This window comes from Hakea prostrata, chromosome 10 (assembly GCF_041222555.1).
Source record: "Hakea prostrata isolate BN-2017 chromosome 10, UWA_Hpros_2, whole genome shotgun sequence".
Lineage (NCBI taxonomy): Eukaryota > Viridiplantae > Streptophyta > Magnoliopsida > Proteales > Proteaceae > Hakea > Hakea prostrata.
In genome coordinates this window covers 22,462,285-22,534,373 of record NC_142609.1, presented here as the reverse complement: position 1 = coordinate 22,534,373, position 72,089 = coordinate 22,462,285, and the positions used below count along the sequence as shown (strand labels likewise).

Here is a 72,089-nt window from a genome sequence, read left to right as displayed (position 1 = left end):
ATGGAATGTCCTGAGGGATGCCAGACCCACTACCAAAAGGCGTTGTGTGATGAGACCTTCCTAAAGAAGTACGGTGCTATGACTTAAAGCATGTCTGCCAATAGAGACCAGCATACATAGAGTTAGAATCATAATACATCATGTGTTTCATATCATATAGCATCTTACGTTGCTTTGAATTCCTGCTATTTATGTTTTTATGGATTAACTACCTTACTGGGTTTCATTGAAACTCACTCCTTTTTGTACAATATCTTTTGTTAGATTACTCTACAGGTACTGATGACTATGAAGGTCAATATGAGGAAGCGCAAACTGAAGAGGCATGCTTCACGCAAGGTGCTGGCAACCATGAGGATTACATTGAGGATTCCTCAAGTGGTCTTACTTGTTACCAGGATTAGCCCTACATTGGAGTAGGAACATCTGAGCGTCATTGATGAAGTCTATGTTTATGAAGACGTTCTCTATAAAGTAGAATAGACTTTAGTTTAGTTTGTTATATCTTTCTTTATTATCTTAGAACCATATGTAATCTTTCTTTTGACTTGCGATCTACTTTCCGCTGTTTGTGGAGTGAAATTCCGCCTCACTTTACTTATTGATTTAGACATTTTGATTGTCTTTCATACTCTGATGATATGTGATTTATTCTTTCCTTATTTGGATCTTTTGTTTATCTTTTGCACATTGATTATTTATGTTCATGATTATGTTATTGTCTATGTGGGAGGTTGATTACCTCGATACTTGATCTTCAGGGCTTTGGATCACACAATTGGGTATGCCAGGTAGGGTACCGGCTGGGTGGATGTGACAGAGTGGTATCAGAGCCCAAAGTTCAAGGAAATCCTAACCACAGAAAACAATAATGGAACATTCCTGAGTCATAGATCTGAAATGACTCCTCTACTCTTAGAAGTGAATAATAGAACACTTGGATTAGAAACTTAACCAATGAAGCATAACTGAATATTTCTAAATAACATACCTTAATTATACTTAAACAAATGTCACTTAATACAATAAAAGAAATGTGCATAATACACAATAATAAAACGAAACAAAGTGAACTTCATTAAATTCAAAAGTTTTTACAACGATTACATCAGATAATGCATAAATGGAAATCCTAAAGTACAATCTATCTAAGTGATCTCTTCTAATCTCTGGAAAGCTCGAAGTCCTCTTCTAGCTGAGTCACCTGATGCTCTATCCTATCCTGCCGTGACTCTATCCTCTCATACATCTGCTCCTGTTTGACCTCCATCCTCTCCAGCATGGAAGTCATCGATCTCATCTGTGCACCGAGATCTGAAGTTTGTGGAACTGCATGAGACGGGCCACCTACCTCAAAGTGTGATGAAAGAGGAATCTCGTGATGCTCCAGCTCAACCTCGTGCATCTCTGTGTCATCTCCGGCCTGATCATCACTATCAGGACCGACATCCTCTCCTCCATCATCAGACTCCTCCTCCTCCTCTGTCTCATCATCCTCATCCTCTGAACTAGGAGACCTCACTGTTTGTTTCAGCTTCATCTGTTGGATGGTCCTAGTCCCGATTGTATACCCAGTGCACCAGTGTCCACTGGTGTATCCTCGAGACTCACTCCGAAGTGCCAAAAGATCAAAGTCAAAAGCCTCCCATAGCAAAGGTTCTTCATACTAGGCCGCAAAACCAGATCCAGCATGACCTGCTGAATGATGTAGGATAAGTCTATCTGGATGCCCATGTAGATGCGGTAGATAACCAAGGCCTCCATCACTGTGACCTGATGGTGATGTCCGGCCTTGGGCATAATGTTTCGGCCGACAATGCGATCGATAATCCGTATCGAATCTGTCATCCGCCCGCTGTTCCACAGAGTGTGGCATCGACGATCATCCCATAGCGTAGTACATATCTCGTGCAGCTCGTACGGCATCAAGTAGCTGTCTATCCCTGCCCCCACAAGTATCCACACGCACTGCCGTGGGTAGTAAGGTACCGGTAAGATCTCAGCTAATGACCTTGTAGAGAAGCGGATCTGTGTCTGAAGGACCCTGCTCCTGAGGACTAACTGAAGAGGATGTCCTAGACCTCTAGACTCCTCTGTAGATGTAAGGTTGCTAAAGAACAACCTCACTAGCTCCGAATATATCGGCAAATCCTCGGTGAAGAGATGTGTCCACTCCATAGTGTCAAATCTCTGCCGAATCCTGAACACCCTAAGCTGTCAAAGGTGAAGTAGACGTCCAAGCTCAATACTGCAGTAACTGAAGTAGGCCTCGTACAAGAACTCGGCCTGTGGAGTATCGAATCTATCTGGTCGCCGAACCACCTGTCTAGGCTTTAAAGGAACCCGACCTCTACCCTTGAGTGCCCCTACCATACGACCTTGTCCTCGTCCTCGCCCTCCTCTCTTCATGGTGTCTGTCTATGGAAGAGACAAAAGACATTGCAAGTTAGTGCTATTTCAAGACTACGACCAAAAAGGGTATTTTCGTAATTTTGCGGAAAATTTCAAATTTTGGGAAAATTTGATTTGAAAACACTAGCATGTGCACAATACTTGGAATTGCATGATCATGAAGTTTATTTGAAGAGAATCGATCGAAAACTTGGTTAAAAGTGGAAAATTCAGTAAGAAGAAATTTGGGATTTTTGCTAACTAGGTCAAATAAAACTATATGGACATATCTACAATTGCATCTTGAGCTTGTAGCATTTTATTTCGTGCGAAAACTCCAAGTGGTTTGTGAGAAATCGAAATTTTTTCTAAAGTTAATGATTTCGATACGAAAACATTGTGAAAGTGCTAGAATGTATTAGAACTTGTTATCTATGCATGGCATTGTGTTTAAAACCTAAGGAATATGTTTCTAAGTATTCCTAAACATGATTTCTAGCATTGGATACAAGTAAAACATGATTTATATGGAATTTCAAGCATGAGAGATTGTATATGAAAGAGGAAATGGGAGATTTACCTTGTATGTGATGAATGTGTGATGTAGTGTTGTTGTTGAAGCACTAAAACACCTCAAGAACACTTGGACGAACTTTAGAAGACTTTCCCCAGAGCTCTCTCACGTTTTGAAATGGTTAGAATGAAGTTAGAATGAGGAAATGAGGCTTAAAATGCGAATTTTCGTATTGTGTGAGCATTGGTCGACTCATTGGTCGACCCATTGGTCGACTGGGCCAGTTGACCAATCAATCGACCAATGGACACAGTGACCTCATTTTCTGTTGAATTTTTGGAAAATGTGATTTTTGTCCTATGGATTATTGTTTGATGACTAAATGGATGTATTTAAGCATGATTTAAATTTTCAAATCATTTGGACTTGTGGATTATGATGAAACTTCGAAATTCAGTGTTTTTTATGTTTTCAATTTTTGCAGAATGGTTATTCTGAGATGTGAAACCCAGCCATAACCTTGACTCGGAAACCCTGTAGTTTGTAGGTCCGACAACCCAAAGTAAGGCAAGAAGTCAACTATGGGCCATCCCAATGGAAGACTTGGTGGCTGGCTTAGAATCCATGAGAGTTGATGTCAGTGTTCCATTTATGGAAACTGCACCCTGATGAAGATGGAATTAGTTAATAGACTAGGAGTACTCTCTGGCTTGGTTCAAAGGCATTTCTACCTACTAGGTAAGTCATTTAGTGTGTGTGTAAAACCCTTTAATGTTTGGATTTGATCTAAGCCTTCATTTCCCTGTTTTGGACTTGCTGTCCTGATTGGTCGACTCATTGGTTGACTGGGCCAGTCGACCAATCAATCGACCAATGAGATCTGATTTTGCTGATTAGGACTTTGCTTGCTCTATTTAAGTCCAATCTTGAATCTACTTCGTATTTTCTACCTCCAAACTCTTTGGAACGTACTAGAGCCCTCTGCAAGTCATCTCCTTTGCATCCTTGGTGATTTTCTTGACGGATCTTCGTCAAATCTCGTGCTTTTACACAAAAAGGTATGTGATCATCCTCTTCTATGTTTCACCTTTGATTCTCCATTTCTTTTCTTTCCTATTTTGATTGAGGACAGTAGAGATGATGTTGTATCTCTGTTGCAACTATCTCTTTACTAATTCCCTCTCTTTTCCTAAGGATCTAAAGCTTAGTGGATGATCTTCATCAAGATCATCACTAGCTTTTGAAGGAAAGCATGTATTCATTCTCTTTCCATATTTAGATTGATGTTCTTCAGTCTTAGATCTATTTTTCTTGAAGATATATGCATGCTTTTCATGATTTCTTTATCACATTAGTGATCCATCATCCTATTGTTCCTTGTCCATGATTTTTACTATGAATTATTCAAGAACCATGATTGATCTAATTATGGTAACTTTTTGTTTCCTAATTTGTAACTTGAAGACATGATATGATTAGAGTTTTGAAGTCCTCTATATACTAGTATACTGTCATTCTAGTTTCCCCCTTGTTTCGTACCCTTTTGAACCACCAAATTCGGTTTTATATTCAAAAATCTTTGATTTTTAAGGCCACTGTCTCTGTTGGTAGACTCATTGGTCGACTAAGGCAGTAGACCAATCAATCGACCAATGAAGACAGCAACCTCATATTTGGTCTATTTTGGATGATTTGGTTTATTTCCTTCTAGGTATCTTTCCTAATATGTTATATATACTTGTTTAGGACCTTCTTTCCATGTTTAGTCAAGGTCTTACTTGATTCCCTAAGATCCTTTGCAAGTTATATAATGTAAGGATGGTTATTTCCTTAATTACATAGATTGCATGAATCTAGTTTCTATATTTGAATCTCCTTGATTTATTTCTTTAATTAGATTCTTACACTGATATACTACTGATGCAACTACTTTGAATTACAGTAGCATTTCTTGTTTATGTTAATTGATTCATGTATGATTTACTTACCAGTTATATACAAGTTTGATGTTAATATTGATTTCTTTCCATAAAAGAAGTTACCATATATGTGATGTTATTGATTTATGTTTGTGAATGATTAAGTATGGTTTGGAAAGGAGAGGTGTCCTTTTGACACTTCTGTCCTTGGACAACTACGGGAATATTATGGGATGTTTCTGGAGATGCCCTTTGGACACCTTCCTAAACTGTTGGATGACATATTTAGGGCTGTCTAGTAGTGTTTGGCTAGGATGTCCTGTTATGTCAGACCCTAATCGGAGGGGTATTGAGACCGAACGACCCATGGTAGCAATAGGGATTCATGGGCACTCAAGACCGGTAACAAATCCGTGATAGGACAGGAATCACATTGTGGGAGCCATTTGTTGGTAGGGTTGCATATGGATAGACTTGGGCTCACGGGCGCTCAAGACCGGTAACCAACCCGTGAGGGGATGTGAGAGCTTCCCGTTTACCATATGTGGATAACCAATAGGGTTGATGAGTCCGTAGTCAGGGACTATGAGGACTCTAGTGTGAAGGATACCAGAAAGGATCGCCAGGGGCGAGGAATGGATGTATATGGACCTGACTTGATATAACTAAGTAGGAGACTTGCATTTGGCTAGTCTTTGACACTAACATGCGCCAGTACTTAGACCAATGGTGATGTGAGAGAGCGGTGACTTAAACCTCCAGCCATGGAATGTCCCGAGGGATGCCGGACCCACTACCAAAAGGCGTTGTGTGATGAGACCTTCCTAAAGAAGTACAGTGCTATGACTTAAAGCATGTCTGCCAATAGAAACCAGCATACATAGAGTTAGAATCATAATACATCATGTGTTTCATATCATATAGCATCTTACGTTGCTTTGAATTCCTGCTATTTATGTTTTTATGGATTAACTACCTTACTGGGTTTCATTGAAACTCACTCCTTTTTGTACAATATCTTTTGTTAGATTACTCTAACAGTACTGATGACTATGAAGGTCAATATGAGGAAGCGCAAACTGAAGAGGCATACTTCACGCAAGGTGTTGGCAACCATGAGGATTACATTGAGGATTCCTCAAGTGGTCTTACTTGTTACCAGGATTAGCCCTACATTGGAGTAGGAACGTCTGAGCGTCATTGATGAAGTCTATGTTTATGAAGACATTCTCTATAAAGTAGAATAGACTTTAGTTTAGTTTGTTATATCTTTCTTTATTATCTTAGAACCATATGTAATCTTTCTTTTGACTTGCGATCTACTTTCCGTTGTTTGTGGAGTGAGATTCCGCCTCACTTTACTTATTGATTTAGACATTTTGATTGTCTTTCATACTCTGATGATATGTGATTTATTCTTTCCTTATTTGGATCTTTTGTTTATCTTTTGCACATTGATTATTTATGTTCATGATTATGTTATTGTCTATGTGGGAGGTTGATTACCTTGATACTTGATCTTCGGGGCTGTGGATCACACACTCGGGTATGCCAGGTAAGGTACTGGCTGGGTGGATGTGACAGGATTTCTAATGAACTCAGCTGGTCAAAGGATGAGCTTGGAAGTTTATAATGAGCTCAATAGGTTGGAAGATGAGCTCAAAATTTATGATGAACTCTCCCAACTAAAGGATGAACTCAGCGTTTGAATAATTTCTCTTGACTAGAGATGAGCTCAAATACTGAAGAATTCTCACAGCTCAAGTCAAATGAAGAGACAATTTGAGGCTGATCAGACAAAGGCACTTTTAAGAAGGCCAGAGAAATAACTTAAAGCTCCTGACTAAAGTTTCTTTTTTATTTCAACATGGTCAGCAAGCTTGGGGGCTCTTGTTGTGAATAAATTACCCAAGACCCAGTTTGTACTGGATGGACTAGTCTTAACCATTGGTTTGAACCAAATACAGGATCAACCAGAAAGGCATACAAAGATCTGATCTTAACTATCATTTCTATAACACTTAATCGATAGCTAAGAGAAGGTAGAGTCAAAAAGAGGAATCTATAAATGGGGCTGAAGCGTATACAGAAGGTAAGACATTCAAATTCACTAAAAAGCTACATGCATCTTCCCGCTCTGAAACATTCAAATAATTCTTAAGCTCTTAGGAGCTCTACAACCCTAATCCTTCGACACTCACTGACTTGACCGTCAGAGATAGAGCGCCAATCCAGCTGATCGACTCCATTTCTAACAATTCTCCTTTAGCTTTGCAGGTAAGAGTGGATTTAGATCCAAATCAAACTAGATCTGAAGAGTTTGGTGCGATTTGTGGTTCATAACCACCCCTGGCAAATTCTGCACCAACACTGATCATGATCCATTCAAAGATCCAGGCAGCTCTTGTGGAAAATAACATGGCCTTTTTTCTTTTCTCCTGCACATGTGAGTGAAGTTTGAAGATAAGGGTAAAAGTGATACTTACCATGTCACATCCTCCCAGCCGGTACCCTATCTGGCATACCCGAGAGTGTGATCCACAGCCCGAAGATCAGGTATCGAGTAATCAACCTCCCACATAAACAATAACATAATCATGAACAATAATAATAAAAGTGCGGAAGATAAACCATAGATCCAAATAAGGAAAGAATGAATCATATATAAATCAGAGTACTAGATATAATCAGAGTGTCTAAAACAGATAAGTAAAGTGAGGCAAAATCCCACTCTACAACCAGCGGAAAAGTAGTTCTAAAAGAGAATAAGCAAGACAGAATCTAATCCCAGTAGCAGGTACAATGGGTAACTAAATTGTTCTCAACTTTATAGACAACATCCCTATAAATATAAATCTCATAAACAGCACAAGGACGCTTCCACTCAATGGTCGGACTAAGCATCGTACGGAGCATAACCACTGCGGGATCTTCGATGTAATTGTTGTAACCGCAATCACCTTCCCGGAGATATGCCTCTTCTCCTTGCGCTTCTTCATAGGGGCCGTCATAATATTCAAGACAGTAGAATAGTATAACAAACATTGTACAATAAAGGAATGAGTTTCAAAGAAACTCAAGAAGGCGATTAAATCCATAATAACATAAATGGCAGGATTTCAGAGCAATCATAAATGCAATATGGTATGAGACAAACAATGAATGTATGAATCTAACTCTATATATGCTGGTCTCTATTGGCAGACATGCTTTAAGTCATATCATCACATATATGGTAACTTCATATATGGAAAGAAATCAATAATTACAATCACTTTGTATATAATTGGTAAGTAAATCATACATAAGTCAATTCAATATAAATAAGTAATGCTACTGATATCAAGACAGTACCAACGTAGTATAACATTATAAGAATCTAATTAAAGAAATAACTTAACAAGATTCAAATATAGAAACCGAGATATGCAATTTATGTTGTTAAAGAAGTAACCATCCTTACCTTTTATAACTCGCAAAGGAATCCTAAGAAATCAAGTAAGATCTTGGCAAACTTGAGAAGAAGGTCCTAAACAAGTGTATACAACATATTAGGAAAGATCCCTAACAGAAAAAGATACCAAAACATCCAACACGCAGACCAATTCGGAGTTGCTGTACTCATTGGTCGAGTGGATTGGTCGACTGGTCCAGTCGACCAATCAGTCGACCAATGCAGACAGTAGCCTAAAAAAAACAGAGTTTTAAGATATAAAATCCGAATTTGGTGGTTCAAAAGAGTACTAATCAAGGGGTAAACCACATCAGTAGTATCCTAACATATAGGGGACCTCAAAACACTAATCGAATCAAGCCATCAAGATCCAAATTAGGAAACAAAAAGTTATCATAATTAGATCAATCATGGATCTTGAAGAATTCAAGATAGAAATCAAAGACAAGAACAATAGGAGAATGAATCATTGATTCGGGTAAAGGTATCATGAAAAGCATACTTAGATCTTCAAGAAAATAGGCTTAAAAGCATAAATCTAAATAAGGAAACAAAACCTACCATATATGTAACTATCATGATTCATGAAGAAAACATGGTATGGTAGAAGAGAAACAACTAGAGATTGATAGATCATGGATCATGAAAAGAAAACACAGCAATTGACTACTAACATGATCAATATAGAAGATCCAAGGAGATCAGAATTCAAATCAGAAGTTAAACAAAGACTAGATCATGGTTTGATCATGATTCCTTCAAAAGCTTGCAATGATCATGGTTAAGATCATTGTTTTAGCCATTAATCCTTAGGATGATCATGAGAGACAAGTCCAGAGATGTTTGCAACAGAGAATGCAGCATCTCCTCTACTGTCTCAACTCAAAAAGGAAAGAAAAACAGAGATGGAGGAGAAGAAGAGAGTGTAGACATACCTTTGATGCAAAAGGAAGAGTTTTGACGAAGATCCGTCAAGAAAATCACCAAGGATGCAAGGGAGATGACTTGCAGAGGTCTTTGGTTCGTTCCAAAGAGTTTGGAGGCAGCAAATACGAAGTAGACTCGAGATTGGACTTAAATAGAGCAAGCAAGACCTAATTGCCAAAGACAGCACCCATTGGTCGAGTGGATTGGTCGACTGGTCCAGTCGACCAATCAGTCGACCAATGTAGACAGCAATTCCAAAACAGGGAATTGAAGACCCAGATCAAATCCAATCCTAAAGGGGTTTTGCACACATGTCAAGTGACTTACCTAATAGGTAGAAATGCCTTCAAACCATGATAGAGAGCACTCCAAGTCCATCAACTAATCCGATCTTCATCAAGATTCAGTTTCCATAAATAGAACTTCATCATCAACTCTCATGGATTCAAAGCCAGACACCAAGTCCTCCACTGGGATGGCCCAAAGCTGACTTCTTACTTTACTTCGGGTCACTGGACCTACAAATAACAAGGTTTCCGGGTCAAGGTTAGGGCTGGGTTTTACATACCATGTTTTTTTATAAATGAAAGTAGCATCCTTTTTTCGATTTCTTAATTTTAATAAAGGAGAAAATAGTCATTATACATTTAATTTTACCAGCCACTTAACACCGTTATAAGTGAAAGGGGAAACAGAAATTCCATAAAGAATAAGGTTTAATTACTAATGGATCTATAATATAGGGGCAACAATAATTAACCTAATTTTTTTTTAGAGTAAATAGTCATTTGTATTAAAAACAAAAAATATTTCCAACTTTACACACAAACAAAGGTGTAGAGGATCTCTCTCAAGCACACAATTCAGCAACAACAGTTGCCCCCAGTACACCCTACCTCACTAGAACCTCAAGAAGAAAACCTATGAACACAAGATAAGATTAAAATCGAAAGCGACACACAAACTTATCACGACAATTACAAGTTTAGTACATAAAAGAAAAAAATAAATAAAAATAAAACCGGATCAAAACTAATTCCCAATATAGATTATCATGAAGGTTCCTTAAAAACTTGGTTTTCAGTTGAGTACGTTGGCCCTTTAGAACTTTTATCTGTGAGCTTAACATGGATTTTCTATTGAGATACTGACTTCATGTCTCCATTCATTTTCTTGTGTACATCTTCCTGCATTCTCTGATGTTGAGTCATATTCTTTTCCTTCACACACAAACACAAGTTAGTCATCATCAAAGATGTTCTATCAAATAAAATGTCAATAGCTACATGCCATAGTCATTTCTCACAAGAGTTGCATATGCTTAGGACCAAAGGTAGTCTTTAAATGGTGAACTCTGTGCTGAAGGCTTTCCCACAAGCAGAGTCAGGGGGCAACTTTTCCTACAGAGCCTTACCCCAACAATTTTACAGGCTAACAAGACGTTAACATCATTTCTAAGAGAATATGCTCCTCTATGACGGATATGCCAACCTAATTTTAAGGCCATATATCGATTTGATTTTTTATTTTATTTTTTCTCCTTAGGCCTAACCACCCTCCATAAAAATGAAATGGTTTGAAATAAGTTACATGTCAAGGAACTGATATAGTCTTGACACAGAAGGGCCCAAATGAATGTCAAGGAACTGATATAGCCTTGACACAGAAGGGCCCAAATGAGGTGTAATATCGATCTCCTATGCTAAAACTTTCTCAGTTGCATTAGCTACAACTCTCTCTTTTTTTTTTTTCTTTTCTTTTTTCAGTAGGCATGAATAGTTGTTATAAAAATACAAAAACAAAAATGGGAGTAAAAGTAATCACCTTCTAAGAAGATGTGGTTGCTCTGATGAAACTTTGCTTAATTGAGTGTAGCTTTCTTACAACATCACTCATGTTTAGACGTTCTTTTGGTAATTCCATCGAACACTGGAGTGCAACTTCAATCAGTAACGTTATGCAATGTTGCAACTCATCTAGTCCATGACTAGGATATTCAACAACGTTGACAGCTTCATCTTCAATCCTTTCACCATGATTTCCATTAGTTAGGAGTTTTGGATCTAAAATTTGCATCACTCCTGTAGGTAAAGCTGCCTTTGCAAAGTTGTGGAGATTAAATTCATCAGTGAAAATTTGATCTGTTGGCCTTTTTCCTGTACACATCTCCAATAAAAGAACACCAAAGCTAAACACATCTCCTTGCGTAGTTGCCTTTCCACCCATGCCATATTCTGAAATTTAGAAACACATCATTATTACCATGGAAATAGGATATTTTCTAGTGAAAAAGAAAAGAAAAAAAAAAATCTTTTTTTAAAACTTTTTGTACAGTATAATAAAAAATTAAAAGTCTGAAATAAGCAACCATGAATACAATAATAAAAGGTTTCTAGATGCATGGACATATCTTCAATTTGGGAATGAAAATTTTTCTGATTATATTAATTAAAGCCAACCTAAATCTCTCTATTTTTTGGGTAAAAAACCAACCTAAACCCAGTCCAATTAGATATTACGATTTATGTAGCCATTGCATAACCAATTCCTAATTGAATTGAATACAAATAAAACCAGTCAGCTTCAATTAAGATAGAGAAGTTTGTAGATATACTCCATCGACTATGCCAACCAGGATATGAAAACTTAACAATAATTGAACTAATAACATGATTCTTAAAAGCCTAGTCCGGATCCCTTTTCTAAATCATCAATCAAAATTTTTCCCAATATACTACAATAGATTATGATTCATATTAGATGACAATTGCTCAGCACAGGACATCTACACTACAATAACAAAAATAATAATATATTGATAACTCAAAATAAAATCAATTGTAGTTTAAATGTTACCTGGAGCAACGTAGCCGATAGACCCTTTTATCCCAATGGTACTAGTTTGACTGTGGGATGAATTATCATCAGGATCCAAAAGTAGCTTTGCCAAACCAAAATCACTGACATATGCAATCATATCACTGTCGAGTAAAATATTGTTTGGCTTCAAATCACAATGAACAATTGGTTCATAACAGTGGTGATGAAAGTAATCCAATGCAGATGCCACATCAATTGCAATGTTTAATCTCTGAAGAAAGCTTAAACTTTTCAAATGATTATAAGCCTCCATTGGGTGCAGCCAATCACACAAACTTCCATTTGGCATGAACTCATAAATAAGGGCTTTAAAATCATTGCCTTTTGAATCAAGACTTGAACAAGAAGTCAAAATCTTCACAAGATTTCGATGTTGAATGTTTCTTAATGCTTCGCATTCAGCCATAAAACTCTTGTAAGCTCTTGGGTTTTGAAGGTTGAGTACCTTGATTGCTACAATTCTTTCATCTTTGATGATCCCTTTGTACACTGTACGAAAACTACCCGAACCTATAAAATTAGTTGAAGAAAATCCTCCAGTAGCTTGGAAGAGCTCTTTGTAAGAAACCTTTAAGAGCTTATCACCTATTGATGGTGTGGTTGGAGTTTTACTTTTTGATTTTCTTGAGCAATAACGAATAAGAAGGGCAGATATCAAAAGAAAGCCAAGAACCACACCAATTACTATAAAGATTATTTTGCAAGCTTGGGACTTTTCTCGTCTTGTTGGTTCATGGTTTGTGCATGGAGGCAATTCTAACTCTGCTATTCCCCCGCAAAGCTTGTCATTTCCATTCACCGAAATTGCACTTGCATTTCCAAATATTCCCTTTGTTGGTACCTTCCCCTCAAGATTATTGAAGGACAAGTTCAAACTTTGTAGTACTGATAGCTTCTCCAGATCTATTGGGATTTGCCCTGATAAATTATTGTGTGAGAGATCTAAATCTTGAAGGCCCTTCAAAAGAATCAATGATTGAGGTATGGTTCCATCAAAGAAATTACCTTCCATATGAAGATATTCTAAACTACTACATTCACCAATGGAGGAAGGGATCTCTCCAGATAGTTTGTTGTTGGAGATATTTAATAGAGAGAGACTTTTTATATTGCCAATTTCCGCCGGTAGGGAACCAACAAAAGAATTGTGCGCTAAATCGACAGATATTGACAAAGAAGAAATAAGAAAGAGTTGCTTAGGTATTAGGCCCTGGAGGTTATTAAAGTAAAGAGTTAGGTCCTGTAAATGTTGACAATTTCCAATACTAGATGGGATACTTGCATTCAAGTTGTTCTCTTCTAAATGGAGTGCATACAAAAGAGTAAGATTGCCTATAGATGAAGGAATTGGTCCAGAAAGTCTATTTGAACCCAAGTACAATGCTTGAAGGTTTGGAAATTTCCCTATACTGGATGGTATATTGCCTTCAAAAAAGTTACCCTCATTGATAGTAAGGTTAAGTTGACAAGGTTCTCAATAATAGCAGGGATGACTCCAGAGATTTGGTTCTCTTGTAGTAGTAGGTATAAGAGTTGTGTTGAAAGATTAGCTTTAAAGTTGGGTAGTGGACCCTTAAAACCATTATCAGTCAAGGTCAATAGTTGTAAATGTGTACAATTAACCAAAGAGTTTACAAATTCTAGATCATGATGTTTCCCTGTGCCACATTGATTTCCAGCAATAGAAAACCATTGAAGGTTTTGAAGATTTCCAAGGTTTTCAGGGACTGGTCCAGAAAAATTGTTCCAACCAAGATCAATTTTTTCAACTGTTGAAATATTGGATATGGAATTTGGAATGTTCCCTGAGAATAAGTTTTCTCCAATTGCTATTCCTCTAAGATTTGGAAGAGTAAGGCCTATGTCGTGTGGAAGGTTCCCATGTAGTTGGTTTAGTGAGAGAGAAATAATTTCAAGAGATGAGAGATTGAAAATTGAGAGAGGAAACACACCAGATAGGGTGTTCTCATGAAGTGATAGAAATTTTAGATTTTTTAATTGACCAACTGATTCTAGAATGCTCCCTTGCAGTCTATTTGCACCCAAAGAAATACGTCGGATGGAGGAACTATTCCCCAAAGAAGCCGGTATACGTCCAGTTAAGCCGTTATGATAAATAACAATTGTCTCCAACTTTGACAAAGCCATAAGCTCACCCATGATGCTTCCAACAAGATTGTTATACGAGAAGTTGATTTCCCTTAGAACAGTGCAGTTTGCTAAGCTGACAGGTAGTTCTCCTTCCAAAGTGTTGTTCGCAGCATCAATGTATTGTAACCTGTTTAGATTACCAATTTCTTGGGGGATTTCACCAAAGAAGCTATTGTTTCTAATGTTCAGTAGATGTAGAAAAGTAAGATTTCCTATGCAAGGAGAGATGTTACCTCCCAAGCCCTTCCCTTGTAAATCCAAGCTAGTAACCCGTTGTTGATGACGACGGCTACATATTATCCCTACCCAGTTGCAGAAATGGGTGGAATCATTCCAAGAACTTAGTGCTTCATAAGGATCATCAATTTGTTTCTTCAACTCCAACAAGGCAAGTAGATCTGTCTCGTTCCCGGTGATTCTTCTACTGTTGGTGACTGATTGTAGCATCATCAATGAGCTCCCAAATATGAAAATGAAAACCAAAAGAAGCTGATGAAGTGCCATTAGAATGAAATTCTGGAAACTCTACGATTATGAGGTATGGTATAACTGCTCAGTTAATGTTGGTTGTGAAAGAATTTAAAGAACACATGCACTAAGGACTCCACCACCAAATGGTAGACCTTAGAAGTCAATGTATTTCATCTTATCATTAATCTTGACCTTTATTTGAGTGGTAAACCATAATGGTAGATTTCGAAATTCTTTTTGTTGATCATTCAATTCATAGAACCTTTTTATTGAAAAGACATGTACAACTCGTTTCATAAGAAGGAAAGAAGGGAAGGAAAAGGGCAAAAATTTTGTATTAAAACCAGATAAGATATTTTGATATAAGAGCACCACAATGTCTTTTTCCTCCAAAATTGTATTTTGGCATCAAGACTTAGGCTCTTTTTGGTATCAATTCTCATTGTCTATTATGACTATTTAAAAGAAATAAGTATAAGAATCCATTATTGATCAAGAATGACAAATGGTTTGGTGACATTTGTTGACAATAAATTATGGAATGAAAAATAAGTTTGGTATGTCAAAATGAAAAATTTCTAGAAATTAATAATAAAAATTAATTATTGTTCAGGAAGATGGTCAGCTGGTTGAGCAGATAAAGAACTTCAGCTAAGTTAGTTAGCCATGGGTAACATTAAAGGAATCTCTACTGATCATTATTGGTCCTCAAGCAAATGCGAGAAGAAATGAACACACACCTTAAGAAGAAAAAGAGAAGTAGCAGTAGCGAGAAGCCTTGAAGGAGAGCGAGTTTGAGCAGCCGCAGTTTGCGAGAGAGAGTTCGAGCAGCCTCCGTTCAAACTTCAGAGTTGAGAAGAAGTGAGAGTTCGCGTTCGGGTTTGAGAGGGTTTGGGAGGGGCTTTTATAAAATAATGCGTTTTTACCGTTATAAGCCCATCTTGATTTTAAAATTTCAAGTTTGCCACCGCATAAATGAAGATAATGAATTGTCCCCCATAATCTACAATGGACTTTTAGTTCATTATGAATTTTTGAGATTTTTCTATTATTTTAAATAAAAATCCAAATGATAATAGATGCCAAATCATTTAAAACAATGAAAAAATCTCATAATAGACAATGAGAATTGATACCAAAAAGAACCTTAGATCGTTGTAATAATTCTGGAGAATGCCACATGTTTCTACTGAAACTATAAATGGAAAGTATATTAGAAGCTCTCTACCTAATCTGACCTTAGCATCGGAGGCATCTTGCCGATTACCACGATATCAGTCCTCCATGTTTTCTAAGCAGGATCAGATCCAATGTTAACCCCAGGTTGGTATGCAATCTAACTAGCAATCCAACCAGTTAGTTAAATTCAGCAACCAAACTGATGACGATATATGATGGATCTGGAAACACATTGTGTTACCTGTTTGTTTCACGTTTTCTTCCATTGGAATGCATTGTAGATTCATAATTTTTTTAAATTTAAAATGCATGCATGTATAAAACACAATATCAATCTTAAAATTTTTTTTTTTTTTTTTTTTTTCAAAGTAAACTTGAGCCCATGATAGCTCGGAGGAGTCTCCGCATGCTCTGCTCAGCCTTTCATAGTGGATGGAGAACCATGGAACGAAATTTCGGAAATTTCGCCCGGTTCGCTGGTAGCAAACCGGCGAAATATCGCCGATATCTCGGCGATATTTTGCCCCCCATATATAAATTTTGCCCCTAATTTTTTTGAGTATTTTTATTCAATAATTTTGGTAAATTTGATGCCTATCCTAATTTGATGCAAATATATGGTAAATTTGAATTATTTCCTAGAAATTATTCCATTTAAATTCTCTTACCTAGTCACATTTAATATGCTACTTTATGTGGCCTACATCATTAGGACATAATTGGAACCATTATCAAATCACTCTGAAGATTCTTTTATAAGATTCATTAATAATTTAAATTGTTTCCATAAATTATTTCATGTATACACTCTTCCCTAATCACATTTGGCATGTTGACTTTGATAATTTAAATTATTTCTTAATAAATATTTCCATTTAAATCTCCTGTCTAGCCACATTTAACGTGTTACCTTTAAGGCCTAAATCATTCGGACATAGTTGGAATGATTAACCGACGATTCTATTATAAAATCTCTTCATAATTTAAATTGTTTCCATAAATTATTTCATGTATATACTCTTCCCTAACCACATTTGGCATGTTGACTTTTGAGAACTGGAATATAGTTGGTAAGATTGTCCATTAATCTTGAAGATTTTGCTATAAAAAGTTTTCTTATTTATAAGTTATTCTATGTAGATTCTCCTCCCAATTACATTTAGCACATTAACTTTTGAGTCTTGAATCATTGTGATAAAATTGGTAAGATTGTGATAGAATCGCGAGAGAAATCGCCTTAAAAGTGCAAGAAATAGTATAAAAATCACACACAAAAAACTAAAAAAACGATTTTTTCCGAAATATCGCGATATATCGCCAGATATCGCCGATTTCTTGGCGATATCTGATAAATATCGTTTCGCCCCCTGGTTTCGTTTCGCCAGGGGGCGAAACTGGCAAAATTCGCCGAAATTATGTTCCATGTGGAGAACTCAAGACAGCCATAGTTGAGCTGATCTTCTCATACATGATTACATGTTGACAATGACTTGATTGGCTTGACCGAGTCAACTTACCAACCTAGTGCCCAAATGATGAGTCAAAAATCATGACTCACGAGTCAATTTCAACCACTAAGCTTATTCTCGAGAAAACTTTTCCAGGTGAGTAGTTTTTTCAGTGGAAAATTATTAGCACCACCCTTAAACCCTTAATGCTAGCATCACTTCAAAAGAAATAAAAACGTGAATATAACTTTGTATCAATTCAAACATGACTGAGTCAATTAATCAACGCAGTGCCCAAATAATGAGTCAAAAATCAGATTCACCCATGAGTCAATTTCAACCACGGTGAAAAATTTTCCAGGTGAGAAATAGTTTTTTGAGAAGAAAATTATTAGCGCCACCCCTAAACCCTTAATGTTAACATCACTTCAAAAGAAATAAAAACATGAATGGAACTTTGTATCAATTAAAACATGACTGAGTCAAATTATCAACGCAGTGCCAGTCAAAAATCACGACTCACTCATGAGTCAATATCAACCACTAAGAAAAATTTTCCCTGGTGAGAAGTAGTTTTTTCGCGGGGGAGGGGGGGAAATCATTAGCGCCACCCGTAAACCCTTAATATTAAAATCACTTCAAAAGAAATAAAAATATAAATGGAACTTTATATATGAACTTGCTATTTTTTTTGAAAGACAAGATAACCCTGTGAAATATTCCAATTAATTAAAGAAAATCTAATTTTTAAAATTAATAAAACAATGCAATTGTAAATAGACTCATCCTAGGGCAATGCTATGTTACGACACAAATTTCTTTGATCAATCTTTCAATAAGTCAATTTCGTATTTATTTGATTGTTTCTTTTGATTTCTTTGATATTTTTTTGATTGTTTCTTTTAATTTAAAATGTATAACAAATATTTCACAGATTTCTTTGATCAATCTTTTAGTAAGTTGATTTCGTATTTATTTGATTGTTTCTTTTAATTTATAATGTATAACAAATATTTCATATAATTAGAAGAGTTTTTTTTTTTTTAAAGAATTGATTTTTTTTTTTTTTTTTTTTATTATAGGATGTGGGAACTATTACATATACCACAAGTAGACTGAAACTCATGACCTCTTTAATAAGAGGTGCTCATATTACCAACTATCCGGCCATGGTATTGGAAAGAGTATTGTTATTTAGACAAATTTAAAAATAAAAATAAAAAAAAGTTAAATTTTTTGTAAAAAAGATATTAGTAATAGAGGTTCTCATCAGTCATTATTATTTTGCTGGATCAAGATGATTGCCCCCCAAAAGAAAAAATATTATGAATGACCAGAAATTGCCCTTACATGACCAATTCTAAGGGATGCATTTGGTAACAATCTTGGATAACAGTTCTGGTGTTCTTTTATTTTCGAAAAACAAAAAAAAATGGGTGATACACGTTCACTAAAACAATTTATTCTTGAAGAAGAAACCAATGAAAAAAGTGACTTGAAAAACAATTTTCACAAAACACATAAGACATATTGATAAGCCCCTTGTATCGGGAGTCTATACTCGAAAGCTTGGAAAGCAAATCCCTAAAATCTAGGGAAGGAAACGATTGGAAGATTTGAAGAGTCCTATTGCATTCAGATTACCTTTTAGGATTAGATTTGAAGAGTCCTATTGCATTCAGATTGCCTTTTACGATTAGAGTTGGGATGGTTCGGTTGATTAATATGGTAGGAAAGTAATTGCTATAAATATGGAAAGGAAGAGTAGGTTAGGCATGTTTTTGAGTTAATGGGAAAGTTTGGGTGAGAGCTATTGCTCTTGGGTAGCCGTAGGATTCACCTACTGCTAGTAATGTGTTTTGTTTCTCGTTCAACTTTTATTCAAAGTCCATTATTATTATTATCTTCTTGAGTTATTCCATCTTTGTTAAGTTGCTTCATTCGGGTACTTAACAAATTGGTATCAGAGCCAAACGACTCCAGGGTAATGGTAAAAAGCATAATGGAACAGAGGGTAGAGGAATTAGAAACCATGGTTAAGGAAATTCAAGGTCAAGTAGGGGCCTTAGCATATCAGATTGAAAAAGGGGGAAAAACCAATGATGAATTCAGAGAGGAACTGCGATTTCTTTTCTCAAAAGGGAAATCAGCCGATATCCTAACAGCAACGACGCCTGAGGAAACGCTAGATGAGAGAATGGGTGAAACAGAAAAAATCGAGGGAATTTTTTCCTAGGCATCTTGACATGCCAATTTTTTTTGGAGACGACCCTATGGGATGGATCACACGCGCCGAAAGATATTTCGATTTGAACAAATTAAGTGATGGAGCGAAACTTCGAACCGTAACTTTGTGTTTTGAGGGAGTTGCGTTAGGGTGGATACGTTTTCACGAGTTGCACCAACCATTACTATCATGGAAGAATTTGAAAGAGGCGTTGATCCAGCGTTTCAGTTCCGCACAAATGAAGACTCCACAAGAAGCATTGATCACCCATAAGCAGGTTGGGTCGTTCACTGCTTACCGCGATGGATTTGAGGTGCTTAAGGCGGCTGCCGGAGCTATAGAAGAAGAGTTGCTGAAGGGCGATTTTGGCAGGGTTGAATGAGGACGTTAGGGCAGAGGTAAGGGTATTTGGACCCAGTACATTGAGCCAAATAATGGATCTGGTCCAGGCAGTAGAAGCAAAAAACGTGGCTGTAAAATTCAAGCAGAAACCTTATTGGGCCCAGCCCACTCCACCGACCCAAAATTCAGCCCAACGATATATTCAATTGGGCCCAACTAGCATTAACTCAAAAGGTCCAAAACCAACCAGGCGTTCAATACCCCGGTTTGACCAACCCAAAAAGACCCATCGTCTTCTTCCTCTTCCCATCATTCTGCAACACCAGTGACTACAGGTTCTTATGGAAGATCGAGGTGGCTTTCTCAGGAGGAAATCAAGGAAAAAATGGACAAGGATGTTTGCTTCTGGTGCGATGCTCCTTATACCAAAGGTCATCGTTGCCTTTTGAAGCAACTGAGGGTGCTACTACTCCACGATGCTGATGAACAGGATGTTGCAGTCACTACAGAAATGACCAACGGTAGCCCTGGACTTGACGAAATCGACCTCTGGTCGAAACGGAACTTTCACACACCTCTCTGGTAGGAATCGACTCATCCCACACATTGAAGTTGAGAGGGCAGATTTCCGGTCACGATATCGTCGTGTTAGTCGACTGTGGTGCAACACATAATTTCGTTGCGCAGGAGCTGGTGGAGCCTTTCGGTCTGGAAGTACAACAGAAGAGCTTTCAGGTAACATTGGGAGATGGCACGATTCAATGCGGCACTGGAATGTGTTGAAATACTCCGATCAATGTAGGTGGCGAGACTTTTATGCAGGATTTTTACCCATTCCATTTGGGCAACATTGACGCTATTCTGGGTGTAGAATGGTTACAGATGTTAGGGGAGGTGAGAAGTAACTGGCGTTCACGAACCATGACGTTTGAGTGGCACGGACGACCTGTAAAACTGTGTGGAGATCCGACTTTATTGAGATTGGAGACAACATTGAAAAGCGTGTTATAGTCCGTCCAGCCAGGAGGTAATGGATACTGGCTACACCCTCAACAGTTCGAATGCGAAGAGCTCGAAGTAAAAGAGAGTGCAGCGGTATCGCATTATTAAAAGAATTCGCACCACTGTTCGAGGCACCCACAAGATTACCACCAAGGCGAAACCAAGACCACAGGATACGGCTAACCGAAGGAAGTACACCGCCTAATATTCGGCCCTACCGTTACCCACATTCTCAAAAGAACGAGGTCAAAAGGTTAGTACACGAAATGTTAACGGCAGGATTGATACAGCCTAGTATGAGTCCTTACTCCAGTCCGATATTGTTAGTCCGAAAGAAGGATGGAGGATGGAGATTCTGTGTGGATTATCGTGCCTTAAATAAATGGTTTCTGACAAGTTCCCTATTCCTGCAATTGACGAATTGCTGGATGAGTTAGGAGGAGCCACCGTGTTCACAAAACTTGATTTAGAAGCAGGCTACCACCAGATCAGAATGGAGAATGACGATGAAGAAAAGATGGCTTTTCGTACCCATAATGGGCATTATGAATTCCTTGTGATGCCTTTTGGGCTCTCGAATGCTCCTGCTACGTTCCAATCACTTATGAATGAGGTATTTCGTGAACATTTACGGCAATTTATTTTGGTGTTCTTTGACGATATTTTGGTATATAGCAGGACCATGGACGACCATGTGGGTCATTTACGAACCACCTTTACACTCCTAACACAGCACTGCCTCGTCGTCCAAAAAAAAAATGTATGTTTGGAGTGGCTACACTGGAGTACTTAGGGCACATCATATCTAAAGACGGAGTAGCGGCGGATCCACGGAAAATCAAGTGTATGGAGGAGTGGCCTCAGCCGCAAAATCTTAAAGCCCTACGAGGATTTTTAGGGTTAACGAGGTATTACTGCAGATTTGTCAAAGACTATGGTAAGATTGCCGCTCCACTCACTAATTTATTAAAGAAAGATGTGTTTCAGTGGAGTGATGACGCAACAAAGGCGTTTAACACCCTGAAGACAACCATGCCGACCGTTCCGGTGTTAGCAATGCCCGATTTTGCAAAGGAGTTTTGGGTGGAGACAGATTGCTTCGGTTTTGGGCTAGGTGCAGTTTTGATGCAAGATGGCCATCCAATTGCTTATTGGAGTCAGGTGTTATCATCTCGAGCTCAAACTAAATCCGTATATGAAAAAGAATTAATGGCAATAATGCTTGCTATCCAGAAATGGCGTCACTACTTGGTAGGGAGGCATTTCAAAGTACGAACTGATCAAAAAAGCCTAAAATATTTGTTGGATCAGCGTATTGTGCCTACGGATCAACAGAAGTGGGTCATGAAGTTGTTGGGATTTAATTTTGAAATTCTGTATCGTCCGGGAAGCGAGAACAAAGTCGCCGATGCTCTTTCGCCACAATCAGCGGATGATATGCAGATTTCCGCCCTAACAGCAGCAAACTGGCAGGAAATTGAGGGTTTAGATGCAGCGGTACACACCTTGGACCATTACCAGAAGATCATTCAGGCCTTGATGAAGGGATCCCAAGACTACCCCAACTATCAGCTTCAACAGGGCACCTTACTCTATAAGAACCAGTTAGTCATCCCCAACGGTTCACCATTAATTCCCAAATTACTTTCGGAGTATCATTCTACCCCATTCAGTGGGCATTCAGGGTTTTTGAGGACCTACAAGCGATTAGCAGCTGCGGTATACTGGGTAGGAATGAAGGTTGTTGTCCGTGATTTTGTGGCTAGTTGTGATGCTTGTCAGCGTAGTAAATATCAAGCCATGAAACCCGCTGGACTACTTCAATCACTGCCAATTCCAGATCGCATTTGGGAGGACATTAGCATGGATTTTATTGGTGGGTTACCTAGGACTAAGGGTGGAGATACCGTGCTTGTTGTAGTTGACCGGCTATCCAAGTACGCTAACTTCATTGCTCTTTCACACCCTTATTCCGCCAAGGATGTGGCTACCTCGTTCAGCAAGGAGGTTCCGCTTGCATGGGTTCCCTTGAACCATTGTCTCTGACCGAGATCGAGTCTTCCTTAGTAATTTTTGGATGCAGCTTTTCAAATTGGCGGGCACCAACCTCAAGTTCAACAGTGCCTACCATCCTCAAATGGATGGTCAAACGAAGGTGGTAAATTGCAGCCTTGAGATTTATCTACGATGCTTCTGCACTCGCCAATCGAAGGACTGGATTAATTGGTTGTCGTGGGCAGAATATTGGTACAATACGACATTTCATTCAGCCACTAAAATGACTTCCTTTCAGGTTGTGTGTGGGTGAGACCCCCCCCCCTTCTCTTCTGTGTTGGGAGGATGGTCGATCTAAAGTGGATGAGGTTGATGTGTTCCTTCAGGAGCGTAATCAAGTGTTGGATGACCTCAAAACAAATCTGCGGGTGGCCCAGATCGGATGTGCGCTTCCGCGGATTCCAAGCGTAAGGAGGTGCATTATCAAGTGGAGGATGAAGTTTTTCTTAAGCTACAACCTTCTCGCTTCCAGAAACTTGCCAAACGGCCTAATGAGAAACTCAGCCATTGCTTCTACGGGTCGTACCAGATCATTGAGCAAGTGGGACCAGTTGCCTATCGTCTACGTTTACCTGCTAATTCAAGGATCCACCCAATATTTCACGTCTCACAGTTGAAGCAGGCACTTGGGCAGCATATTACTTCGCAGCCGCTTCCAACTTGTTTGCTAGGAAACGGCAAGTTGCAGCTCACACCTGAAGCCTTGCTCAACATTCGTTTCTCTACTCAAGGGATGCTGGAGGTTTTGATTCAATGGAAAGGACTGCCTCTTGTGAAAATACTTTGGAAACTTATGATGAGATGCAGTCCCAGTTTCCAGATTTTCACCTTGAGAACAAGGTGAAATTGTTGGAGGGGAGTATTGATAAGCCCCTTGTATCACGAGTCTATACTCGAAAGCTTGGAAAGCAAATCCCTAAAATCTAGGGAAGGAAACGATTGGAAGATTTTAAGAGTCCTATTTCATTCAGATTACCTTTTAGGATTAGATTTGAAGAGTCCTATTGCATTCAGATTGCCTTTTACGATTAGAGTTGGGATGGTTCAGTTGATTAATATGGTTGGAAAGTAATTGCTATAAATATAGAAAGGAAGAGTAGGTTAGGCATGTTTTTGAGTTATTGGGAAAGTTTGGGTGAGAGCTATTGCTCTTGGGTAGCCGTAGGATTCACCTACTACTAGTAGTGTGTTTTGTTTCTCATTCAACTTTTATTCAAAGTCCATTATTATTATTATCTTCTTGAGTTATTCCATCTTTGTTAAGTTGCTTCATTCGGGTACTTAACACATATCCTATGAGAAAACTAGAAACGTCACACAATAGTCCTGACAGTGAAGGTTTGTCAAGATCATCCTTACCCCATTTCTATTAGTGGACCCCCTTAGGTAATGTTTGGCATGATTTTCCTTTTTTTTTTCTCCAAACAAATAGAAATGGTAGGTTTGGTATGATTTATACAACGCATTTCTATTTAAAAAGGTTGAAAAAATATCAAAAGTCAAAAACAGGTCTCAACCTCTTTTTTATTTTCCTATGAAAATAGCTCTCATCTATTTTTTGAAATAGTTCTTAAAACATGCGACAACGGTAAAAAGTGAGGTTAAAACGGTAAATTCAATTTCTTTTATAAAACCCAAGTAAAAACACCTTGCCAAAATTTGGACAGAATTCTCGCTGTTTCGAGGAGGGGTGAAATAAAATAGTGGGTGATAGGTATATATCCCAAAAGTCGTCGGAACTCACCGATTTTTCAGTGAACTGGTGAAATACAAGCAAAAGTCGTTGATACTTCACCGTAGTCGCCAGAATTTGTAGTCCTTTGTTTCTCTATTTGTGGTGGCTATCATTGTCGATGGGGGTGGAATGGGTGTTGCAACGGCACGGTTCGAGGACGAAATTCAAAATAGTGAATGAGGATTATGGAATGCTGATTCGACTAAGAATGTAGAAGTCAACGATTTGGTGAAATTGATGCATCGTTCTAGTGGCTAAGTAGAAACGGTCTTCACAATTTGAAGGTTGGATTGAGGTTATTGCTGGATTGGATCCGATTGGCATCGTTTGAACTTCAAACTCATTAACAAACTGGCAAAGAAAGCAAAGTGAGTTTGATGATCTGATCTAAAATCGCCTCTGGCGGATATCCTTAAGGTTCAAACTTTCTGCAAATAACACTCGTCATTTTCGGTATTCGCATAGTTGCAGACTTGCACTTGCAGGTGATATTTTATAAATTTTTTATGCATAATTTCAATGAAAACGATTGATATTTCTTGTGCCAAGGGACTCTGACAACACCGTTAGTTAATGGACACATAATTTACAATAAGGATGAAGCATGGTGTGGAGACCTTTGATGAACTTTTTTTTTTCTTTTTTCTTTTTTTTTTTTTTTTTCTGAATTAATCTCCGTAGGGGCCAAGGGTCGAGAAATGGTAAAATATCAGACGAACTTTCAGTGAAGTACATCGATTTGCCAATTTTGCCAAGGTGCAAACTAGTAAATTTCGCCAAAAGTTCGTACCTTCATAAAACTCTCATTATCTTCCCTCTTTATTCCTCTATAAACCCCTTTATCTCCATTGCTCTACCTAATCTACACAAAGTTAATTTATAAAAAGATATACCAAACCTATTTTTTAATAAAAATCTAAACTACTTTACTAATTGATTACCAAACGTTTTTCGTATTTTGATCCAAAATAATTTTTTCTACTGATTGCTAAAAAATAGGTAAAAATTAAAATCATGCCAAAGAGCGCTTTAGCTCTCTCAGCAAACACCTTTGCTCACAAGCTAGATTTTTCAAATTATGAATCCAATTAAAAAATATTTCGAGAACAACTTTATCACAAACAAATAACAGCTTCACAACATGGGAGCACGAAAAAACGATTTTGCACAGGAACTGGTATTTCAAAACAGAAATGCTATTAAATGCATACAAAATGAACATTATTGTTAAATCCAATGCTCCATGTTTATTTCGAAAAGTATGTAAATATAGGAAACTACTTTACAGGATAACTTAAATAGAACAATATTTAGTATGGGCAAGTGTTCTCATCTTTAATTTATGAAATGAACATTATGTTGTGTTGGCCCAAAAAAACGGAACATTGTTGCCAAAGAGAGAGAGGATGTCTTTTCTAATGCATCTCCAAACCAAAACTCACTAAAAATGATATTTTATTTTCTGATCTGTTGACAACTTTAGATTCGTCTTGCAAATCCAGTTTTGACATATACTGATCAAGCTGATCGATTAGTTCACTAACTCTCCGCGACCAACCTTCAAATACTCTTTAATATGTTAATTTCCACAGAGAGAAAGAGAGATTTAAGCAATGATTCTTTTCTTCACAGAATTTCAGTGCATTTCAAATTCAAGACAGAAGAGCACTGTTACTTCATTCACCCCTAACTCTTGGGTTAACTACCAGCATTTACTAAAAGCATACAAATGAATGACAATAAAAGAGGATCACAACACAGGAGCAGAAAAGGACTACAAAACTACCTAGTGCAATATGTTCTGATATATCAGGTGATCTCAACAGTGTTATCATCTGTCATGCATGAAATTACAAAGTCATGACATAATAGCCAATACTCCCTATAGTCAAGAAACATCCAGGGCATTGTTGAAGGAAGACCAGCTCCCAAAGTCGATGGAATTCTGTGAGTTACAGCACCAACAATTAAAGTTCCATCAAACATGAGCAAGAAAATGAGAAGTTCAAAAATGCAACACTGAAAGAGGAGAAACCTGTTTCCAATGAGAAGTCCAAAGGCTGCTGAAGCAGCAGAGGAGATGGATATCCCATGGAAAACATTCCTATAGTGAGGTAAGATGATTTTTCCTGAAATAAGTTCTCCGGGTCAGCAAAGTCTATTAAAATCCAGACCAAACAAAATACAGAAACAGAATTGAAATCTGACAAATAAGATAAAGAAGTCAGAGACCAACAGAACCGAAAACCAAACATAACATTTTGTAGTCTAGTGTGGCAGCCACCAAACTCCAGTATGCAAGTACAAAAATAGTGAGTAGAATATGCGAAGCCAACTTTAAACTGAAGCAGGTGAAAGGGTCACATTTGTTGAACAATTCAAAGGGACATGAAATGATCCTTAGAATTCAACAATAATTCCATTTAAAGAATTTCAGGCAGGAAAAGAGGAGACCAAAAAACTGATTTGCACTGAGTGACAGATGATACCTGTATGTTCTCGAGTATCAAAAATTAAACATTTTCTGATAGAACTGACAAAAAAAAAAGTTCACATACATAATTGACGTAAAAAGAATCCAATTGTGCAAGCCTCTTACCTAAATTTAAGATATTGCTTTGGAGCAGTGAAATCACAACTGCAGATCCATTTTCGTCTTGGTCTATTTGCTTTTGTTGTGACTTCCCAGATAATGAAACACATTCATCAAGATGTCCATTTTTGCAACAACGAAGCTCTTTGCCAGATATAATTTTGAACCATACTCCAGAGGGAAATCTTCTTGGTCTTACCATCCAAATGAAAACTTTGGCATAAGGCGTGGCATGGAGGATTGATATAGCAATCTCAATAAAGATGCAGGTAAAACAGATTACTGTATTCATCATGGAGAAGAAAATGTAGAACACAGAAGTTGTTGGCAGTAGAAGTAAGAGAGGTGTGAATAGGAGCGATCCAACAATGTGTTGCTCCACAGTGTAGTCATAACTATCTAATCTGTGCCGTAACGGATTCCATTTTCGACCTCTGCCATTGGTCAAGTATACATGTCAGTGCTTCCAAACAACACAACAACTGCAGGACCAACTTACATATCAATATCTATCGATAACCAAGCATTTCTCTCATCTGAAATGATAGAGAAGTACAACCCCACTCATAGAGATGCCATAGGGTTATTATGATCAAGGTCGGTTTCAGATCTTGGCAGGGTTATGAAGTATCTTATCCTAACTCAAACAAAATTATACTGGTTCCTAACCGCGTTAAATCAGAAGGAATATCTGCAATCAACCGAGTTTTGAGATGCGCAACTGAGACATAAGGATGGTCTTTGACTGTGTATACACGACGACAACAAGCAAGATCCTTCCATTGGAGGGTAAAATTCACGAGTCCACAATCTATTTCAATGTCGATACAAGATAGTAGCAGTCCACCCCCGTGAGAAAGAGCTTCACGATGATCCTTGGAAGAACTAATAGACCAGGAAGAAAAAAAATTGTGGGGAGACGAAGGAAGATGGGATAGGGGTACATACCAATCAACAGATAGGCAGTTATGAATATTTAATATAGGAGCAAGTTTCCAAGTGAATAGCAACAGCTAGACCCAGAGAATCGGTAAATAGAAGTTGGCAAACAAGATTTTTCTAAATCCAAGAACTGGATCTTGATCAAGGTTTGGGATTATAGGTAGCAGGATGTGAATCCCCCTGAAAATCAAATCAGTCTCTGCTAGGGTGGAGAATGCAGACCCAAAATATTAGGATAATCAAACAAGCAGATTAAAAACCAACTCCAGAAAAACTAGATCTGGAAATTTTCCAAAAGTGATGTTTGACTGCAGGAGATCGAACCATCAGAAATCCTTCAGAGACTTGGATCAAGCCTGCCATATGTCAAGAATGATTGATCCTCAAATTCTGACACAAATCAGCAGATTCAATAACAGGTAGCTGAAGACCCCCCTCAGGAAGAAGAAAAAAAATTCCGGAAGTAATAATTGCAGATCAGCATGCTTGCAGAAGAACAAAATGGAGTAGGAGAACCATTAGCACTTAATAATCTACAGTAGAAGACCATAGTAGACTGTTTACGTCATCACAAATTAGGGCACAATGCAGCATTTACGTAGCATAGGTGCTGCCACCAGTCACTGATGGAAACTGGAAAGAAACAATCAGAAGTGCAAATTTAAAATATTTTGATTGACGGTACTCAAGCTCCGGTATCATATTACAGTATCATAATATCATTGATTGACTACCAGCAAACACAGAAAGAAAAAGAGAAAAGGAATATACTCCTCCCCCCCCCCCCCCAACCACTGATTAAGTAGGACTGGTATAAGAATAAAAGTAGGAACCTTATAGATAAATTAAACTAGAAACCTAATCTAACTAGGAAAGACGACACCAAAAAATATAAACCTCACTGCTGCAAAGCAGATAGTGAATCCTCTTATCATGGTATAACTTGAGCGTTTTACATGTGTGAGAAGTGAATACCAATTTAGTGGAAAAGAGAGAAATTGGTTGAAATACGAAAATATAAGGGTAATTTTGTTACTTTAAACTATCAAGGAGCAGGAAATGTAAAGTTTAGTTCAAATAGAGGACCTTGATTAAATAGAGAATAAGTTCACAGGAGTATAGAAATGCTCTCCTTTCTTACTCTCATATTCTGAACGAGAATAAAATACAAAAAAGGAAAGGGAAAGAAAAGGTACTATCCACTCTTCAACTAGAAGAGTATGCTGATACTTTTGGGGTTACACACTGTTAGTCAGGCAGAAATTAAGATGTAATTAGTGGCCAAAACCAAAACCATGATGCTTATGAATAAATTGTCCCCAAATGATTGCCCAACATGCTTTGCATTGAACAGCAAGTGACATAAGCATTCATTTAATACTTATTTCGGGACATAACATGCTAGTTTGAATGAGACTATGAGAGTGAGTATTCTTATCAGTGATTGAACAGGAATCCATATAAATATCATTTGGCACTTTCTGATTTCAACAACTGGCAGAAAAATGAGGAGTGAGTTTTACCTGAAAAGGCGCCACAGAGCTGCCAAAGCCTGAATCTGTTTGGAATATAGAAGAGCAATCAACCAATGAAGAGTTAAAATGTGGAAGGTTACAAGCAAAATTGTGTCTATAACCAGCGCAGCAGGTATTGTGGCCCCCAAAATGATTCCAGATATAGCAAGTCCTCTTATGAAATAGCTCAAGAGGAAACTCAAGAAGAACCATATGGTAGACCAAATCTGAATTGTATTAAGGGAGGTCATGCCAAGAATGGCTGCCAGCTCTATATTCAATTTGAAACCTGCAGGGACACCCATCAACCACACACAACCTGAACGCAACAAATTGTTCGTGATGTCACATGCAAGGTTTAAAATCCATGTGCACGTTGCTTCAGCATGTACTAGCAACATAAAGCCAACTAAATTTCCCAAAATAATATCAACAACTACACTCGACCACATTGAGTGCTTAAGTGTAGAAGCTCTCTCTGCACATTCAACACTTGCTTGAGACCTACAAATAAGAAAAAATCTGAAGCATGAGGTAAGCCATAAAGTGGTCCCTGCACCAAATTAAAGACAGTACTTTGACTATGCTAGCTCTGCCAGAAAACAAGGATCAGCCATGACTCGTGATACACCATATAATCCATGCACTTCCTTGGCCAAAATTCTACCCAGTCAAACGATTATCCTCTAGCTGTCCATAAAGTATTTCAATCATCTGCTGCCTAAGATGATAAAAATAGTCAAACATTGGACAAAGCCATACCCAGTGCTAGGAACCAGCAGGAGATTAACTGTAATCAAAACCAATGAAATAATGAAGGCCAAACTAAATAACTAGAACTTTTCTTTTCGTTTTTCTTCTTTTGGGTGGGGCAGGATCCCCCTACCCTGGGTCTCTCACGGGCAGCAATCTCATCTGTTGGACGTTGGATTTTACACCATAAATGAGGCTACCAGGCCACAAATTCAATTTCTCAAGTCTTCTTTTCAATTGCAAAGAAGGGGCCTAATTATGGCTTGGCTAAAGCTTTACAAATTAGAAACCCAAGAGAATAGAAAGTGCCAAACAAAAGCTCAGCAACTTTTGGAAGGGCAATTTGAGCAAGAAATTAGCCAGTTGAGAATTAGCACCTCTCAATTGATTAAGTCCCTGACTTTTTGTTTTTGAACTTCTAAAGTCCTATTTAATTTTATTTTTGTTTCCTATTTTTAATACTAGTAATAATGAACGTATAAATAAATCTAGTGACATTGGATTCTTCATAAGTTCGAGTGAAGCTCCAAAGCAATATCATGGATTTCTCTCGGTTTTCTCTTTTCTCTCTTCCTAGTTCTGGTTCTATTTCCTACAAGAATCAAAGCAGAAACTTCTAAAATAGCGACAACTGAAATTAAAAACTACCAAAGATTTCATTAGACTGAAATTATATATATTTTCAAAAGCTAAAAATAGAAACTAAACCAAGAAGCATTATAATAGAATTATAGAACCTTATACACAGTTGATGGGTTCACAAAATCTTCTAGAAAACATCCCCAAACAAGGCAACTATTGGCTGTGACACTGTTCACATGAACAATGTTTAGGACTTTCTTCTTCTTCATGCATGCTTCTTTTCGGAGTAAGGCTGCCTATTGTGATACTTCATTAACCAACAAAAACCAACCACATCAGCAGACCAGGCAGCCCCTGATACTAGTCGCATCCTGCAGGCTTGCTGGAGTGGTTTCTGGCTTGCTCCTATGGGTAAATAAGGACTTCTGATCTACACCGAAGTGCAAGGCTCCCAAGTTTATCAGGGCCAGGGGAGGATCAACTCGGTCAAAATTAGCCCAGTAAACGCCATTAACTATGAGATCATAATGGATGACCCTGTTGCATGCAAGTCATGGTCCCTCTTTGAATGGATCACCATAATTTAAGACAAGTTGTGAGATTACCTAAAACCACCTCCTTGACCAAAGGCTGACCAATACAGAAGCTGACAGCTGCGGATATGGACATTCTTCCATGTATGGCTGAATACCCTTTTTAAGATCCTGTATACCAATGAATCTGACCCATAACTCAGAAGGTGATGACAGAACTGAAGAACTACATAAAATACAGTGCAGAAAGAAGCTACAAGCAAGGCTGCAATGTGACACACAAAAGAAACCAGCCTGAACAAACAAAGGAAGAAGTATCAACACATGAAGATTAGAAGAAAAATAAAGATAAAGAAAACAGAATAAAGAATGTAAACAAGTACCAGTGGGGTGAAATGTTGTGTCCCATGCATCTCTCAAATAATAATTTTGCAGCATATGCACTATTAATTGCCGATATAACTGTGTCCTGTACATCAGATTTTTCTTAAACTAAATAAATAGGCAGATAGTTGAAAAAGATCCAAAAACTTCAGAAACCAATAGATGGAATGGACTTTGTGAACAGAGTTATGTCTATATAATAGTTTTACCAAGTCAGGGAGTGGCTGCTTTTGATTTAGTTTGCTGACCCATTCAGGTCTCTTGAAGGGCAATTTCACTTCCTCCAGCGAACCCCCAGAAGTCAGAGAGAAATGATGAGAGCCAAATGTGGGTGTGTCATAAATTATTACCTGGATTAGTTAAAACAAAAGAACAGTTTAAAAAGAATAAATGAGCAAATATAAATGGAGAAGCAAAAGGGCAACTCTGACTTACATACGTGAAGATCGGCAGTAGATACATTTTCCCCACTCCAGTGTATGTGATGCAACTTGGGGGTCCAATGGATATTTTTACAAAACGAAGCACGAGAGTCAAAAGATAACTGAATCCAATTACCGTGACCAACAGAGTTCTGCCTACAGTTCTCTAAGAATCCATCAACTTTGTGGCATTCACAATGCCATTGTTCAAATTTCTCTTCACGAAAATTTTGATTCTTCATCGCATATATGTCTCCATAATTTGTGGGCTTTGTGTTACCCTCTGCATCTATGTGAACACTTTGCAGTGGCATATTTAGGAAGTCGTCGGCAGCCAAGTTCCCCAAAATAGTAAATGTTGATTTGTCCTGTAGAAATAGAGGCATTTTCGCATTCATCTGATGTAGAATCCCCTATTCCAGAAAAGAAAATAAGAGAGGGGGGGGAGTTAACAATTGCATGTTATTTTTAAAATCAATAACATTAGCAGGAGCATATAGACCAAAACACACTAGTACTTGTATTGAGAAGTTGAAGAAAATAAAAGAAGGAAACAAACAAGTATTCAAAAGGCAATAAGAATAGGTTAATAAGAAGATGAAAACAGATCTGAAACTGTTAGAATTCAGAACCCTGTAACCAGCTGAAGAACAAGAGAGAAGAGAAGTATCGCAAGCCAGAAGAGAGAGCCAACGAATCATTAGGTTATTTTTCCTAATCACAGGCCATATTCTTATATTGATTTAATTCAGCATACAAGTCCATTCTGCCCCTGACTAATTAACGGCAGCAGTGCATAATACAAGTAAAGGAATAAAAGTTTTCAACCTAATAGCAGATAACATGACACTGAGACATAATTGCCCCTAGTGTCACCACTAGAACTTTAACACTACCCCTCAAGCTGGAGCATACAAATCAACGGCTCCAGCTTGGAATAACAAGAACATATATCAAAAAAACTTGACTATTCTTGAGCATAAGTAGTAATAGCAAACGCCAATAGACATGGAAAGAACTTGCCAAGAGATAATCAACAGTAACTTAAATAAATAATCTTCATATAAAACGAACCATCCAACAATTAGAACAATAGGCAGTTGCGAAGATGAAACATATCTATATGTATAGCAGCATCAATAACATCAAAGGCACTATCCAATTAATGTTAGTAATAAGGAGCAATCTCCACAAAGAAGAAAATGCGCAACTTCAATGTCCACACAAGTAGATAAAATGTGCAACTCCAATGTCCACACAAGTGGATAAAAAATGTAGCTCAATGTCCATATAAGTAGATAAAAAATGCAGCTCCAATGTCCAACAAGTAGATAAAAAGTGTAGCTCCAATGCCCACACAAGTAGATAAAAAGTGCAGCTCCAATATCCATACAAGTAGATAAAAGTGCAGCTCCTATATCCATACAAGCAGATAAAAAAAATGCAGCTCTAATGTCCACAAAAATAGATAAACAGTGCATCTCCAATGTCTGCACAAGTGTATAAAAAGTGACGTTCCAATATCCACACAAAAACTCTTCACAAGAAGGCATGCAATAGGTAGTAGGTAGTAATTTTGTTCAACCAACAGCATAAATAAAGCCTCAAACAAAGGTCTCTACAAGTCAAATATAGGTACTGTGAACCAAATATGCAATATAGGTTACTACAAATCAAGTAGGTAGGTAAAAGGCAATATAGGTTATTGTAGAATACCACCAAATAAAATTCTTGAGTCGATAGAAATTAAGTCTTCAATCTCCCTCTAATGTGTAGCACCACATGTGGACTAAACAAAATAATAACCAAAAAAGCATTGCGACTGTGAAATCCAACCCTAACCTTGACCCGGAAACCCTATTGTTTGTAGGTCCGAAGACCCGAAGTGAAGGAAGAAGACAACTATGGGCCCTATCAGTAGAAGACATGGTGTTTGACCCCGAACCCATGGAGATTGATGATGGTGCTCTATACTTGGAAGCTTTGGCAGTGTTTGATAAGATATTGCACCTTGAAGGAGAGATTAGTTGATGGACCTAATGCACTCTTGGACATGATTTGAAGGTATTTCTCTGTCCTAGACAAGTCAATTGAGAAGTAGGAAGAAGCCCACTTGAATTTGAGTTGATCTAGGCCTCCAATTCCCTGTCTAGGCTTGCTATCCTAGCCGCTAGGCTGCCAGCTGATTATGAAATCCGAGAATATCTTGTTTTGAGGTCTTTTTTTTATTAAAAAAAAAAAAAATTAATCTACTCTCCTTTTTTTATAAAAAAAAAAAAAAAAAAAAAAACACCCCACCCCCCACCCCCCCCCTGGGGGGTAGAAAAAAAAAAAAAAAAAACTAAAATTTCTCTTTTTCTTCTACATAAAAACAAAAAAAACCTCTTTTTTTTTTTTTTTTTTTTATTTTTTTTTTTTTCATCCTACTTTTAATAATAAAAAAGAAGAAAAAGCCACCCCCCCCCCCCCCCCCCCCCCCCTCTAATATTTTAAAATAAATCTCCCTTCATTTTTTTGATGCTATTATTTTTAAAACTTGTTTCTTCGCCACGTTTTTTTGTTTTTTTCTTGAAGACATGATCATTCTTCTAATCTGATTTCTCTAGTGTTAGGTACCTGAATGAGGTTACTTAACAAGGTGGAATAACTCAAGAAGAAAAACGAGACTTTGAATAAAAGTTGAATAAGAAACAATATAATCTACCAGCAGTAGGTGATTCCTACGGCTACCCAAGAGCAATGGCTCTCACATAAACTTCTCTCTATATCCTTTCTACTCATCCTCCCCCCTATTTATAGCAATTACATTCCTATCGAATTAATTAACAAAATCAGCCTACTTCGAGTAGGACTCTTCAAAAGAAACCTAACTGTAATGTAACTCTAACCTAGATGTATTATGACTCTTGACTCTCTAAATCTAATTCTAATAACCTTAACGCAGAAGGACTCTTCATGCTTCAAATTTGCTAGTCGCCTGAATGCACTAGGACTCTGCTGAAAACGACAGGACTCTCTTCACTCTTCAAACTGTCAATCGTTTCCTTGGGAGTGCTTTCCTTGTCGAATATAGACTCTTGATATCAGGGGCTTATCAATACTCCCCTCCAAAAGTTTCACCTTGTCCTCAAGGTGAAAATCTGGAAAGTGGGACTGTATTTCAGCATAAGATTCCCAAGTATTTTCACAAGGCGGCAGTCCTTTCCATTGAATCAAAACCTCCAGCAACCCTTGAGTAGAGAAACGAATGTTGAGCAAGGCTTCGGGTGTGAGCTGCAACTCGCCATTTCCCTGCAAACAAGTTGGAAGCGGCTGCGGCTTAATGTGCTGCCCCGAGTGCGCTTCCAACCGTGAAACGTGAAACACCGGGTGGATCCGTGAATCATCGGGTAAACGTAGACGATAGGCGACTGGTCCCACTGGCTCAATGATCTGGTACGGCCCATAGTAGCGATGGCTGAGTTTCTCATTGGGCCGTTTGGCGAGTTTCTGGAAGCGATAAGGTTGTAGCTTAAGAAAAACTTCATCCCCCACTTGATAATGCACTTCCCTACGCTTTGAATCCGCGGAATTGCACATCCTATCTTGGGCCACCCGCAGATTTGTTTTGAGATCCTCCAACACCTGATTGCGCTTTCGGAGGAACACATCAACCTCATCCACTTTAGATCGACCATCCTCCCAACACGAGAAGAGAGGGGGGTCTCGTCCATACACAACCCTGAAAGGGAGTCATTTTTGTGGCTGAATGAAACGTCGTATTGAACCAATATTCGGCCCACGGTAACCAATTAATCCGAGTCCTTCGGTTGGCGAGCGCAAAAACATCGTAGGTAAATTTCAAGGCTGCGATTTACCACCTCTGTTTGACCATCCGTTTGAGGATGGTAGGCACTGCTGAACTTGAGGTTGGTACCCGCTAATTTAAAAAGCTCCATCCAAAAATTACTAAGGAAGACACGATCTCGATCGGAGACGATGGTTCGAGGGAACCCATGCAAGCGGATAACCTCCTTGCTGAACGAGATAGCCACATCCTTGGCGGAATAAGGGTGTGAAAGAGCGATGAAATGCGCGTACTTGGATAGCCGGTCAACTACAACAAGCACGGTATCTCCACTCTTAGTCCTGGGTAACCCACCAATAAAATCCATGCTAATGTCTTCCCAAATGCGATCTGGAATTGGTAGTGGTTGAAGGAGTCCAGCGGGTTTCATGGCTTGATATTTACTGCGCTGACAAGCATCACAACTAGCCACAAATTCGAGGACAGCAGCCTTCATTCCTACCCAAGTATACCACAGTGCTAATCGCTCGTAAGTCCTCAAAAACCACGAATGCCCACCGAATGGGGTAGAATGATACTCGAAAGTAATTTGGGAATTAATGGTGACCCATCGGGGATGACTAACCGATTCTTATAAAGTAAGGTGCCCTTTTGAAGCTGGTAGCTGGGGTAGTCCTGGGATCCCTTCAACAAGGCTTGAACGATCTTCTGGTAACGGTCCGAGGCGTGTACCGCTGTATCTAGTCCCTCACTTTCCTGCCAAGTTGCTGTTGTCATCGAATAAAGCTGCTTATCATCCTGCGACCTTCGCGAGAGAGCATCGGCGGCTTTGTTTTCGCTACCCGGACGATACAATATCTCAAAATCAAATCCCAAAAGTTTCAAGACCCACTTTTGTTGATCAGTAGCCACAATGCGCTGTTCCGACAAATATTTCAGACTTTTCTGATTCGTTCGTACTTTGAAATGTCTCCCCATCAAGTAATGACGCCATTTTTGAATGGCAAGTACTATTGCCATTAGTTCTTTCTCATAGACAGACTTGGTTTGTGCGCGAGGGGACAACACTTGGCTCCAGTAGGCAATGGGATGGCCCTCTTGCATCAAAACCGCACCCAGCCCAAAACCCTGAAGCATCAGTCTCTACCAAAAACTCTTTCGTGAAATCAGGCGTCACCAATCTTTGGAACGGTTGTCATGGCTGTCTTGAGGGCATTAAACGCCGTCGTTGCCTCGTTACCCCACTGAAATGCATCTTTCTTCAATAAGTTTGTGAGTGGAGCGGCAATTTTACCATAATTTCGGACGAATCTGCGGTAATACCCGGTTAATCCTAAAAACCCTCGCAAGGCTTTAAGATTGGCAGGTTGGGGCCACTCCACCATGCACTTAATCTTCCGTGGGTCCGCCGTGACTCCGTCTTTAGATATGATATGTCCTAAATACTCCAGTGTAGCAACCCCAAACATGCATTTTTTTCGGTTGACTACAAGGTGGTGCTGTGTGAGAAGTATAAAGGTGGTTCGCAAATGGGCCACATGTTCCTCCATGGTCTTGCTATACACCAAAATATCGTCAAAGAACACCAAAATAAATTTTCGCAAGTGTTCTCGAAATACCTCATGCATTAGTGATTGAAATGTGGCTGGAGCATTCGAGAGCCCAAACGGCATCACCAGGAACTCGTAATGCCCATTATGTGTACGAAAAGCCGTCTTTTCTTCATCACCTTCCGTCATTCTAATTTGGTGGTATCCTGCTTTCAAATCAAGCTTGGTAAACACTTGTGGCTCCGCCTAGCTCATCCAACGGTTCGTCAATTGCGGGAATGGGAAACTTGTCGGGAGAACTGTGAGTTTATTCGAGGCACGATAGTCCACGCGAAACGCCATCCGCCATCCTTCTTTCGAACCAACGGTATTGGATCGGAGTAAGGACTCACACTAGGTCGTACCAATCCTGCTTTGTTAACATTTCTGTACCAATCTTTCGACCTCGTTCTTTTGAGAATGTGGGTAACGATAGGGTCGAATATTAGGTGGGTTACTCCTCTCGGCTAACCGTATCTGGTGGTCTTGCTTCCTTCTTGGCGGCGATTCGGTTGGTTCAGCAAATAATTGAGCAAAGTCGGTTAATAAATGTGACAACTGCTTTGTACTCTCTTGTACCTCTATATCGTCTCCGACGGGATGCTTGAGGTTGTAGCCGATATCCATCACCACCGCTTGAACCGACCGTAGCACACTCTTCAATGTTGTTTCTAATCGCAGCAAGGTTGGATCCCCATTTAGTTTCACGGGTCGTCCCCGCCACTCAAAGCTCATGGTTCTCAAGCGCCAATTCTGCGTACTTCCCCTAGTGTCTCGCAGCCATTCTACGCCCAAGATTATATCAATGCTACCCAAATTGAAAGGGTAAAAATTTTGCACAAAGACCTCGCCGCCTAGCTGAATCGGAATCATCGACAAATCCCCGTACCTTTGCTAATCGTCCCATCGCCCAAAGCAACCTGAAATTTTGTTTTCTGGATTTCCAATCCCAACGGCTCCACCAACTCTTGAGCGACAAAATTGTGCGTTGCTCCACAATCGATCAGAATGATGACTTCATAGCCATTTATTTGTCCCGTTAGTTTCAGTGTGTGTGGTGAATCGATCCCCACCAAAGAGGTATGCGAGAGTTCCGTCTCAAGCACCGGCTCCATATCGTCATCATTGATCACTCCTTCCGCTGCTGCAACTTCTGGACTATCATCGTCGTGGAGTAACAGCAACCTTAGTTGCTTCGAGAGGGCATCGATGGCCTTTGGAGTATGGGCCGTCACACCCGGAAACATATCCCTTTGTCCATTTTATCTTTGATTTCTTCCTGGGATAACCAACGTGAGCGTCCTGAGCTCCCCGTCGCAGCTGTAGTTGCAGGTCGAGATTGTGAAGAGGAAGACGCGGGTTCACTTATTTGGTTTGGCCGAACCGAACCGTTAAAGCTTTGGTTCATTCCGGTTCCCTGAACCGTATTGGTTCCTTTAATATTGGTGTTGGGTGGGCTGAAGTTAATAACACGTGAGGTTAGATTTTGGGCTGATTGAGTGGGCTGGGCCAAAAGAGGTTTCTTATTTTTCCCCACTCCATTTTTGTCCTCCACGGCTTGGGCCGGTCCATTATTTGGCCCAAATTGGTGAGCCCAAATAATCGAACTTCAGCCCTTACTTCTTCATTTAAACCAGCGAAAAACACCCCCTTCAACCATTCTCCATCTACCGCTCCGGCTGCTGCTGCTAATTTCTCAAACCCTTCTCTATATGCTGCAAAACGTTCCACTTTGCTTGTGATTAATCAATGCTTCTTGGGGAGTCTTCAGTGTCTTTGAGTTAAATCGATAGATCATTGATTCTTTCAAGTTTCTCCATGATGACAATGGCTGCTGCGGTTCTCGGAAGCGTATCCATCCTAGTGCTTGCACCTTCAAAACAAAGGGTTGCGGTTACGAGTTTCTCTTCATCGCTGAGTTTGTACGGATCAAAGTACCTTTCAGCTCGTGCGATCCATCCCATCGGATCTTCCCCGTAAAAATTGGCATCTCAAGATGTCTAGGAAGGAAGTCTCTCGGTTTCTCCCGGTTCGATCGTACGCTTGCTTTGTAACTGGAACTCCATCGGTTCTAGTCACCTCCGGCATTAAGGTATGCATCTCTGCTGATTTTCCTTGCGATAACATGAACCTTAATTCATCTCTAAACTCGTCATTGGCCTTTTCTCCTTTCTCTATGTTTTGTGCTAGGAGTCCCACTTGACCTTGAATCTCTTTCACGATACTTTCCAATTCCTCTACCCTCTGCTCCATTCGACTCTTGACCATTCCCCTAGAATCGATGGCTCGATGCCAATTTGTTAGGTACCCGAATGAGGTTACTTAACAAGGTGGAATAACTCAAGAAGAAAAACGAGACTTTGAATAAAAGTTGAATAAGAAACAATATAATCTACCAGCAGTAGGTGATTCCTACGGCTACCCAAGAGCAATGGCTCTCACATAAACTTCTCTCTATATCCTTTCTACTCATCCTCCCCCCTATTTATAGCAATTACATTCCTATCGAATTAATTAACAAAATCAGCCTACTTCGAGTAGGACTCTTCAAAAGAAACCTAACTGTAATGTAACTCTAACCTAGATGTATTATGACTCTTGACTCTCTAAATCTAATTCTAATAACCTTAACGCAGAAGGACTCTTCATGCTTCAAATTTGCTAGTCGCCTGAATGCACTAGGACTCTGCTGAAAACGACAGGACTCTCTTCACTCTTCAAACTGTCAATCGTTTCCTTGGGAGTGCTTTCCTTGTCGAATATAGACTCTTGATCCCGGCCCTTTCCCTTCCCCATTTTATTTTTTTTTTTTTTTTTTTCTTCCCCCCCCCCTTCCCCATTTCCCCTTTGTTTTGATCCCTCCCTCCCCCTTCGCATCCATGGTTGTTTTCATTGAAAACCATGCTTTGATCAAAATTAGACAGTCATGTTTTCAAAATAGAAAGTCATGGTTTTGATCCTTGTTTGATGATTAATCTTTGCTAGATAGTCTTAGATTACTGTTCCTAAGATTCCTTTAGAATTTCAGAATGTTTCGAATCCCGGAAGTTAAGTTTCGGATCAAAAATTCAGTTTTGGCTTCGCGTACTATTTACCTGGTCGACAGGATCAGTCAACCAGCCAGGCTGCCAAGCATGGACAGCATTGTGTCCTTTTTCTGATTTGATCCGTTTGACCTCCAATCTTCTAGGGCTTTCACATGATGTTGTATCTATGCTTGTCTAGGGTTTATTTGCTAACTTTGGACTTGATCTCTTTTATCTTCGAAATATCTTCGAATCTATTTAAGGTAAGGACAATTGTTTCCATATTTACATAGATTGCATGAATCTTAGTTTCTATTTTTGGGAATTGATTAGATTTACTATCATTCTTGTATTTTCTTAGTATGATATTACTGTTGTAAGTACTTCAAGTACAGTAGTGCCTTGTTCATGTATTCCTTGGTTATTATGAATACTTATTCCTGTCATTTACATATTCCATTGATCATGTTTATATGTATCTTTCTATATGAGGAGATATCAGTTGGATATGTGATTGATTAGGTATGATTTGGGATTGGGGAATGTCCTTTTGACATTTTTGTCCTTGGACATCAGTGGGAATAGTATGGGATATTTCCGATGGTGCCCTTTGACGCTTTCCCGGATTATTGGTTGTTATACCTAGGGCTTGTCTAGCGGAGTTTGGCTAGGATGTCCCTATTATATCAGACCCGATTCGGAAGGGTATTGAGAACGAGTAACCCGTGGTAGCAATGGGGATTTGTGGGCGCTCAAGACCGGTAACCAACCTGTGAGAGGACATTAATCACATTGTGAGGGCCATTTGTTGGTAGGTTTGCAAATAGTAGACTTGGGCTCATGGGCGTTCAAGACCGGTAGCCAACCTGTGAGAGGACATGAGAGCTTCACGTCTATTATTTGTGGATGACCAGTAGGGTTGATGAGTCCGTAGTCCGAGTTGGTCAGAGCCATAGTATACACTAACTCTAGTGAGAAGGATACCGGAAAGGATCGCCCGGGGCGAGGAATGGACGTATATGGATCTAAGTTGATATAACCAAATAGATGACAGGGCTAGGCTTTACCTTGACATGCGCCAATACTTAGATCAATGGTGATGTAAGAGAGCGGTGACCTAAACTCCAACCATGGAATGTCCCGAGGGATGCAGGACCCAACCGCCACTGCGCGAGCCCAAGATATCTTAAATGGTTGAGGGAGAGTGAATGACCTACCCAAAGGAGTATGGTGCTATGACTTAAATCATATTTGTTTATAGAGACCAGCATACATAGAGTTCAGGGGCGGACCCACTAAGGCCCCCCCCCCCGGATTTTTAGAATTTTTTCATAATTGCCTTAATTTTCTCATTTTTTATATTAATTTCTTTTATTTTTCCAGTTTTTTCTCTTCTTACATATGAAATTTCACTATTCCCCCCCCCCCCATATTGAGAACACATCTCTATCTAAAAACTAACTCCTCAATCCCTATTTATTCTCCCCTCTTTTCTCTCTCACATGTTTTCTTCCTATTTATTCTCTCCTCTTTCTATAAACATGGGTTAAAGGAAATTTTTGAAAAAAACTCTTATTAGATATTTAAAATGTCATTCTAATTAGAAACTCCTCAATCCCTATTTATTCTCCCATATCTCATCTCTCCTCTCTCCTCTTTTCTTCCTATTTTTTCTCTTCTTGTTTCTTTTTTCATATTTATTCTTCCCTTCTATAAGCGTGGGTTAAGGAAAATTTGGGAAAAAAATCTTCTTCACAATTGGGTACTCTTTCTCTTTCTCAATTTATTTATTGTTTCTCTCTCTCATTTTTTTAAATATTCTTTTGATTTTATATTCTTTGTTTCTTTATTTCTTCTGCAATTTTGTTATTTGATTTTATATTGTGAATAAAATGTCTATAGTTAGTAAAGTAACTAACTACCATTAGTTTGCATCTCTTACCTTAAAAAAAATTTTGGTTTGCATCTTACTTTTTAGGGTTGAAGTCATGTGTTTTTTTTTTTTTTTTTTTTTTTTGCTAATGCTTTAATTTACCTATATTCTGTTGAAAAATATCATTATCAATAATTTACCTATTTTTATCAAATATGTGTGGGCCCCACAAAATATATGTGGACCTATTCCTTAATATAGTAATATAATTCATAGGTGAGACCCCCAATGGGTCTTATAAGAGCCCACACAATATGTATTGCGAAAAAGCACTGGTGCTTCTCCAATCTGAACTTCTATTCTTCGCCCCCCCCCAATATTGAATCCTGGTTCCGCCCCTGATAGAGTTAGATTCATACATGCATTGTCAGTTTCATATCATATTGCATCTGCTATGTTTTGTAATCATGTTATTTATGTTGTTGTAGAATAACTTGCCTTGCTGAGTTCTTTCAAACTCACTCATTTTTGTGCAAATATCTTTGTTAGATTGTTCTGCAAGTACTGAAGAATATGACGGCCAGTACTACGAAGTGCAAGCCGATGAGGCATACTACTCCCAAGGTGCTAGCGGTTAGGAAGATTAGGTTGAAGATCCCTCAAGTGATCATGCTGCATATCAAGATTAGCCCTACTTTGGAATGGAAGTGGCCATGTTTAGTTTCTTTAGTTTATGTTTATGAAGATACACTTTATAAGTTAGAAGAGACATTAGCTTAGTTGGATTACTTCTTTTCTTTCCTTTCTTTTGGGAATCCGTTGTAATCTCTTTCTTTTAGTTTCGAGCTACATTTCCGCTGTAGTTGTGGAGTGATTTTCCGCACACTCTACATTTTGATTATTATATATTGGTATCATTCTTTCCGCACTCTGATTATATTGTCTTTCTCTTCTTCTTAACTTGATCTCTTTGTTTATATAATATTACATTGATTACATCTTGTTCATGATTATGTTATTGTGTATGTGGGAGGTTGGTTTTCTCGATACTTGATCTTCGGGGCTGTGGATCACACACTCGGGTATGCCAGGTAGGGTACCGGCTGGGTGGATGTGACAGCGACCCAATTTCAATAATTATCAGTGCATCTTTCACATAAAAATAATGGTCGTGCAAGTGCCAATCCTCAAAAAATTGGATTCTCAAGCCGATGTGATAGAAGTACACCAAGTAAAATGGTTAGCATATAAGCCCAATGGCAATTCTATAAATTCTGACTATAGAGGATCCACCCATACAAAATAATGGCAAAGTATAAGGGAAAGTCAAAATGTGAGTTTCTTTTTAACTCCTTTTTTGACATTCTTATAACCACCTAAAGTTAACACTTCCTCCTTATAATAAGGAAATTAAAGATAGAAAAATAATGTGGAAATCTACCACCAAATAAGAAATAATCCAAAACAAAGGAAAGTAAACAAAAAAGAAAAATAATTAGCATCAGTGATCAAGTCATGGGATATATAGTAAATAAAAAAAGAAAAAAGAATTAATGTTGAAAAGAAGGGCACTAGGTGAAGCACTAACAATGGAAAAACACATTTAGGAAGCGATTGTAAAAAGGATAACCAAATAAAGTGAAAGAATGTGATGATGTGATGGGACATGGGGAATACAGGACAAGGAAAGGGGTATTTATGGAAATTAAGTAAAGACAAACTAAAACAAGATAAAGTAAGTGAGTAACGTAGAAAAAGTGAAAAGCAAAGTAGAAAATTATGAAGGAGAATAGAAAAATAGAAGGTTATCTTCAACCTTCGTTACCAGTAACTTGGAAAGGAGGCGGCAATACTCTGCTCTAGCAACAACTAACAGAATCTTCTCAATATTTTGCATAACAAGAAAATAATCTGATACAACAAGTCATCAACCAGAGGCAGAACTAGAAAATCCCAGAAAAACAATCTCCATAAGAGAAAAGAGGAAATAGGATGTCGTGATCAAACCACGAGATACTTCTCAAATTGGGATTGAGTTCCCATCCAGCATAGTTCGAGATCTCACCGTGATGTTGGCCAAGATCTTTTTTTTTTTTTTTTTTTTTTTTATACCTCAATAAGAGATCTCATGGGATTCGGGACGATATCATAAAAGTACAACATCTAGGCTGATATCTTGAACCAAGATCTCGCGAGATCTCAGTTCAACCCAATCTTTATAGATACCACATCTCGGTTGAGATATCTCAATCTTGACCTCCCTTAACACCCCCCCCCTCCTCCTTTTGATGGTTTTGATGTTTTGACCAGATTTTTCATTGGAAAGTTGGTCAGATACCTACCTAGGCTGCATCAACAAGCTGTTTACTCCATCTACAACAAAGACCTATCGAAGGGGTCTTATGAGTTGTAGTTGATCGTCTTCACTGAAGCTTCCCCTCTGTCCTATTTTCTTTTTGTTAGAAGCTTCTATCCTTTGTCCAAAAAATAACTGTATGGGTGACACAAGACAACAAAATCTGATATCTTACAGCTGGGGCTAGTGGAGTAGGAATTGGAAGAGTTATTAGTCACTGATTTTATTCTTGCACTCTTATGGTGTAACTTACAAGTACATCGATGTTGTAATGTGAAATTGTGGACAAATAGACATGTTTGATGTACTATTTGGCTTCGTAACCTTTATACTTTAATATATATCATGTAATAGTTGTGTATTTCGTGTTTTACAAGTCTGCATGTGTACTTCAGCGTGTTGGTTTCAAAGTTAAGGTTATGGTTCTAAATTTCGCAAAATCTTGGCAAAATTTCGCCGAGATTTTGCCTTCTCAATGTTGAGAGAAACAAAATTGCTACAGAAATCAAAAAGTATGAGATTTCAGCTCTCATGAGATTTCGCCTACAATAATCTTGCCTATAAAAGCCACACTTCAATTGAAACTTCACTCATTTGGCAAAATTTTGACCTTCATTTCCATAGAATCTCTTCCTTTCTTGAATGATTCTTGCCCTGTTTGAGTCAATCTTTGACAACTATCACTTGTTCTCGCATGGTTCTTGTCGGAAAACGAGTGCATTGTGGGGATCTAGCAGCTATTAATAGGTTAGAGAGGTCTGATGTGTAGTTGTAATTTGTAGTTCATTCATATACTGTAATGTTATACTTGTACACCTGTTTTGTTTTAACCATGTACCACTAAGTACTGACTACTGACTTCTACACTTGTACTTGACTACTTCTATATTGAATTTTAGTTGTTGTCTTTTTTCCTGCATTTTAATGAAGATATTAGCATTCTCTTGCATCATATGCATATTTAAATTGGCTAAATTCATGTTCTAGACTTCCAATTTTGCCTACATACAGCCGGCCATGTGTCAATAAAGAACACCACTTTGGGTTAGGTTTTTGGTGAAATTAACACTCCCAATGTGTTTATTGGCATCAAATTAGACTAGGCACGAAAAACCCAGGCAGAAGGACCCCTAAAACCCATCGAAACTTAAGGTTGAAATAAACAGTTAAAAGAAAATCCAAAATTTCTTAGGGTTGCGATGGAAATCATATATAAACTTGTTTTCTCACAAATCTAAGGGCAAACCACTATATTTGAATTTAAAAGGCCTAAAATAGGCTAAGTACCAAATTCCATCCCAAACTGAGCCCCAACACCCACGGGATGGCCTTCAAGTTAGGTCGAGATAAGTGGGGATTTTTCACCAGATCTCAGCTGAGATCTTGCAAGATCTTACAAGATTTCAATTTTTCGAGGGACCAAGATCCCTATTGAGAGCGAGTTCCCAAATCATGCCTTCTAGGTAGATGCAATAATCCCTCAAAGTTTTAGCAGCATATATTGTATAGTAAGAAAAACATAGGCACTTCCAAAAAATTCTGGAAAAACTCTCAGAAAGAGCTACCGTAGGCAGGTTTTCCATAGGAAGAGGTAGTTAAGAAACTAAACCTACATTTTTTTTTTAACTCCTGGAGAATTCGTTTTCTGTGGCTTTTAATTTTGATCAGAATATATTAAAATCATCACGCACTACAATAAATAACAAAACCAGCAAGCACGATAATTGCATCGAACTGACCTGACGAGGAAGGCAACTTGCAACCACTTCAAAGAATCTCTTTCATGGGAAACCAAGGTCCTACAACACTCTTGCAAAAGACTAAGCAAAGGAAATAACTGAGCACACAGCTAAATACCGGGGGCATTTTTAAATAATGTAATAGTGCCTCTATTCTGTACCATGTCATTGTACACATTTGCATCCCCATGGCAATGGTCTAGCTTTTCCTATGCAATAAATTACAACAACAACAACTCAGCCTTATCCCAATTAGAGTCGGATATGCAAGATCAAGTTCTTTGATGCCAACGATATTGTAAGGGTGGATGAAATGGAGACAGGAACTTGCACCAGGGTGGAGTTACGGAGATCTAATTTGGAATCAAAAGGCCCTGAGATTTGTGGCACAAAGACAGAGTACATAGTGTGCAACTTCAGCCACACTAGGAAAGTTAATTAGATGCAGAACATTGTTAAAAAGAGATATCAGAAAGTGAAACTTTTAGATATTGGGCTCAATCTTACATAAAGTGGATATAGAGGATAATGTAGTCCAGGGGGTGAAAATAAAATGGATGAAGAGGAGAGATGTGTTTGACTTCTTTAAGCTTAAAATGAAATTTTTGAAGGACTGTCATTCAACCAGTTAGGATGTACGGTGGAGAACGTTAGGCAGTTTAAAGGTGCAATATAGATAGGCTAAGTATCGTAGAGATGGGGATGCTGAGATGGACATTTGGTAGGAAGGATAATAATTAATGAAAATATGAGAGCTGTCCATATTTGAGAGAGCTTTGTGAAATACGAAGGATTAATAATGAATGAACATATAAGAGTTGCCTATATAAAACTTTGAGAGAGCCATCTGAGGTGGTACAGTCATGTTCAAACGAGGCTCCTGATGCTAGAGTTTGGAGGAGTAACTTGATTCAGATTGAAGATAAACCAAAAAAGCACAGGTATAATAAAGATCAAGCACCAAAGTAGGCTACTGTGACTTGGAAGTTGGAATCAACCTAGTGTTGATAGATATAGGTGTTCGGCTTTTGTTCTCTAGGTTTATTTGGTAATAGACCTATTCTATGAACCTAAAAAGGAGTTCCAAGCCCGAGTACCGAAATAGATTATTTAGCTAGTAATTTCTGTTTTAGGGGTCATGCGACCACTGATCCACTTAAGATGTCAGATGACTTAATTAGATTGTATTAGGGATTTTTCACCCTCCATGCGTTAGCTGAAAAGGTAGTGTCATGTTATTACTATAATTAGTTTTCCCAGGACAAGTAGGACTTTGAAATGTCAGGCCACAGGCCCTATTTAATCTCCCATTGTGGGAAGAGTAAAGATAGATTAGATATATCGAAATTTTTCCTCTAGCAACCTGGTTGCTGCATTCCTTCTTTATGAGAGAATTGCTGCTGATGCTTCAAGCCAAGTTGTTGTAGCACTCAGTGATTGTGGTCCAAAGGGCTGGTATTCCCACTTGGTTGACGCCCTGGAGGAACTTGGGTTCTAGGTGTTTAAGATCCTGATTCCTTCTGTTAGCAGAGGAATCTGTCTCCAATTGTGATCTGCCATACAAGACTGTTGCCTATGAAAGATTGCAATCAGATAAAAAGACCCAGCACCCAATACCCCTTCTGTTCCATTAATTTTGTTCGTAAATCTCCAAGAATCAAAGCTCCACCTTCCTGAGCAAAATCTGCAACTCCACAACAGAACCTTCTAGAAGACACAAGTTAGGTGCCTTTCTCTGAATTTTCTGCCTTAGCCCAATCAAGCATCACATCACCCTCATCCTGGGATCAAATCACAGCTACCATAGTAACCCAGTGACTGGTACCCAAATCCGATCTCTCAAACCTAGATCTCGCCGCTTTTTTAAATTAATTTTCCCCACAAAAACCTAAATTTCAAAGGCAGATTTGCATCATATATCCATCAGACTTATCCATAACTTGAAGCATCATCCCCCATGTTCAGTCTTAAGTTTCAGGCCAATCTGACAAGTGCAACAATGTTTCTTGGTTACTCTGCCATCTCCCTAAAAGACTAGAACCCTAACTAGTTGTCAGGAAAACAACTTCCTAGCCAATTGCTTCAAATTCAACAGATGAATATGTAATCCCTAATTAAACAGACCTCAAAAGTTTCACCCAAAAAATAAAAATTCGCCCAAAAGAACATACCCAAAGAATTTAGGCAAATCTGACCATAGTTGTCAAAGCGTCCGCCTAAGCGGCAAAGCGGTTTTTCAACCGCTTTGTTTTGAACCGCTTAATTGACGCCCAATCTGTAAAGGAACTCGAAGGCCTAAAGTGACATAGAACCTATTTTTTGCTCCGTGAGAGGGACCCCGTGCCCGTTGGCAATAGAATGTGACACATAAGCCATACTCAACATCAAGAATCAGTAAATGCCTTGACGGACGCTTTGACAACCATGGTTTGATGAGATGAACTTATGTTTGTGCTCTTTTTCTGAATAATTTTTCATGATTATGATTCTTGAAGGCTTTTTTTTTTAGATGAATGTGACTATTGAAAATTTGTTTAGCTTATTATAGAAAGTAGGTATATTGAAAAGTAGTTTAAAAGTAGTTATATTAAAAAATTTAGACCGAACTACTTTGGTCGCCTTATTGCCACCTAGGCACCGCTTTGTCACCTAATTGCCTAGTCGGAGACCTGCTAGCTTTGGCCGCCTTGCCACTTTGGCAACTATGAATCTGACCACCCTAAATCTTATTTAGAGGGAGGGAGTACACGCTTTGGAACCTATACACCCATAACAATTTTTCAAAATTATCCTAGTTTTCCCCAAGCCAAGATAGAATGTAACAGACAGACTTGAGTTATTAAATAAAAATCTGAGATTGAAGGAAGAGCGAGTCATGGATTCCTAGGAGGAATCCCATGGCTGAGTGTGATCTAATTCTGCAAAATTGCTTCAAGTTTCTCCTTCTTCAAGCTTTGGCAGCAATCCAACTCAAGCACCTCAGCAGATCAACTTTCCTTTCTCAAATAAGTTAGTTGCACCCCCCCCCCCACCTTTTTCAATCCTCCCTAAGCCCATACAACCATGGTAGAAGATCTCGCTCTTGAGCGAGATCTCACCACATTGAAAAACCGAGATCTTGACCATCTTTGCGAGACCTCAGTCAAGATATGCGATTTTTTGCATCAACTCGATGACCCATCTCGGTGGGTTTTAGGATCCCAATTGAGCTGAAACTTGGTATTTAGCCTATTTAAGGCCTTTTGAACACATTGGTGGCCTTGGATTTGTCAAAAAACAACCCTAAGTATGATTTCTAAGTCTACTATAGTGTGAAACCGAAATGTTGTAGGATCAGAGAATGCAAGGTTATACAAGATGTAATATAGAACCTTTAAGGCATATAAATGACAAGCAAGTGTAGCAAATGCATTAAATAACCTAAATGTCATCAGAATTCCATCCATATGAGTATCACAATCTCAATTTCCAAGAATAGAATAATAAAATTATACGACCATTAGAAGTTCTACATAAGTCATCAAATCATAGGTTCATAAGACAAGCAGAGAATGATTGATTTTCCTTAGATGTTGTAGATGTGCTAAAAGTAGTTGCAAAAGAAAATCCAATTGAAATCCACAAAAAATACGCAAAAATTGAGAGTTCCAGCAAGATATGGCAAGATCCAAGGCGAGATCTCGAGCGAGATATCCCAACTCTCTACTCCCGATCTCCATCTCGTCTCACTTCTTTGAAAAAGCGAGATATGTCACCGAGATCTCACAAGATCTCCCACCATACATGCAACTCTCCACCATTCCTAACGGCAGCAGCTTCACCCCACCCACCTCCCTCTTTCCCCTCTAGTAGGATCGCACCTAACTCCTTACCCCATCCCTACTCTAATTTTTCTATTAAAGGACATACACCCTAGTATTTCTAAATTCCCTGCACTTCATCTTCTTTATTAAAATTCTGCAATTCATCTTCAACCTCTAGAATTAAACTTAGTTCAACCTAAAACTTCACCAACATTCCAAAACCACTTAGGATTACCATTTCCTACACCTACTCTACTTCCCCTTCCAAATCCTAACCCTAGTTAGACTTCCTCAAGAGTCCCACTCCAAGTAGGACACCTCATCTTAAACCCTAAACCTATAGAACCAAATCTGAAAATATAAAATACCAATTACAGCCTAAACCCTAGACTAGCCAAAACTTAGAAACCCTCCCATTAACCCTAGATTCCTTTAAACCCTAACCCTAATTGCAATTTCAGATCTAAAAGTATAACTACAGCAGGTTCAATCTCTCAAACATAAAGTCCCCTATGATGGAAAAAACCTAGTCTAGCCCCAAGCTGACCCTACCACCTGTCCTTTGTTGCATAAGACCTATATCGAAGGCAATTACCGCCCAGAAAGACTGCTGATTCTATTGAAGAAGATCCTAGAATGAGACTAGATCGCATTAACTCAATCAGTCAAACCCTAGATCATGGTACACATCAGAATGACCTTTGGAGAAGTGAAGAAAGTCATGCATAGCTCACGGCTTGTTCCAGTATGACCTCAGATAGAGCTGTTTGGTGAGCAAAGATATGGTAGCTGATCCCATTTAGTTAGAATATGCTCACTTGTGTCGTTACTGCTGTTATGTTCTTTTCTTTCTTATTTTATTAATCTTTTGTCATAGTATAGTTCCATGTAGGTCACCCCATTTGGTTGGGAAAAGGCTGAGTTGTTTTTTATCTAATCAATTAAGTTGTTGATGATAAAACAAGGAAGTATGCTTTTTATTCTAGATTCATATGTCAATTTCTGAATTAAGGAATTGGAAAGCCACCATCAGGACCAAAATGATGCCTTCAACTCCTTACGGGTGGGCTTGCAAAGCTCTAATATCTAGTTTGGAGAAAAAAAATATAGACTGACCAAGCTGAAAACATCATGGATTTTTTTTATTGGTTATAAGAAAGAAATACTCAACAAAGACATCTGCTAACAATATTTGACAGAAGTTATAACAGCAGCTTAGTGGCTGACTGTGAATTGTACCGAACCATTAAGTTGAACTTTTCAATGGAAGAATTGACCTAAGCCTTGATGCCTACGGCTTTTACGTCACTGTTACATGTAGTTCCACCATCTACAGAAGAGTTAGAGCAAGAGGTACTCAACAAATAATCCCCGCTCCAAAGCCAGACTGAGCTACTAGAAACCCACAGAACTAAATACAGCTGGCTGATGCAAAGTATGTCCGATAAGATTCTTAGGGTCATATTTATCAAAATGCCCTACTTTAGCTTGGCCGTATGTATTGGGTTATAGCAATCCCAGGTTTCCTTTCTTTGTTTTTTTTTCCCCCTAAAATAAGACGGGTCAAGTTTCATGGGTTCTACGTAAGCTGTCTAGCTGCATTACAAACATCATTTTTTTTTTCCTGATTAGTATCTTAATATATACAGATTATTGAGTGACTGAGCTTTTTCAGTTCAAAGAGTTCACATATTTAGGCAAGCAACCGATCAGAAAATTTTTGGGTAAAGAAGTATTTCTGAAAAGTAAAACAGAACCCAAAAATAGCTCACGCAGTAAACAAAGATGAAAATAAAATAGGAAAATTATGAATGTGTCACAGAGTTGAATCAAGCCATGTAGACATCTACTTTACAATAAGAATGAAGCAACTCCTTGTAGAGGAGAAACGATTTCATCAAAAACAATCACCAGACCTAGAATATTATCCCCAACAATATTTTGATCAATAAAGACATAACTAAAAATTCTTCTAGCAAAGACATAGTTCTAACTTCTACAACTAGCACTTGAAAGCTGCCATGATTTGACCATCAGAATTTAATTAACCCCAATTCCTTCTTTTGAGTTTTCAACCATGACATCTACGGTATCTACATAAAAACTAAACCAACAAAATAATAGTGGCATTACACACTTAGAACTAAGTACATTTCAGTAAATATAATGGCTTGACATATATTTTTAGCCATCAGGTGTCGGCATTCATATCCAATTCCTTCGGATTCTTTTCCAAAAGGAAGAGTATAAGTACCCACAGTTGAGTTAACGTGCCAAAGGTATACCCTTAGCTGACCCAGGTTAGCCATGACGAAAATGCATTGGCGAATCGAAGAATTGAACTAAATCCACACATCAAAACAATATACAGAACAAGACAAGCGGAGAAATTTGTGAGTTTTTGTACCTGAGGACCTGACAGAGGAAAAGAGACTGATATCTCATCAGGGGAAGCTGCACCGGCTACAACAATGTCAAGAGAAGAGTGGGAAGAATTGACGAACCACCCGAACAAGATGGCCGGATCTCGGTTAGAAGATAAGAGATGCTTTGGCCACCAAATCCTACATTGCCTTCTCATCTTCATCTCACAACCATTGGAAGCAGCTTCTTCGGCATTTGAATCTCAACTGAAAAACACAATACTGCCCTGCCTCATCAAGTGACTAAAAATGTCAGTAACTGATGCCGTTCTTGACCAACGAAGAAGTAGAACAATGGGAAAACTGACACAGTAACACAGAACAGAGAGCTGATAATAACCGTGTTGCTGAAGTTTAGAAGTAGATCATTTTAGTTATGAAACAAACCCTAGACTTTCACGACGATTGCATTAGTGTCTCTAGCTCAGGATTCTCAAGCAAACGAATCTGCAGAACTACAAGAAGCAGGTTCGTTAAAGAATTTGGGGTTTTTCTCAACTTACTAAGGATAGAATAGGAAAGGCAGGGGATATTTATTTGCTGCAGCGCGGCTGGAGCCTGCAGCAAGCCATCGAGATGACGCCACGTGTACTTCTGACCGTGTTAAATAAAATGTTAAGGGTACATATGTAAATTTTTTTTTTGTTTTTACATTCAAGAATCTAAAGTTTATAAATTTACAAAATAAATCCCTGGCTTTGTCCATCCAAGTCCCTACTTTGCGTCGTTTCCTATCTTGAACCGAATAGCTAAACATGGTAATCGCATCCATCCATCAGCCCAGCTCAAAAGTCTTTGGGATTTTTCACAATCTCTGTCTTCTCTTCAATGGAGCAACGGTTTTCTTCGGTCCTATTAACGGCGTTTGTAGATCTTCAAAGTTCACTTCGACAACACCACAGTTACTGCTAAATTCGATGTACTCTCTACTCAGTCACTCAAAATTCAGGACAACATTTCATGGGCAAAACGTATAAACGAGGACTAAATGTGATGTGTTCCTTGAGTCGTGAATTAGAGGAATTTTGTTCTCGTTTTCTCTGAAATTCTTTTCAATCCACACGAAAAGAACAGCATCCATTCCTCAATTCCCAGAAGGGAGAAAATTTTATTTATACAAAGAAAAACCATTTACAAATCTCTGTCAAGATAGATCATGAGGGTTTCAGAATCAAACAATGTAAAAATATACCGTTTTGATGAATATTTGCCCAATCTTTTAATTGCACCAAAGCACAATTAACCCATCAATGAGCAAACCATGTTCGTGGATCTTGAACACGAAAACTGCGCTTCAAACCAAAAGAACCACCGGAAACTCCGAGAAAAAAACATGGTGTGCCCGAATGACGATGACCTAAACTATCTTCAATTGGCGAAGAAAACCCACTGGAATGTCAAACTGGCGAATGGTGGAGTGGCTGAGCACATTAAGTGGTGAAGTTGAGGACTGACCCAGTTCCGTGGAGTGGATATGGAACGAGGCTAAACAGGGAGTTGGGATGGGCTACAGCCCCAGGTTTCATTCTGTAAAATTATAAAATGCTAAATCTACAAATGTAAATAAAAATTATATTTACATATGCACCCCTCCATTTGATTAAACGTTGACGGATCTTCTGCAGCAAATAAAAATCCAAAGGGCAAGAAAACAATTCTAGGTTTTACTCATTTTATGGTATTGGAGGCTCACCCACTTTCGGTCGCTTGCGTATTGTCCTTCCTTGGACTTGTGGGCCCCATTCATTGACAACGGTTGAGAATCAACTGGTGGAGTGTATTTGTAAAATAAAAAAATAAAAAAAATAAAAAAAATAAAAAAAAATAAAAAAGAGTAAAACCTAGAATTGGGAAATTGGGGTTGGGATATTAATCGTGCTCCTCTTTCATCGCTATCGGATGAACTTCAGTGGCTCCATTCTCACTATCTAGGTGACTCTCTTATGATGCAGATTCGTAAGTTCAGTTTTACAGCCACAGTTTATCGATTATGGGAATCTCGTAATTTCATTCTTTATTGGATTGAGAGGAGACGAGCCTGTGTGATGCTGAATCTCATATTGGGTGATACCCAAAATCTTTTTTCTCATCTGGTCCAACGCGTGGAGGATTCTCCCAGTCATCGCTCTTTCTTCTCAAATTGGCGAATTACTGTTAACTATGCTCTCTCGGCTGAATTGCGTCTTTGTTGGTCTAAACCTCCCTCTCACTGGGTTGCAATTAATTGTGACGGTTCAATTTGCTCGCCAACCTCTGGTTTGTATCACGGGGGATATGAAGCAATTGGAAGAAATTCTGCTATTGAGGTTCTCTTTGCTGTAGCAAGTGGATGTCTTTCACCTAGTGTCATACGTATGGAATTGACAACAATTAGACTGGGTATGGGATACGCACGTCATCAAGGTTATTCCTGTGTCGAATTTCGCAATGATTCCACTCTAGCAATCCAACAAATTGCTCAACCTAGTGAAGCATTATGGTCAACTCGTGATATTTTAGAGGATATTTGGGGAATGCGACCTATGTTTCGCCATTGTGTCTTCATACATCATCTGAGGGAGGTTAATGCAGCCGTTGACTTTTTGGCTAGTTTGGTTTCAAACGAGGATGAAGTAGAACTTCAAGTTGAACATTTGCCAAACTGGCTCTCGGTTATTATAGAGCAAGACCGGAATGGCTACTATTGCTACACAATCCTGTTTGTCCCTTCAGTCGGTTCAACCTTGCAATAATGTGAGCTCGACCGTGGAGGTCGAGTTTTCACCTTCGACGATCTAGTTAGTAATCCGACTAAGGAAGACAAGAAAGTAACGAACAATAAGAATTTGAATAGTGATAGTTCTATTCAGCGTACCTTTCTCTTGTGTTCTCATACCTTTTTATAGCTTTTCTAAGTATGAGTTTGAGTGGGACTCAAACCTTAGTTAGGTTGCAATCTGAATCTTATTCATTGAGTCCTACTCGAACATGAGTAGTTGAGTCTTGACTGAATATTGTTTCTTTGGCTAGAATCTTATTCAGATTTGCCTTGTTATTCAGCCTTTGTACTTATTTGACCGACCTTGACTTGGTCGGTCCAACTTGATCCGAGCTGGTCGGACTAGGCTCAAACCGAACTGGTTTGATTCCGATCTGGTCGGACTGGGCTCACACCGGACTGGTTTAAGCTTATTTATTCTTTCCTCATCATAAGCCCCCCAGTATTTGGAATCCGGTCTTCAAGGCGTTCGGATTGTAAAGACTTTTATGCTCGAATATAGGTGATGAAGCTTAGGCAATCCAACCAACATAACTTGTATATTTGGTAGGTTGATAAAAGGCTAGCTTTATATCTGACGTCACCTGACAAGTAACTGCGCCGTCGAAACTGGCAAAAACGGCGCACGTTCTCTAAGGACGTCATGCTACTGGCACATGGCCATGTCTTTATGGCCTCTTATGATGGCATTTTATTTAAAAAATGCTTGAACCCCAACCGTCTTTATCACTTAATCTTCAGCCTTCGGATTGGAATCCTTTAGAAGCCCTAAGGTCTCAAATCTCTGTGGATCATTAGATGAAGGGCTTCTTTAGGGTCGTTGGATCAAGATCTCTTTGGGAGGTTCTATATGCTTTCTTTTTAATCCTTTAGATTAGGATTTTTTGGGAGAATATAAAACCCTTCGTCTTCCATTTCTTTTCATTTCTGCTTCCTGCGAGCTCTGTTTGTAAGAGAGGCGAACTGTAACATCCAGCCCAAACCTAGCCCGGACACCCTAGGGTAGATCTGTAATGTCAGACCTTTCCCTTAGGGTAGATCTGTAATGTCTGGCCTTATCCTAACCTTGACCCGGCCCGGGACCTGTTACGTTTGTAGGTCCGAAGACCCAAAGTGGGGGGAAAAGATACTTGTAGACCCTTTTGGTTGATAATTTGGTGTCGGAACCCAAGCCCTTGGACATTGACGATGATGCCCCTCACTTGAGAGCATTGTCAATGTTAGTTTTGAATCTGCGCACCGGAGAGGGGTGAATTAGTTGAAATACCAAATGAACTCCTATGCCCAATCCGATTATATTTCCTGAAACTAGACTTCTTGATAGACTTGTAGGAGAAAACCCCACTCCATTTGACACCATATAGCCCTCCAAATCCCTGTCCGAAGTTGCTGAACTATGTCTGGCAAATCCTGCTTGCGCATCGAAGAAGGTGAGCTTATTCGGTGGAACTAATGACCTCCCTGCTTGATCCAAAGGTATTTCTGGAAACTAGACTTCTTGATTGACTTTTAGGAGAAAACCTCACTCAATTTGACCTTGTATAGCCATCTGAATCCCTGTTCAAAGTTGTTGAACTATTTCTAGATTTTTTGTTGAAACCTGTTACCTGTTTTGGTCGATCCTTTTGGTCGATGCCATCAACCAAAACCATCGACCAAAGTTACCCAGAATCGAGAAAAAGATGCTTTTTGGATATTCCTTCATCTATTTAAGTGAAACCTCGAACCTAGAACAATATTTCACTCATTTCAACACCTAAGAGCGTGGGAAAGCTCCTCTTAGGCTCCTCTTTGGCTTGGGTGATGATCTTCTACAATAATCATTATCTCTTTTCTCCAACTATCATCTTCCAAGGTATGATTCTCTCTCTTGCTCCCTATTCTACTCACTTCCCTTCTTCTTTTACTGATGAGACCATGGCCAAGGTGCTGCAACCTTGCAAACACCTTGCCATGAACGTCTCTTCCCATTTATACTTGTTTTTCCTTCATTCTTGCTATGCCTCACTTGCATCTTGATCCTTACATATACATTACCATGATTCCTTGCTTAACAACTTGATTTCTTATACTAAACTGAGATGTGGAGTATGATTAGTCTAATCTCTGGCTTGCAAATGATTGTAATCATGTTCCTAACCTATTCCCCAACTAATTCTCTAGCTTCCCTTTCAATTACATCAATTTCTCATGAATGCTAGGATTCTTGTCTTTAGAACATAAGACCTCAATTTGGGAGTTTTCATTTGGACCATTGGATTGTGATAATACTTGCTAGGTAGTGTTCTTACATTGTTATGAATCATACCTCCAAGTTTCAGATCAATCCGAGCCCTAGAAGACCAATTTCGGACAAAAATCCCCAAAATCCACTATTTTGTCCCTAAGAGAATTTTGGTTGATCCTTTTGGTCGATACCATTGACCAAGACCATCGACCAAACTTGTTGCTGACAGCAACCTTGGCCAGTTTTGATCCAATTGACATTCGATCTTCCCGACTTCTTCTCTAACTTATTATTGATGTTTGTTTAGGGTCCTAACAATTCTTTTGGACTATTTCTTGGTATTCTCAATTCATCATCAATTCAACCTAAGGTAAGGATGGTTATCTCCATAAACATATAGATCATCAACTTATGATTTATGTTCTTATTTATCAATAAAATCTCTTGATTACTTTTAATCTTTATAAGACTGTTATATATGTGTTAGAATAGTAGTATTGAAATCTTTATACTCTTGTCATATTACATTACTATTCTTGTTTACTTATGTCTATGATGATTCATTTCAATATCATGATTTAACTTGTATTATAAAGATGTATTGGATGCATGAGAAGTGATGAACTTGAATATGTGATTGCCTACGTATAACTTGGGATTGGGGAGTGTCCTATTGACGCTTCTGTCCTTGGGCACCGGAGGGAATAGTATGGGATGTTCTCTGAAGGTGCCTATCGACTCTTTCCCTGGTTATTGGATGACATACATAGGACTGTCTAGTGGTTTGGCTAGGATGTCCCTGTCGTATCAGACCCGAATCGGAAGGGCATTGAGACCGAACGACCCGTGGTAGCAGTGGGGACTTGTGGGCACTCAAGACCGGTAACCAACCGTGAGAGGTCATAAATCTCATTGTGGGAGCCATTTATTGGTAGGGTTGCAAATGGATAGACTTGGGCTCACAGGCGCTCAAGACCGGTAACCAACCCGTGAGAGGACCTGAGAGCTTCCTGTTTACTATTTGTGGATGACCAATAAGGTTGATGAGTCCGTAATCCGGGATTACGCTGACTCTAGTGTGAAGGATACCGGAAAGGATCGCCGGGGGCGAGGAATGGACGTATCTGGATCTGAGATAATATGATTGAATAGATGACTTGCACTGGGCTAGGCTTTACTATGACATGCGCCAGTACTTATACCAAATGGTGATGTGAGAGAGCGGTGACCGGTCCCCTTACCATGGTTTTTGAGATGACTTTACCGATATTCCCCTGGCATTCCCAAGATATGGAATGGGAGAGTGACAGACGACCCAAAGAAGTATGGTGCTATGACTTAAAGCATGTCTACCTTAGAGACCAGCATTCATAGAGTTAGAACCATACTTGCATCATGTGTTCCATATCATATTGCATTATATTATGGATTGTATCATATGGTTTATATTTTATGGAATGACTACCTTGCTGAGTTCTTTTGAACTCACTCCTTTTTGCAACATATTTTGTTAGACTTTTCTACAAAGTACTACCACCGTTGACTGTGGCAGTCAACCCTCTGGAAGCCGAGTTGAAGACTTGTATCATACTGGTGGCGATGAACCAGTTGATAAGGACGAGTAGACCGAGATCGGGACTTGTTTGTAGCAGTTCAGTTTTATATTTGTGTGTTAGGGATGGGATGTCGCCTCATTCCCTTTTTAACCTTTTATTTGAATTGTCGGGACTATAGCTTAGTTGTTTCACTTGTTATTTGGTGAATTGGTTGTAACCTTTACTTTTAGTCGTTTCATCTTCTGCTAATATTATAGGATGGGTGTCCTCCCTTCTTTTCACATTTGATTGTTTATACTAATGAAATCCTTTCCGCACTCTGATGTTATTTGTGAATCCTTCCGAGGTACTTTCTCGACTTTTATTATTAAATTATTTGGATACAAGGAATTGTTCTTGCTTTTGATTATATTATTGTGCTAAGTGACTATGATCGTTCCTAAACTTGATCGGTGGGACTGTAATTCACTCCCCGGGTAATCCAGATAGGGTATCCCCTTGGTGGATTTAGGGCGGGATGTGACACGAACAGTGTTGCTGAGAAGGCATTTCTTTATTCTGCCTTCGTTGCTGCTCTTCCTGCCAACCTCTAATCATCAGTAAGTTCGTCTACTTCTCCTGGTTATTTTCATCCGCTTTATTCTTTATTTGGTGCTATATTTTGAGTGTATTTTTCCTTTTGTCTTTTTGTATTCTGTCTGTCTTCCTCTGTTTTCTGTGACTGTAGCTTTAGTACAAATTGTTGTTTGTGATGGGTGTTAAGAAAAAGGCTTCTAGGCCCTCTAGAGCTTCCCCTATCCCACCCTTTTCTGGAAGCCCTTCTGTTCGTTCTGAGAACAGTGGAGCTTCTTCTTCTGGATATAGTGATACAGAGAGTGACACCTCTGTTGATCCGAGCTTATCTCCTAGTGCTCGTCCGAACTTTCTTAGTGACGATGAGTTTAGGTCCTTAAGTATCCGAGCTCGGTTCAGTACCAATAGGAGAAGATGGTTAAGCAATCTCTCTCCATCCGAGCTTGCCTTTGAGAGAACTCGTCCTAGGACTTCCGAACATGTAAATTTTGATCCTAGTAGTTCGGATCCCAGCTTCTTCCCTTCTGAGCTTATAGAGAGTGATCTGGAGCTTATCCGAGCTAGGTATGCTATTCCTGGTGATTTTGTGATCAAGATTCCAGGCTCTCATGAACGTGCTCACCGACCTCCTCAGGGTGAGTTCGCTATTTATGAAGATGCTTTTATCAGTGGTTTTAGACTTCCTGTGCACCCAGTCTTTTCTGATATTCTTAATCACTTTGGGATGTGTCCAGGGATGTTGGCGCCAAATAGTTGGCGTAACATAGTTTGTTTATGGGGATTTTGCCAACAATTTGAGGTCGGTGTGATTCCGACCTTACCTTTATTCCTTCAATTTTTTATGTACAAGAAACAAGAACAAAGTTGTTGGTTCTATCTATCCAAATGAACTTCTCTGCAAACTGGGTGGGAGGGTAACTTTGTAGGATCGGGTACTCTTCCAACCAATACCAAGGGTTGGAGGTCCCGGTATTTCTTTGTTCGGTCCCCTTCTCTTCCCAGCCTTTCGACCTCCTGGCCCAAACAACCTAGGGAGGATTCAAATGCCATTCCTCCTCTTTCTTGTTTCGAACAGGAAGCAAGGGATCAAATTCTGATGATCCCCACTAAAGATCCGAACTTGCTTGCTGTGAATGAATATTGTTCGGAATATCCGAATATCCTTCATCACTGGGGGTTCCTGACTGGTAAGAAGAGTTTTCTTCTTTTTGTCTATTTGTTTCTTCATTATTTTTATAATTCCAAGTTATCTTACTCGGGAAAATGATGCAGTGATGCTCGAAGAAGATGACTTTGAGGAGGTCGCTGCTACTATGCAGCAAGTGGAGGAAAAACATCCGACTAAGTCAGATAAGGCTCCAACTGGTCCTGTTTCTTCCCCCAAGGGAAAAGCAGTCAGGGTTCGAAAGGAGAAACCTGGCGACCTGCCTCCCCGCCCTTCGAAGAAAGTGTCCAGCTCGAGTGTCAACTCCGAGAAGGCTTCGGATTCTGAGCCTCTTCCCTCTTTGGGAGATCATGTGTCTTTTAAGGACATCCCCAGGTCGGAGGCTGGAGCTTCAGGGCCATCCAATATTCTTCGACCTGATTGGTCGTTAGATGCTAGCTCCTCGGTATTTGATGGAACTTCTTCTGTCATCCCCCGAGTTGCTAATGAGTGGATGTCCGGAGTGCTTCTTCCTGCTGACATGGCTTATCTTGAGAAGTTCAGTCGTCTCAAAGCCCATGCTATTACTGTCAGGTAAGTGATGTCCATGTAGTTCCTTGGACGCTTCATTACTTTTGTTAGTGTATTTTAACCAGTCCTTCTTTTGGGTGCAGGATGGCTTGCACTATGGTTCAATCTGTAGGTCAAAGCATTCACTCTTCTCGGGAGGATTACTTTGCTTTGCAGAAATCCGAGCAACATCTTAAGGCATTGGAAGCTGAAGCATCCTCCTGGAAGGCGAGCAAGGACTTTTTAATTGCTCGGGAAGCCGAGCTCCTTAGCTAGGTTGTTGCCTTGAAAGGGAGGAATGAGGCTATAGAACTAGAGAAATCCTCTCTTCAAACTACCCTGGAGGAAACCCAAGGTTCCTTGGTCGGCAAGGATGCTGAGATGTCCAGCCTCCGTGCTAAGTTAGAGAGCTCGGATCACCAGGTGGCCAAGTTGATGAAGGCAGTTGAGGAGAAAGCTCCTTGCGTTTTTGAAAATATCCCCAACGAGCTTCGTGCTGAGGTGATAAAAAAATGGGTCAAGACGTCCGACTGTAAGAAGTTTATGACCAAAGTAGCAGCGCCCGGTTATATTTATGCCCGGCGTCATGCCTACCAAGGTATCATTGCAGCCTTTAAGGACTTGGATCTAGAAAGGTTTACAGATTTGATCGATCCTGGAATCTACGACAACCTTAAGATTCCCCGACCTTCATGGTGTGCTGCTCGGTCAAGGTTTCCTAAGCCTCAACCGGTTGAAGTGGCCGAATTTCTGGATTCCAATTGGGATCCTTTGCCCGAGGTCAGTAGTTCGGGAACCTCTACTTCAAAAAGTGGGTCCGTCTTGAAGAAACCGGAGAGCAAATCTTAGCCTAATTTCTTGTAAACCTTGTTCGTCTTTTGTATGGATGACTTTTTTGGGTTTTCTTTATGACATTTTGTAATCTTTGTTTGTTCGGAATGGAATGGTTTATTTAATCTCCCAAGATGTTTTGGTCAATTGTTATTCCTGTCTTTCCAAACATAGAAACCTTATTGTGCTCGAGGAGCTTTTGCTTACCGACCTTGCAATGCCTAAGTGACTTAGGTCTTTTTGTGCCTAAGTGTCTTAGGGCTTTTCTTCTCGACCTTAGTAGGTCGGTTGCCTAAGTGACTTAGGTCTTTTTGTGCCTAAGTGACTTAGGTCTTTTTATGCCTAAGTGATTTAGGGCTTTTTGTGCCTAAGTTGCTTAGGGCTTTTGTTCCTGACCTTAGTAGGTCGGTTGACTAAGTGGCTTAGGTCTTTTTGTGCCTAAGTGACTTAGGGCTTTTGTGCCTAAGTTGCTTAGGTCTTTTTGTGCCTAAGTTGCTTAGGGCTTTTGTGCCTAAGTTGCTTAGGCTTTTTGTGCCTAAGTTGCTTAGGGCTTTTGTTCCCGACCTTAGTAGGTCGGTTGCCTAAGTGACTTAGGTATTTTTGTGCCTAAATGACTTATGGCTTTTGTGCCTAAGTTGCTTAGGTCTTTTTGTGCCTAAGTTGCTTAGGGCTTTTGTTCCCTACCTTAGTAGGTCGTTTGCCTAAGTGGCTTAGGTCTTTTTGTGCCTAATAGACTTAAGGCTTTTGTGCCTAAGTTGCTTAGGTCTTTTTGTGCCTAAGTTGCTTAGGTCTTTTTGTGCCTAAATTGCTTAGGGCTTTTTGTGCCTAAGTTGCTTAGGGCTTTTGTTCCCGACCTTAGTAGGTCGGTTGCCTAAGTGGCTTAGGTATTTTTGTGCCTAAATGACTTAGGGCTTTTGTGCCTAAGTTGCTTAGGTCTTTTTGTGCCTAAGTTGCTTAGGGCTTTTGTGCCTAATTTGCTTAGGTCTTTTTGTGCCTAAGTTGCTTAGGGCTTTTGTTCTCGACCTTAGTAGGTCGGTTGCCTAAGTGGCTTAGGTCTTTTTGTGCCTAATAGACTTAGGGCTTTTGTGCCTAAGTTGCTTAGGTCTTTTTGTGCCTAAGTGACTTAGGGCTTTTGTGCCTAAGTTGCTTAGGTCTTTTTGTGCCTAAGTTGCTTAGGCTTTTTGTGCCTAAGTTGCTTAGGGCTTTTTGTACCTAAGTTGCTTAGGGCTTTTGTTCCCGACCTACTAAGTGGCTTAGGTCTTTTTGTGCCTAAGTGACTTAGGGCTTTTGTGCCTAAGTTGCTTAGGTCTTTTTGTGTTTCGACCTTAGTAGGTCAGTTTATGAATTTTAACTTCTGTTAGTACTCCCTCGATCATCTTAGCTAAGTATTCTAGCTTGAGCTGTGATGATATGTTGAAACTTCAAAAACTTTATTCAATGGAGGAAAAATTCATAATGTCTGAATCACGGACTATTGTGTGAATATCTAAACTGAAAGAAAAACTGAAAGAAGAATTCCAAGATTTGTTGAGGATTTTATACTATTGATAATATTTCCTCAAGTTGTTTGAATTCCAGGTCCGGGGTATTAGTTGCCCGGTCTCTGGATCTCGCAGCTTGTATGCTCCCAGGGCAACTTGTTGCACTACAATGTACAGTCCTTCCCAGTTTGGAGCAAGCTTTCCTTGATTTGTAGGATCGAAGCCAGATGATTTGCAGAGGACTAGATCTCCAGGGAGATATTGTCGCAGTTTAACCCTTGCATTGTAAAGTGTTGCAATGCGTCTTTGGTATTCTTCCAAGCGATATTGTGCTTTATCTCTGACTTCCTCAATGAAGTCTGTGTTTGCCCTCATTCCTTCGATGTTTGCTTCTTCATTGAATTCTTCTTCCCTGATAGATCCGACATTAACCTCTACGGGAATCCGAGCTTCGACTCCATACGCTAGTCAGAATGGAGATTTGCCGGTGGTCGTTCTGGCAATAGTTCGGTAAGACCAGAGTACTTTAGGTAACTCTTCTACCCATCTGCCTTTAGATTGGTCCAATCTTTTCTTCAATCCTTCAAGCATTGATCTATTAATAACTTCTACTTTACCATTACTTTGTGGATATGCTACAGAAGACCAACGGTGTTCTATGCCTTGCTCTTTACAGAATCGTTCGAATTCAGCATTTTCGAACTGTTTACCGTGGTCGGTGACAATGATTTTTGAGATACCATACCCGATACATGATATTATGTGTGACGAATTTTTTCATCTGGTCAGTATTGATGGATGCCAATGCTTCAGCCTCCACCCATTAAGTAAAGTAATCGATTGCCACCACTAGGTATTCTTTGCTCCCTGTGGCCTTTGGTAGTTTTCCTACCAAGTCTATCCCCCATCTAGCGAAGGGAATCGGAGAGAGGGTTGATGTTAGAGGCATTGCGGGGGCATGAGGTATGTTGGCGTGCGCCTGACACTTGTCACATTTGCAGACATGAGCTTTCGAATCTTCTTGTAGTGTGGGCCAATAGTATCCTTGCCTTATTACCTTGTCTGCTAAGGCTCTGGCTCCTATATGACCTCCACAGTTTCCTTCATGAATTTCTTTTAGGATGACAGTTGCCTCTGGAGCCCCTACACATCGTAACAATGGTCGGGTTAGAGACTTTTTGTATAACTTGTCGTTTCTGACGGTGTATCTGACTGCTCTTTGTTTTACAGTTCTAGCTTCTTTTGGATCTTCTGGTAGTAAATCACTTTCCAGATAATTGATTATTGGAGTCATCCAACTGTGCTCGGTCTGTATGTGCATCTGGTCAGTTAGACTGATGCTGGGAAACTGTAGCTCTTCCATATACACGACTGGGTTTGCATCCATTTCATCCGTAGCCAATCTAGATAGGGCATCTGCCTGCTCATTTTCTGCTCTAGGGACTTGTTGGATTTGGATATCTTTGAAGAATTGTCTGTGTTGGTTAACCATGGTCAGATATTTAGTCATCCTTTTTTTCTTTTGCTTCATATAGCCCGTTCACTTGATTCACAATTAGTTGTGAGTCGCTCCTGACTTTGATGTTTTGAATATCAAGGGCTTTTGCTATACGAAGACTTGCTATTAATGCTTCGTATTCTGCTTTATTGTTTGATGCCCTGAATTGGAAGCGTAGTGCATACCATATTTGGAATCCTTCTGGGCTTATTAGGAGCAATCCCGCTCCACTCCCTTGTGCGTTGCTAGAACCATCCACCGAGAGTATCCATCTTTTGATACTTTCGGAAGTGGACTCTTCTTCTTGCTCATGCTTTGGTTCAGAAGTTTCAAGGATGAAATCAGCTTAGGACTTGTGCTTTAATGGTTGGTCTTGGTCGGAACTCAATTTGGTGCTCGCTTAGCTCAACTGCCCATGATACCAGTCTTTCGGCCAAGTCTGATCGGTGCAGTATTTTCTTTAAGGGAAAATTTGTTAATATTGCGATAGGATGTGACTGAAAATATGGTCTCAGTTTTCTGGCTGCTATAACCAGGGCCAAAGCTTGCTTGTCCACCTCTGGATATCTTGTTTCAGCATCAAGGAGCACATGGCTCACATAGTAAACGGGGTTTTGCTGTTTTCCTTCATCTTGCACTAGTACTGCGCTACCAAGCCAGGGGCGAAGTTGCCAGGTAGATGATCAGTTCCTTTCCTGTGGTCGGTCGTACGAGCAGGGGTGGAGTAGTTAGCTTTTCTTTCAGATGCTCGAAAGCTTGCTGACACTCCTCGCTTCACTCTGGTACTCCTTTTTTGGAAATGTTTTTTAGAGCTTGAAAGAATGGGGAACATCTCTCTCTTGATCGGGCTATGAACCTGTTTAAGGCTACTACCCGACCAGTGAGACTTTGTATCTCTTTGATGCTTTTTGGTGGTTTCATCTCTTGTGTGGCTTTTATCTTCTCCGGATTAGCTTCTATTCCTCTTTGGGATACCATGAACCCCAGAAATTTTCCTGAAGATACTCCAAAAGCGCATTTTTCTGGGTTGAGTTTCATTTTGTATGCTCGGAGTACCTCAAAGACTTCTGCTAGGTCTTTGAGGTGGTTGGATTGAGATGTGCTCTTTATCATCATGTCATCGACGTATACCTCCATATTCCTGCCTATCTGCTGCTCGAAAATTTTGTTGACCGCCCGCTGGTAGGTTGCCCCAGGCATTTTTAGACCAAAGGGCATTACTTTGTAGTAGTAACTATCCCTGTCCGTCATGAATGCTGTGTGTTTCTGGTCGTCTGAATTCATCAATATTTGGTTGTATCCTGAATAGGCATCCATGAAACTGAGCATCTCATGACCGGCCGTTGCATCGATAAGCAGGTCTATCCTTGGTAAAGGATAACAATCCTTTGAACAGGCTTTGTTGAGGTCGGTATAGTCTGTGCACATTCTCCATTTTCCAGTGGCCTTTTTTACCATTACCACATTTGCCAGCCAAGTTGGGTGATCAATAGGTTTAATGAATCCGGACTGTTTTAGCTTTTGAGCCTCTGTTCGGATGGCCTCATGCTTTTCCAAAGAAAAATTTCTTCTCTTTTGTATCACTGGAATTGCTTGAGGGTCTATGTTTAACCTGTGCTCGGCTACTTCTCTGTCTATTCCGGGCATATCTTCTGCCGACCATGCAAAGACATCAGCATTTTCCTGTAGAAATATGGTTAGACTATTTTTGAACTTTTCTTCTTGTTCTGCTCCAATCATAGTTCCCTGATCTTCTTTTGAATTCAGCTTAATCTTTTCCAACTTTTCTACTGGTTCGGCCCTTTGCATGCTTTCTTCATCGCGATCATCTCTGACTTCAACCGCCATGGTAGAGCTTGTTTTTACTCTTTTTCTCATTTAATTGGCGTAGCTCTGACGGCTTCCTTTTTGATCTGCGGAACATTTTCCTATTCCCCTTTTTGTAGGGAATTTCATCTTCATGTGTAAGGATGAAACTACCGCTTCTAAAGTGCAAAGGGTTGGTCGTCCTAAGATCATATTATAAGCAGACAAATCTCGGACGACCATAAAATTCGCTTGAATGACCCTGTCTCTAGGGTATTTGCCAATACGGAGATCTAACCTGATGGTGCCCTCTGCTCGGGTTGAGGTTCCTATGAAGCCATATAAGTGTGTTCCACAAGGTACCAGCATTTTCTCGTCTAGCTGTAATTTTTTGAAAGCTTCTAGTGACAAGATATCTGCTGATGACCCTGTATCTACCAGGACTCTATGGACCTGTGTTCCGGCGAGAGTGACTTTGATGACAAGGGCATCGTCGTGGGGGGGTGCTTACCCCTTGTTTATCTCTGGATGAGAAGGTGATTGGTTTTGAAGTGATCTTCTCACCTGGCTTTTCAAGCTCGGCATTCCCCACATATCGTGCTTTTCTTTTGGCTTGTCTGCTTGACTCCTCAGTTGGGCCACCGAACACGGTAAATATTGGTGGTCGTTTTTTGATCATCTCCTCCTTCCCGTGGTCTGGACTTGTTTAGGCGTCCTTCTTTGCCTGGAGATTTGTACCTTTTCTTACCCCCTTCTACTTGCTTTTGATCAAGTCGGGTAGGTCAGAGGTATTTTGTGAGCTGCCCTTGAGAGATGATCCTGTCAACTTCTTCTTTTAGTTGTCGGCAGTCATCCGTCCAGTGTCTGTGATATTTGTGAAACTCGCAATATTTGCTTTTATCACGGTTTCCTGGACGAGAGTGTAGCTTATCAGGCCACTGGAGAATTCCCCGATCTTTGATTTGCATCAAGATTTCTGATCTCTTCATAGCTGGTGACCCTTCCCGTTTAGGTCGACCATATCTGGTAGGGTCTATGGTCGTTCTTCTGATGGGTTGGTATTTTTCTTTGTATGTTCTTGCCTCAGTGGTTGGATGCTCCTTCTTTCGAGATTCAATTGTTTCTGATATCTATGCTTGTTTGTGGCATCGCTCTCTGAGATCATCATACGTTTCAGACATGTCAAGCAAAAGTCTATCAAGTAGGCCTTCATGGCTGAGTCCTTGGTACAAGGCGTGGAAGGCTATCTTTTCATCCAGATTTTCAATATGCATGGTCAGATTACTGAATCTTGCTAGGAAATCTCTAATGGACTCCGTTCGCCCTTGTTTTACAGCGAACAAGGTATCTTCTCTCTTTTTGGTTTCTACTCCGCTTTGGAAACACAATAAGAAAGTCCAACCTAGATGGTTGAAACTCTTTATTGTGCCACGAGGCAGAGCTTGGTACCAATCTAACGCTGCTCCAGTCAATGATGCTGGAAAACTGCGGCACATAGCTGCTTCATTGTGTCTAGAAGTAGACATGACAGACTTATAATGGGTGATGTGATGCTTAGGACACTTCGATCTGTCGTATGCCTTAAAGGTAGGGCATTTGAAACCTATTGGCATCTCTGCTTCCGAGACGCTTTTGATGAAAGGATCCTCTTTTAAAACAGCGTATAGCTCGTCTTTGCCAGGATTCTTCAATTTTTTGATTGTTTCATTAAGGTCGGTGATGCGCTTATTCATCTCTTCATCCTGCTTCTTTGAACCATTATGGTTCTTTTTGTCCTTTGAAGCTTTTGCTGGATCTGTGCTACTTCCTTGATCTCCGTCTTCGTCGACTAGAGGATTCTTTTCTGGAATAACTTCTTTCGAGGTTCAAGACTTTGTTGTCTCTTTCTGCAGCTCCTTTTGAGATCGTTGAGGGATCTGGTCGATCACGGGTGGTCGGTCACGCCTGCTCCCTTTGGGACTTTTTTGTTTTTTCTGAGAATCTGCTTGGGGAGCAATTACGTGTAGCATGGCCATCCTGATTAACTCGCTTAGGGATGAGATTTCTTTTCTCATCACAAATTGTTCCTTTTGAACTTCGACAATTTGATGCATTGTTGCGTCTTGACTTGCTTGAGGATATGGAAGAATTGGAGGATCTTGCTGAATCTGGAGTTCGGGAATTTTTTCCATTCTTGGGAGGTTCGGAATGCCCCCTAGGTTGCCTTGGTCGACCTCCTTTTCTCCGTCAGACCCATCTTTGATTACCAAACCTGATCTCGTCTTCATAATAGCTTTTTTATCAGAGTTCCCACAGACGGCACCAATTGTTGCTGCACAATCCTGTTCGTCCCTTCAGCCGGTTCAACCTGCAATAATGTGAGCTCGACCGTGGAGGTCGAGTTTTCACCTCCGACGATCTAGTTAGTAATCCGACTAAGGAAGACAAGAAAGTAACGAACAATAAGAATTCGAATAGTGATAGTTCATTCAGCGTACCTTTCTCTTGTGTTCTCATACCTTTTTATAGCTTTTCTAAGTATGAGTTTGAGTGGGACTCAAACCTTAGTTAGGTTGGAATCTGAATCTTAGTCATTGAGTCCTACTCGAAAATGAGTAGTTGAGTCTTGACTGAATACTGTTTCTTTGGCTAGAATCTTATTCAGATTTGCCTTGTTATTCAGCCTTTGTACTTATTCGACCGACCATGACTTGGTCGGTCCAACTTGATCTGAGCTGGTCGGACTAGGCTCAAACCGAATTGGTTTGATTCCGATCTGGTCGGACTGGGCTCACACCGGACTGGTTTAAGCTTATTTATTCTTTCCTCATCAGCTACAATTACTTTCGTTCCTAGTTTCTATGTAATATTTATATCTTAGTATTAATATAAAGCGCCATTTAATCGGAAAAAGAAAAACATTATTTTTACACCCAAGGTTTTTTTTTTTAATTTACAAAACAAGTCCTTGGATCTATCCGACCCCAAACCCCCGTGTAGAAAAAGCAAACAAGTAATGAAGAAAGACATACATGCTTAATAATTTATGGTCTTGCCGTTTATCATTTCTACAGACGGTAATCACAGACAAGAGATAATGAAGAAGGACTACAGCTCGAAGGAAGCCTTGGAACCTCACGACGGTGGCGAGGGCGAGGATAAGTTTCTCTAGATTGAAGCAAAGGCTGATGAGGTTCATCAATGGAATCCACATAACTCATTGTGAGAACAACAAATAGGAGAGTAGAGAGGGCAAGGATGAGGCCATCGAGGCCAAGCCGGGAGCGGAGCGTGCAAAGTCAAATTTTGAAGTTACAAAGTCTTATTGTAACGGATGTATTTTTTCACTGAGAGACCTTGAGAAAGGAGAACGCTGCAAACGATTGGTAAAGGGATGAATCGATAGAAGAAAGACATGAGGCCAGTGGCTCCAAGAAGAAAGAGAATCGAAGCGGTGAAGATGCATTGGCCATGATTTGGGCACCTGTAAATTAAATTAAATTGTGAATAAATCTCTCAAACATCGGGTTCATTCAAAATAGTTAGAAGGAAAATCGAGAGGTGTAGGAGGAAAGCGATTCCCACATCTGTTTATTTTATCCGTTCATTTCATCTGGAGTGAAGCTCTTTCATGGATAGTCGCGGGGATCTGAGTAGGGTGTTGGGACTGGGTACATCCAAGGACTTATTTTGTAAATTTATGACAAAATTAAATCTTAAATGTAAAAATTAAAAGTTTTATTTACAAATACACCCCCACCAGTTGATTTTCAACTGGTGGATCATATTGTGATTAGGTGGCACGATCACCACCAGCAGCAGCTAGCAGCGGCTGCTGCAAATGAAAATCCATTTGGATACCTCGAGGTTTGATCCATGTCAGCTTTAACCTATAAATAATAAAATCAAAATACCAAAATACCCTTATGCTTTTTCAACAGAAAATTAAAATTTTTCATTAAGCCCTGTTAGTAGGGCATAAAATTGAATGGCGTCCCTTCAGTTGCTAAATTTACATTATTGTCTAGCTAAATTATAAGGGTGTCAATTCTATACTGATACCGCATATCATTACCAAAACGGCATAGTTTAAATTGTACCAAAACATACCATTTTAAAATTCGGTATGATACGATATTGGTTTCAGGTGCCCATACCATTAGTATATAACAAACTATAATAGTTTTTGCCAATGAGGGGTTGGTAAAGCGGTTAAAAGCCCAACTTCCCTAGGGGAGGTCTTGGGTGCGCAAGCTGGCCCAGATGAACCTCATATCCAAAAAAAACCATACTAGTTTCATGATTCTTCTTTTACAAGCCTAACCCTAATCTTGTTTGTTGAATGCCTGAATCATTTTGTCTTATGAGAGACTGAAAATCTGAAATCAAGTTTTCATCTTCTGTTCTTTCTATCATGATCGAATCACTACAAACACTTGCGAATCTGAGATCATTGTGAATGGGACAGTGAACAAGGGATTTTTTTTAATCCTAACTAGATCTAACTCTATGAGTGTGGCTTAAGTCTATGTGTATAAAAATAGAAAATATTATCTATGCTGGTTGAATATGTACTAAAAGGAACTTTCTATGGCTTATAGATCTTCTTGAGTTAGTGAGTTTTGTGACAATATGTTTTCAGTACATCCAAT

At 39.4% G+C, this 72,089-nt stretch overlaps 2 protein-coding genes and 1 pseudogene across 3 annotated transcripts; 1 reads left to right on the top strand and 2 right to left on the bottom strand.

Annotated features, from left to right (window-relative positions):
• Positions 1-11,032: 11,032 nt before the first annotated feature.
• LOC149002301 (LRR receptor-like serine/threonine-protein kinase EFR pseudogene) lies at positions 11,033-14,749 on the bottom strand (annotated as a pseudogene).
• Positions 14,750-23,342: 8,593 nt separating this feature from the next.
• On the top strand, positions 23,343-23,804 carry LOC149002300 (uncharacterized). The gene has a single exon (XM_089138683.1). It carries the CDS (start codon positions 23,343-23,345, stop codon positions 23,802-23,804), a length of 462 nt encoding a protein of 153 aa, XP_088994809.1.
• Positions 23,805-25,902: 2,098 nt separating this feature from the next.
• LOC149002299 (N-acetylglucosaminyl-phosphatidylinositol biosynthetic protein gpi1-like) lies at positions 25,903-53,474 on the bottom strand. 2 transcript variants are annotated; one of them, XM_089136103.1, is made up of 9 exons: positions 52,999-53,474; positions 32,436-32,831; positions 32,206-32,346; positions 31,996-32,081; positions 31,685-31,906; positions 29,754-30,248; positions 27,295-27,722; positions 26,731-26,824; positions 25,903-26,640 (listed from the first exon to the last, which is right to left on the bottom strand). In XM_089136103.1, the coding sequence occupies exons 1-9, from the start codon at positions 53,176-53,178 to the stop codon at positions 26,505-26,507; spliced, it is 2,178 nt and encodes a 725-aa protein (XP_088992229.1). In that variant the 5' UTR covers positions 53,179-53,474; the 3' UTR covers positions 25,903-26,504. The 2 variants fall into 2 exon arrangements, with proteins under 2 accessions (XP_088992229.1, XP_088992230.1); XM_089136104.1 differs by lacking the exon at positions 52,999-53,474 and having other exon boundaries at positions 32,432-32,549.
• Positions 53,475-72,089: the final 18,615 nt, after the last annotated feature.

Excerpts from the sequence above, each read along its gene's own strand:
- LOC149002300 (XM_089138683.1), top strand. The coding sequence starts at position 23,343 with ATGTGCGCTTCCGCGGATTCCAAGCGTAAGGAGGTGCATTATCAAGTG.
- LOC149002299 (XM_089136103.1), bottom strand. The coding sequence starts at position 53,178 with ATGAAGATGAGAAGGCAATGTAGGATTTGGTGGCCAAAGCATCTCTTA. Across the intron at positions 32,832-52,998 it reads TTCCTCTGTCAGGTCCTCAG|GGGATTCTACATCAGATGAA; the intron begins GTACAAAAACTC and ends TTTCTGGAATAG. Across the intron at positions 31,907-31,995 it reads CACAACATTTCACCCCACTG|GCTGGTTTCTTTTGTGTGTC; the intron begins GTACTTGTTTAC and ends TTGTTTGTTCAG.